This window comes from Misgurnus anguillicaudatus, chromosome 23, assembly GCF_027580225.2.
Source record: "Misgurnus anguillicaudatus chromosome 23, ASM2758022v2, whole genome shotgun sequence".
NCBI lineage: Eukaryota > Metazoa > Chordata > Actinopteri > Cypriniformes > Cobitidae > Misgurnus > Misgurnus anguillicaudatus.
In genome coordinates, this window is record NC_073359.2 from 37,036,722 (window position 1) to 37,108,810 (window position 72,089).

Genomic DNA, 72,089 nt, shown 5'->3' on the forward strand with positions numbered 1-72,089 from the left:
TAAGCTAGCTAAGGAAGCTCTAAAACATTCAGAAATAGATGTCCAAATTACTTTGAGCAAAAATGAAGTTAAAGGGAAAATTAAAGAATTAATAAAAAACAAATGGCAAGAGGCATGGAATTGTGACAGCAAGGGTAGGTTTATGTATAACATTCAACAGCAAGTAGGAAATGGAAGATATGTTGTCAGGAACAGAAAAGAAGATACAGCAATTTCACGCATCCGAATGGGTCATACTAGATTGAATCATTCTCTGTTTAAAATAGGAAAACATGAATCAGGGCAATGTAATTATTGTATTCAGCCAGAAACCATAGAACATGTATTAATTAAGTTTAAGAAATATGAGAATGAAAGGTTAAAACTCATTAATGAAGTTAAAAATATGGGTGTTGAAGCATTCAATTTGATAAATATATTGAAAGAACAAGAAAAACAAAGTATTATATATGGTTCTATAATAAAATATATTAAAGAAATAGGAGTATTTGATAGAATTTAACCTTTTTTTTTCTTATACTTTTATGCGAATGTCATATGCCTAGCATTCACACTACAGTCCAGTTGGTGGCGGTAAATGCACCATAAATTGGTTTGCCATCTGCCATAAAAAGTCAATAGAAGAAGAAGAAGAAGAAGAGATCGTTTTGAGGAGGGGAGGAGATTTGCAGTTTGATTAAAGATTAGCACACACTATAATTTTTTAAAAATAAGCTCACAGATAAGTCATTTGTTAATAATACCACAATATTAAAAAAAAATATATATATAGTTTTTCATTTCAATTTCATTGCGACTTTAAAGGTGCCAAAGGATGTGTTGTCATAATATGTTAAATTGTTCTTTGATAATTATATAGAAGGTATGTGGCTTTATTAAGTGCAAAAATTATCCAGAAACGTTTTTACATGTCCATTTACATCCCTAGAATTTGTAATTTGAATGAAATTGTCTATTTTTGCCCTATTTGAAAGGGTCATGAATAATAATGTTGAGCTCTGCTCTGAGGCTCATGCCAGAAGCTCACATTAGTAAACAGACCTTATATTTTGAGCCCTTATCAGACAAAAATACAGATTTTGAGTAACAACTAATTGCTATCTAATAGAACTTCAGCTAAACGCTAGCATATAGCATTTATTGGCATGTAGCACTACTCAGCAGTCACAACTTTGTTTTAAAGGAACAGTATGTAGGATTGTGGCTAAAACTGGTACTGCAATCACACAACGGGTGGCCAATACACAACATGACAACATAAACATCAGCTGAGGGCTGCAACTCCACTTTTTAAATGACAATATCCTGGCCAGACCACTGTTGTCAGTGATATAAGTATTTGAAATGAAAATGATTTCTTAATGTCTAGTGACATATCAGGGCCATTTTATGATTAATTGATATAAAATTCTTACATACTGTTCCTTTAAGCATTTTAACAAATTTGTAATTAATGTGTAATTTAATGTTTTTAAAACATGCACATTGTGTAATGGTTTCCATTGCTGCTCTACCATGGTTTCTGTGTGAACTGATTATTTTGTAGACATCTTTTGAAAATGAAACAATTGCGTGAGTTTGAGGAAGCTAAAATTAATTAACTTTTTTAATAATTTTTTTTAAAAGGAAGTCAGAATTGCGTTAATATATATACTTTTTTGTTAAAAAAAAAAAAACATAATTATGAGAAGTGCCCTTTATTTCACTTGGGCCCCTCAAAATGTCTGTGCACGTCCCTGATTCAGATGTCAATTTATGAATGAAAGTGTCAAAGGTTTGTCACACACTATTAAGTTTTAAATGGGTATACGGAAATCCTTGACCATTCGTATACTGTGTATACCGCCGTATCATGTTAGATTACAAATAAACAAGAAAAAACAGAGTTACAAGACCAAAGCCTACTCTAGTAATCTTTTTCATACTGAGTGCTTCATTTTCGCGTTGCTCTTTCTCGTTATCTGTAAAGCTCATTCATGACTCCCATTTTGCGTATTCGCTATTATACTAGCATCTATGGGTTTCAAAAGCAGTTAAATCAGCGCGTCATATTCAGCACCAAGATGACTGACATATATATATTAACGAATTAAATGCAGCACCAAACAATTCCGCACCAACCAATAGGCTGTAAATTACAAAATGAAAACGACTGAACAAATCAAACGAACGCAAGCAAGCATGGAGGCGCCTATTGGCCGGAACCTCTGGGCTCAAGCCCAATGGTAAGTCCGGCCATGATTGTGATGTATGCAGCAGCCCTACCTACCAACTGGAGGCTCTCCCCTCTTTTCTCAATTGTTTGGCTGCGTCCGAAACCGCATACTGTATAGTAGGTACTGAATTAGATGAAGTACCTACTTACTTAGCGTTAAAACAGTAGGTACTGTATAGTATGAATCCTGGTAGTATGAATGAGTTTCGGACGTACTACATCCGCCATGTTGCTACATCACGTGATATACGTCGTCATCACGTCATGTCATTTCAGCGCGAAAACAACCGCATGCCTCGTCTTCTTCGTTGGATAACTCCTCTCCCGCGGCATCATGGGATAGTGAAGCGTCCATCGTATGCACACTGCAAAATCTAGCCGGAAGTAGTAGGTCATCCGGGTACTTTTCGCATACTGTTTTTCGAATACTATGTATTCGGACATACTACTCGCCTCGCCTACTGCTTTTCGCGTACTATATAGTAAGTAGTAGGCTGTTTTGGACGCAGCATTTGTCTATAGAGACAGAGCGCAGCGCGTCACAACCTGAAAACCACGCCCACCGGGGGGGAAAGCAATCCAACAGTCTCCATTGACCCTGTACTGCAAAAGGCCGCCTCCTTGTCACCTCTGGCCTACAACAAAAAACTGAACAATGCCTAAAAGCTGCTTTGGGACAATATGTACAGCTAACAAGCCAAAGAACCCAAAAATAAGTTTTTATAAGCTGTCGAGCCGTAAAACCCAGTCTTTAAGGAGAATAAAGTGGATCGCCGATTACGTTTCCCCCTATTGGACGCAGTTTTACTAATATGAGTACTATGAAAAGTTGCCTGTTTCCATTTCTGTGTCTAAACGCTCGTTTTTTGAAGTCGACAGCTTATAAAAAATTATTTCTTTATTTTTTTGGCGTGTTGGATGTACACCTTGTCACACAGCAGCTTTTAGGTATTATTCTGTTTTTAAGTTTAATCTGTAAATAAGTTTTTATAAGCTGTCGACCCCAAAAAACGAGCGTTTAAAGACACAAAAATGGATACAGGCAACTTTTCATGGTGCTTCTGTTGGTGGAACTGCGTCCACTGGGGGGAAGCGTGGTCGGCGATCCACTTTGTTCTCCTTAAGGGCTGGGTTTTGCGGCTCGACGGCTTATAGAGGCTTATTTCTGGGTTCTTTGGCTTGTTAGCTGTACATATTGTCACACAGCAGCTTTTAGGCATTATTCAGTTTTTTGTTATAAGCCAGAAATGACAAGGAGGATTGGATTGATTTCCCCCCCGGTGGGCGTGGTTTTCAAATTTGCATAACGGCGCTCTGTCTCTATGATTAAATTCCTCCACTGCACTGTTGTACATAAAGAACATCATGTCCCAATCAGTACATGACCCAATCTAATACATGGTATTTTAACAGTCAATTATTTTGATGGCCTACTGTTATCTCTGACTATAAAAGTCACATGTCTCAATCAACATTATTAAACCATATCTAAATGAAGAGACGTATTCATAACATGTAGTGTGTGGTAATGTTAAAAAGGCTGACCGTGAGCATGTGACAGATTACTTTAACAAAAAAACAAAAAAAAGAGTAACTAACAAGTTTTCACAACCAATGTAATACAGTTTTCTTGTGCTGTCAACACAAGCTTTCATGCAACAGTTTAGTTAAACAAATGTGGTAACAATAATGTACAGTATTATTCTATGTAACTCACTTTGAATGACCTCTGTGTATGAAATTTGCTATACAAATAAACTTGCCTTGCCTTATGTATGATGGCTATGCATTCAAGATTTGCTATTTAGCAAATCACAATCACTTTTGTTAATTTTCCAATGAAATGCATCATGATTGTATTTAATGGTAAAATAAAAATTTATTTACATTTGATACTCACACTCTGGCTGTCATCCATCTTTGCTGGTCCTCTAATCCGCTAGGTAGCGTTGTCACAAAAAAACTAGGGTCCTAGAACTGCGGTCCTGAAACTGCAGCCTCCAGTTGTGCAGGCAGATGCTACCTTGAGCTTCATACTCCAATCCAGCAGGTGGCGGGAATGAACCATTTAAGTTGGTTTGTCAACCGCCACAAATGGCAGAATAAGACCCGCTGTTCGTATACAAACACTTTCGTTTAGATTATTTGGTTTCTAATAATTTCTTAGGTACGTAAATAACTCACAATTGTAATTCCTAACATTTCGGTGGTTGCTTTCACAAGTACGGTGTTTGGCGATACTTGCCATCAAAATGACAGAGGAAAACGTTGTTGGGCCAAGTGTAACAGAAGATGACATTCGCCTGCTAATGAAAAGAAAAGATGAAATTGAGGAACAAATCAAGGCATATTATGACATGCTACATGACGTAAGTTTGACTAAGTTACTATACTGTGGCATTAATCGGTGCTTCGCTGGGAAAATTAGAAGCTGGGAATGTAAGTCGTTCACATGACGCGTTGTAATGCTAACGTTAACAGACTGCGATTGGTTACTTGATTTAACTTAATTTTAATATAGTTTGTACGAATAGATTACAAAAGAAGTGTAGTCGCGACCAACTCACTCTAGTCCGAGTTAAAACCGAGTACAGAGAGGTTTGATTCCAAAGGTGCGTTGCGATTGACAGTAATGTACGTTAAGTTGAAAATACATATAACTTACACATGCAAGACACGTTATGTAATACAAATAATTGGCATGATTTGCTTGCATATTTATTTAACTATTTCAGCAATTAGATGACTAATCTGATGCATAAACTTTAACAAAAACCTAAGCTGATTCTCTCCAAGTTTGTATAATAATAACCACATGTTTGAACGCACACGCATATGTAAACCCCTCTTCAATTAAAAATAGAATGTACAAATATGAACACATTTATTCATCTCAAATATGATGCAGTAAGTAAATGTTTCCATTATATAATTTTGTAACAGAGGGCTATTTCATAAAACTAGATTACAGAATAAGCCAGGCTTGTTTTGTTAAGTCTGGCTTATTGCCGGTGGATTTCGTTTCATAAAACAAACTTGAACTAGTTCAACCCCGGTTACTATGGAAACTTATGCTTGGAAACTAGCCTGGTCCGGAGCAGGCTAACTGTCAGGCTGACAAGGCAGACTTCCACTAACACTGAAATGTAAATGCAATTATATTACAGCTGACTCTTTGACATTTTATGTGACTTTATTAACCACTATTAATCTAACAAATAAAGAAAATCAACTTATATATAAAATTTGTACATTTTGTTACAATAATAATTAATAAAATATAGACATGTGTTTCATAATATGGTGTGTTATAGGCCTATCAAATGTTGAATATAAATGATAATCTTCTACACCAATATAAGGATAATAGCCACAGCAGTAAAATGTGTCTAAATTTAAGATAGTATCTAAATCCATATTGCGATGATGAAATATATATATATATATATATATATATATATATATATATATATATATATATATATATATATATATATATATATATATATATATATATAGATAGATATATATATATATATATTTTTTTTAATTCAGATTGTCTGTCATACAGAAAGGAGAATTAATTTAAATATACAACACACAAAAGTCAAGTACAGTCATTGAATTTTTTATGCTTGGTGTGCATAAAAATGCACATTATTTTCAAGATCTTCTACACCAGTGGTTTTCAAACTTGGGGCCGCGAGATGGTGCCAGGGGGGCCCCAGTTTTATGACATTTAATGAAATACATTAATTTATCATGAATTCTGTGAAATTAATCCTAAAAAAATAAGGCTACTAGTCAAAAGCACTACTTTTTTGAGTTTTAGAACAGTTTTTTGTCACAAATTTTCTTTGGGGGGCCGCGAAGGGATGCACCCTACACAAGGGGGGCCGCACGGTGAAAAAGTTTGGGAACCACTGTTCTACAGTATTTGTATCTTTCTATAGTTGTTACATTTGTAAAAAAATATTTATGGGTCTGCATGTCTGAAAGAATACAATATAATTATGTGATGGTATGCTCTTGGCATTTTGTTGTAATGAGTTAAAATTCTTTTTTTTTTATTACAGAGAAGATTGTTAGTGTCCTGCAGACAATAATTGTTCACCTCACAAGGCTTTTACTGTAGACTTACTAATGTGCTTATACCTCAGGTTTTTCTTCAACTGATCCTCACCCTGTAACCATTCATAAAACTCTGTTTATCTATCAACACCTAACACTACACTGTTAAAAAATTCTGTAGAACTTACTGTCAGCTGTTTGCCAGTAACTTACTGTAGATTTATATGCATGTTATTTACTGGCAACAGTTTGTTCAAAGTTAAATGAACATTAAACATTAACATTAATAAGTCTTTTTATTTACAGAATAAAACCATCAAATAACAGCCTCATGCAAAGCATTCTGGGAACCAAAATATGAAGGAAACAACAGAAAAAGGTTGATGAGGATGCTTTGCATGAGGCTGTTATTTTATAGTTTTATGCTGTTGTAAGGGATCTCAGGTTTCGGAAGGAGAATAAAACTGCAATGGTTCCCCGGTTTTCGGACACAATATGTCTGGGAGCGTTGCTAAAGTAGGAATATATTGTATTGCAATATGGAGCGTTTAAGTATTAACACTAAATCAAAACTAAACAACAGATTTGTAAATTAAAAGGTTTAATTATAGTACTGACTTAAAATTACAGTTGAAATGGTTACACTATAAATGCATGAAATGGTAAATAATACAAACAATTGACTGTTTCCATGTATGTGAGATATTACCTGATAAGATAAAGAACAGAGAAAGAAAGTTTAGAAGAAAGAGATTCACACGTGAGAACTGAAATCTAGGCCTAATGGCCCAAACCCCAGAACTTAGGTGAAGAAAGAAAGGAAAGGGGAAAAGCCAAAGGCAAAAGCCAAAATGCAAAGGCCCAGAGCTCATAAAAACCTTGACCTTTATCCTCTTTCTCTTGACCATGTGACTAAGCCTAACTTGATACATTCAAATTGACCAATCAGAAGATCACCTTTAACCCCCACTGTACTTGACCAAACCCAACATAATACATTCAAACTGACCAATCAGAAGACCATCTTTAACCCCCACTGTATTGGATAAACAGCTGTGACAATAGTCTTTGATCACTGTCAGCACAGGGGGTTGTGACAAGTTGTGACCAAGTAATACATTCCTTTGATTTAACTTTGAACAAACTGTTGCCAGTAAATAATAAACCTTTAAATCTACATAAGTTACTGGCAAACAGCTGCATAACTACAGCTAATTTTTTAACAGTGTGATAATAAACCAGTGGTTTAAAATCTCTCATCCTCCCAGGGTTTAACATGATGGCTATACCGCACACATAATTTGCCATCAAAAATGTTTTGAGTAACATGTCAAGTAATAATGACTGGTCAAGAATATGTGTAACATATATCATTTTACACAATCATTTCATTACTGTAAATTCAGAAATGCATTTGTTTTCGACCCATAATGCTCTCAGTGACCCCATTTTGTTCTTTGAAGAACAGTTCATCTGCAGGAGTAAAACTGTGTTGCTGATAGATGTCAGTGCTCTCCTCATTGCCAGTTAACATCTTTGGCAGCTAACATTATGAGATTAGACACTTCTAGCATATATTTATGTTTAAATCAACTACAGTTCTTATGAACAATATATTTATGTTTTATTTTCACCTGTTACTTTTTTGTCCACTTAAGTTGCTGCTTTTGAAATGTACCCCCAATTCCCCAAATAAAAAAACTTTAAATTTAAGTTACATTTAAAGTTAAATGTATTAGAATTATTCATCTGCTAAATATGTATTATATAGATTACTTAGTTACCTACAAATTGTCTTTTAAAAGTTAAGATTTGTGTTATTTTTAAAAAGTACAGTATATAAAAATTGCAGAGAAAGTAGAAGCAAAGGATCGAACCCGGATCGCCGCATGCGCTGCTGAGAGCACTAACCACAAGGCCATCATTTCTGACGGTGTTTCATACCTTCATGTGATCGCTTTAAAATAAGACAATATATTTTAATTTAGTTTCTGCATGAACAGGTTTAATCCATAAGGACTTTCCAGCTATTTTATGGGTTTGTTTATTGCAGCAGTATTATAATTTTCAGTCAGTAGTACATTTTTCATACATTTTTATCAAAAATTTTTGCTTTCTCTTTAACTTTGATCGATTTGATCCATGCTCGACCTCTAGGGCTGCTTAAGAATAGCGTGCACGTGCAATTATCTTGACTAGGGAAATCTGGATCGAATTAGTTGGATTGCGTAAGCTTCATTTGCCTTTTTTGAAACCGCTTTAGCCTCGCCTCGTTTGTTAGGTTAATTCAAGTCGAGTTTATAACTTTAATCCTCACTTTTCCAAGCGAGTTTTATGAAATAGCCCTCCGGTTACCCAAAGTAAATATTTTGTGTTTGTGTGTGCACTGTATTGCGAGCCCATGTTTCAATGAGTTGAGTACAGTCGAAGCATCATTCACATTCCAATGAATAAATGTGACTGCTAATTGCGACCACCACCAGTGTTTGTTCAGGGAAAAGTGGGAAACATTCTTTTTTTTGTATTAAAAATGTTTGTACATTTACTTTGTCAATAAACAAATGTATTACAGGCTGGTGTAGACATGCATACTCCCTTGGTTGATGTCGAGGGCTTCCCCCGGGCAGATGTTGATTTGAACGTGGTCCTGACATCAAGGCACAATATCTCTTGTAAGTAAAATTTTCATGTGTTATTAAATGCTATTAAAATGCCACAGTAATAGTGGGATGGGTTTCTAAAAAAACTACCATGGCACTACTGTTCAGGGCTCAACATAAATGTCATGAGGTATCTCCTACCTTATTGATGTTGTGGATACTGTTGCGTGTTATGTCAGCTAGTAGATCAAAGAGATGTTAGGATTGCAGCTGCGCAAGCACCCCCTAATTATGAGGCCAAACGAAAACGTAATTATTTAACATCTTGGAAATAGACCCCCAGTTAGGTAAAACATGATGAAAGAAACAATGCAATGTTTTGCACAGTTTGCCATCAGTTTTCAGATAAAGCAGACAAGTCGGGAGACATTTCGTTGAAACAAGCAACTACCGTAAACAAAACCTTGAATCCTTTGATATATGTTCTCTATTTCTGTGCACAGTAAATCCTAATATACCTGGAACTTTTGAACCTGGTGATAGTATTGTGAAATTTCAGAATAAGAGTTTTAGACATTTAAAATTGCCAATCATCTTAACAAACGATGAATCAAATGTATATACAATTGTATTTGACGTTTGAATTATTATTTTTAATATGTGGAGCTGACTTTTATTTTGTGAGGCAAGTGAAATTTTTTACAGGGCAAGTAAAACTTGAACCACTGGTCCGAGCGGCCAATATAAAAAATTATTACTTTTTTTTTTTAGATAAACCATGATGGTATCATGCTTTTCTTTAAAATTCACTTTAAGGGCGCACTCACACCATCCAAACCAAACCGCGCTCTGGCGCGTTTGACCCCCAAAGCCTGGTTTGTTTGACTAGTGTGATCACTCTAATCGCGCCGCGGCCGGGTTGCAGAGGTGGGCCGGAGCGGGGTTCACTTGGGCTCAGGCGCGGAAGGCTGTGGTGTGTGCGCAATCGCGCCTGAGCGCGATTCAAAAGGTGAAGACGTCAGTTGCGCGACCACTCACCTTCATCTGCCTCCGCAAAAACCTTTTGATGCGCGCAGGGGGGTTACGTTATTGTCCGTGCTGCGCACGTGACATATCAACTAAGCAATATGATGACATGTGTGTGGGCTGCCTGTAATTGCGCACCAAACGACTCCGAATACAAAACACAGACCTATCATTACGGTGGTTTCCAGTGTTCAGTGAGAGCTTTACTTCCTGCTTTTTTCAAAACAATCGCATCTTAATGACGAAAGTGCGCCCGGACTCAAATCGATAAAAAGTACAGTGTGAGTGCGTGCACCTGGGGGAGTAGGGAGGGGTGACAATCGCGCTGGGGCATGGTTTGGTTTGGTTTGGATAATGTGAGTGCGCCCTAATAAGTGCCATATAAATACCATAAAAGATATATTAAAAAAATATATATTTTATTACAACCCTGTAGGACGTCTTGTCAATGCATGGATTATTTGTTTTTTATTGACATATTGCAAAAAATCTGTGAGGTGGTTAAATATTATTAAAGGCAAAATGTATTTTAGATGCTTACCTATTGACAGAACGTGACATATGTAAACACAATAAAGTAAGGGGTGTGTCGTAGTGAGGACGTAATGGTATGTAATCGCAATGAGAAGTTATTGTCCAACTCTTTGACACAGGATGCAGATCAACATTCACAATGGAAAATGTCTGCAAACTGGAACAAACCAAATCACGGAGCCTGTCAGTATATCCGCTGAAGCTAAGATAATTCGACTTCATATTAAAAAAGCACGTCATATGCAAGTTTACCATTGCAGAAGTACCATTTACAAACGCAGCCAGGAAATGGCTATAAGCATATTTATATAGCTGTTTTTTCAAATATTTTGATGTATTTTCATGATGATAAAGAATATTTTATAATGATTAACAATTGATTTTAGATTAGGACTGAACGATTAATTGCATTTGCAGTAAAATCACGATCTGGGCAAGGACTGCGATTACACACTGACTCGACAAAACCGGATACTGCAAAAACGTACAAACCAAAGAGGAACAGTTCATCAGTTGTGTGGGACTATTTTGGCTTTAAGTAAGATTAGTGATGCACCGATGTGAAAATTTTGGCCGAAAACCGATATGAATCTTATCTGTTATGGCCGATGCCGATATTTGCCGATGCCTATATCTCTGTATAGAAAACACATTTTTATCATAATCAAATAAAGAGCTTCTTTCCAAAACACTTTTTTTAACTTTTGTAATTTATTTCCAGAAATGACTGATTGGGCACCTTTACCCATGTGCAAAATGTCATCAATTAGCTGATTTCCCATATTCTTTGTAAGCTTTGGGATGCTTATTTTTTAAGTGGGTGATCAAATTGGTTGTGTTGAATAGAGCCCGACCGATATGCATTTTTTGGGGCTGATGCCGATACAGATATTAGAGAGTAAAAAAAGACCGATAACGATATATCGGCCGATATTCATTATGTGCATATTATAGTACAGTACACATATACTACAGTATATTATACTACTACAGTACTGTACATAGAATACACTATATACATTAACAGAATATACTATATATAAATACTTTTTGCAATGATCACTCTATGATCACACCACAAATGTGGTGATCAAACACTTAAAATGACGTGACAAAGATATGTAATATAGGCAGGTGTGTTTTCCAAGTTAACAATAAACTTTATTATCCAAAATGATTCTGATATAAGTGCACAAAACAGTAAATTTGACTTATTATAAATAACTTTAAATCACAAACAAAACAAAATACATATAACTTAAACCATTGTCAGTTTTAACGAGAATAATGTTATATTGGGCTTATTTAAAAAAATGGAAACTTATAAAGTCATTGTTTATTAGCTTTAGAGTAAGTTATGGACTTCACAAATTAATGAAAAACTTACCTTTAAGACGACAATGCTTGAATTACTGACAACATACTGATGTAGGGTTATGTTTAATGTACTGCACAACGTTTTTATAACACGAACCCACAGTGTTCTGCCGGGACTTTAAACTTTTATCAAACTAAAGCGTCTGCTCTCCGCCTCTTTTATTTAGCGAGGGTGTAAAGTTGCGCGAGCTTATTTAATCAATTGCTTTGAAATGAGCATGTAACAGCACAAGCAGCTGTACTCCCACAAACTGCGCGTCAGTTTAAGCGCGTCCTTTCTCCGCCTCGCGTCATTTCTTCCGCTTGCGTTTGAAACAACTCGCAAGTGGACAAAAAAGACTGATTAAAACGACCAAATGTAAACAGGAATGTGTCTCTCTCGTCCACTTATAATCCAATCGACCAAAGCGCGTCTTAATACCAGGTGTAAAATGTTTTGAAGAAACCGCGTGACTGCCCCGGCCGCCACCTGAACTGAGAGACTGACTGAAGTGAAGGGGGCGGGGGATTGGCTGATGTCACTACAGTGAGTGACCTGAGTCGCCATTAGCAACCAATAGGGCGCACTCTGCTGGACAAATAAGTACTTACATCTTTCAAAAGCATTTAATGTGTTCTGTAAGGAACGTTCATATCGGCTTCATATCTGCGGCTTATACGCCGATACAGATATATCTGCGACATGCTCATATCGGCCGATAAAATCGGCAAAACGATAAATCGGTCGGGCTCTAGTGTTGAACAATTTGGCTCAAACTCCCCCTCGCATCACCCGGCCCTCTCTCTCACAAGCAGGGGTGTCCAGACTTTTTTGTGTGGTGATATACTTTTAAAATGATAAAGCCGACAAGATCTACATGCTAAAAACACTTTAAATGTGTGGACTATACTGCATATATCTCTACATTGGATTTAGGGCTGTCACCATTACTCTATTTTTTTGAGGAGTTTAAAAAAAATCCTGGAGTACATGTCGAGTACTGTTTAAAATAGCGGAGATACAGTTTAGTGAAACATACTAGAAAGAAAATTACAATAGTATCAGAAGCATATAAATCAGCACAACGCTTCCTCTCTCTCTACCTCGTTCGTCCGACGCGCACACACACACACACACAGGGCACGTGCCGTGGATCAGTGCCTGCAAGAATGCGATCCGATTGCATCCTGGTAAATTTCGGAAGTTTACACGACTGAGCTGCAGTGGGCAGGCATAAGATTTATAAAAAAAACACATTTGAGAAGAAAGGCACAGCAACTCCAAAAAGACTTTGCGTGTTTTTTACATTACTTTAAGACAGGGGTGTCCAGACTTTTTGTGTGGTGATCTACTTTTAAAATGATAAAGCCGACAAGATCTACATGCTAAAAACACTTTAAATGCGTGGACTATACTGCATATATCTCTACATTGGATTTAGGGCTGTCACCATTACTCTATTTTTTTGAGGAGTTTAAAAAAAATCCTGGAGTACATGTCGAGTACTGTTTAAAATAGCGGAGATACAGTTTAGTGAAACAAACTAGAAAGAAAATTACAATAGTATCAGAAGCATATAAATCAGCACAACGCTTCCTCTCTCTCTACCTCGTTCGCCCGACGCGCGCACACACACACACAGGGCGCGTGCCGTGGATCAGTGCCTGCAAGAATGCGATCCGATTGCATCCTGGTAAATTTCGGAAGTTTACATGACTGAGCTGCAGTGGGCAGGCATAAGATTTATAAAAAAACACATTTGAGAAGAAAGGCACAGCAACTCCAAAAAGACTTGCGTGTTTTACATTACTTTAAGACAGGGGTGTCCAGACTTTTTGTGTGGTGATCTACTTTTAAAATGATAAATCCGACAAGTTCTACATGCTAATAAACACTTTAAATGCGTGGACTATACTGCATATATATCTACATTGGATTTAGGGCCGTCACCCTTACTCTATTTTTTTGAGGAGTTTAAAACAAATCCTGGAGTATGTTGAGTACTGTTTAAAATAGTGGAGATACGGTTTAGTGAAACAAAATAGAAAGAAAATTACAATAGTATCAGAAGCATATAAATCAGCACAACGCTTCCTCTCTCTCTACCTCGTTCGCCCGACGCGCACACAGACACACACATACACTGGGCGCGTGCATCAGCTTGTGCATGAAGGCAAGAATGCGATTGCATCCTGGTAAATTTCGTAAGTTTACACGACTTAGCTGCAGCGGGCAGGCATAAGATTTATAAAAACATATTTGAGAAGAAAGGCACAGCAACGCAAAAAGACTTACGTGTTTCACAATTACTTGCTAATTTGGCGCTCAGTTTTTCGAAGCTCGTGAAGGCATGGAGCAGCATGAGGATACACAGTTAACTTATGTGCGAACTACCGGCATTGCCTTTGCGATCGTCTGGTCGACGTATTGGACACCCCAGGCATACAGCATAGCGAGGATCTTCTTAAGACACTTTGAAGAACGACCAGGCAGACGACAAAACCTGCTTCAGCACACACGTGTAACTTATGCGCTCGTGCAAAAACAAACATCCTCGCCCCCACACTCACATCATACACACACGTCAAATACACAGGAATGTTCACATCGGCCTGTAAAAAAAAATGACCATATCGGCCGATGTTATATCGGCGGCCGATATATCGTGCATCACTAAGTACAATAAAATAACGTTCCCATAGCAGGATGGTTATTTTCTAAATAACCTAAATAACTTGTACATAACTTTTTCTAATGGTTATTTTTTTTGTTGAGGAAATAAAGTTAAAGCATAATTAAACCCATTATTCCATTAGTGTGCATGTCTAAAATGCGTGCGCTCCTCTCCACACTCTTCTCCACACGTGCTTCTCCCGGCTCCGGTCTTTAGACGCCGGTTTCACATCGCAAGCCTGAACACTGAGCAGCGCGTCTGCAGTGCATACGGTGCAGTTTAATAACAGTATAACAATCTCAAGTTCAATTTACTTTATTTTACATGCATTTATGAGCAAAACCTCTCCAAGACGCTTTTTAATCCACATTGTTTTCGTGCTGTTCTCGTCCGTATAATGACAGATATAGACACGATTACAGACATAAAAAGCCCATGGCACAAATCTGTTTCTCTGAAGATTATTAATTGATAGAAGATTAATTTATGTGGGGCAGAGAGTGACAGCGCAGTCTTCTGTCAACAGTTTTTTTTTTAATATTTCATTGCTTTCTGTTAAATTGCTCAAAGTTATTATTGTTTAAAACACACTTGGAATCACATTCATGATTTTATGTTAAAATTACACTTTCGCGTCAATCCATGAGCATTAGCACCCCCCCAAGACGGTTATGTTACGAATCGTCACAGGCTGTTCTAGCACCCTGACTTCACGCACAGACCCAGGATATACCACAAAGTGCTCAGCTGATTCATGAAAATAAAGCTGTAGAATTGTCACAGCTGTGTTGAGATGGTAGTTTCTTAAAAGAAATACATTTGAATAAAGTTTTGTTTCCCATGGTATTCACTTCTATACATTTTCATTGATTTGATGGTTTTATTCATTCATTTTTTATTCATGTTTCCTGTTGTTTTAAGTAAATAAAAGAGCATCATTGCTTCACTAAAGTGTATAATCACTTGTCATCTGACAATACATATTAAATTACAGTCTGCTTGTTTTACTTATTTTTGTCCACTACAAAATAATGTGTAATATAATATCTGTAACACTAACAGAGACCGTAGTAGAGTTGTCAAGTTAAAAAAAAAAAAAAAAGTTGTCAAGTTACTGATGCAATCAGGTGTTAGTGCACCTGTCCCTTATCCAAACGCATACGTTTTCATGCCTGTTATTAGATTTGTTCGAGTTCATGCACCGCTGCAAAAACCAACAGGTGACTGACATCAAAGTACCGTGAGAGCGATTCCAGAAATCATACAGAGAAGTCTGATTTTGAGTCGCTCTCGCGGTATGGTAATGTCGTTTCTTGTGGTTCCGTGCGTGAACTCGAACAAGTCTATTACGTTATGGGTCACATGATAACGTCAACATGGCGGATGCTGTCCATACTAACGCAAATGTACATACTGTCTTAGCGCTTGTTAAGTAGGTAATCAGTGAAATTCAGTATCTACTCAGTAAGTATGCGATTTCGGATTCAGCCCCACTGTTGGAGTGATCATTAGAAAATGGAAGAAGCTAAACATGACTGTCAATCTCCCTCGGACTAGGGCTCCATGCAAGATCTCACCTCGTGGGGTCTCAATGATCCTAAGAAAGGCGAGAAAACAGCCCAGAACTACACGGGAGGAGCTGATCAATGACCTGAAAAGAGCTGGGACCACCGTTTACAAGGTTACTGTTGGTAATACACTAAGACATCATGGTTTGAAATCATGCATACGACGGAAGGTTCCCCTGCTTAAACCAGCACATGTCCAGGCCCGTCTGAAGTTTGCCAATGACCATTTGGATGATCCAGAGGAATCATGGGAGAAAGACATTGTGGTCAGATGAGACCAAAATAAAACTTTTTGGTCATAATTCCACTAAACATGTTTGGAGGAAGAAGAATGATGAGTCCCATCCTTACTGTGAAGCATGGGGGTGGTAGCATCATGCTTTGGGTGTGTTTTTCTGCACATGGGACAGGGCGACTGCACTGTATTAAGGAGAGGATGACCAGGGCCATGTATTGCGAGATTTTGGGGAACAACCTCCTTTCCTCAGTTAGAGCATTGAAGATGGGTCCAACATGACAATGACCCGAAGCACACAGCCAGGATAACCAAGGAGTGGCTCTGTAAGAAGCATATCAAGGTTCTGGCGTGGCCTAGCCAGTTTCCAGACCTAAACCCAACAGAGAATCTTTGGAGGGAGCTCAAACTCTGTGTTTCTCAGCGACAGGCCAGAAACCTGACTGATCTAGAGAAGATCTGTGTGGAGGGGTGGGCTTAAATATCTCCTGCAGTGTGTGCAAACCTGGTGGAAAAACTACAGGAAACGTTTGACCTCTGTAATTGCAAACAAAGGCTACTGTACCGAATATTAACATTGACTTTCTCAGGTGTTCAAATACTTATTTGCAGAAGTATCATACAAATAAATAGTTAAAAAAGCATACATTGTGATTTCTGGATTTTATCTTTAAATTATGTCTCTCCCAGTGGACATGCACATACGATGACAATTTCAGACCCCTCCATGATTTCTAAGTGGGAGAACTTGCAAAATAGCAGGGTGTTCAAATACTTATTTTCCTCACTGTATATGAAGCATTGTTTAAGGCTGTGCATTCGACTGTGCAGGTACACTCACGTAGGTGTAAAAAATGAAGTATACTTGAGCCTTAAATGCTTAAATGTAATCATCTGAATTTTAATTAGATATGAATTACAATTTTTAAGGTTTGCAGAATGATCATAAAGCTGTCATGATGGAGATAGAAAAGGCCCTTCATGCACTCCATGCCAAAGTGAGGGTCAGACCCGAAAAGGACAATGCAAAGACACAGACGGAAAGCACTGAGCCGGTAGTGTCTATGCCATCCCCATTTGCCCTGGTAGACACTGTAACTCGCGGCTCACCTGCTTTTCAGGCGGTAGGTTTATACTCCCAAACATTTTTACTTCCATACTCACATAAGCTTTTAAAGTTAACATGAAAGTTTTCTTAACACATTTCTGGTTTTATTCAATGATGTATCTGTCTGTTTGTTTTTTTAAAGAATGAAATCCAATTTCAGAATCTGAATTTGGCCGTTTCTCAATACCAAGTACGCAAGTACTTGAGGTTGTCATTCAATCTAACCGAAACGAAATATATGCAAAAACCCTCCCATGTTTTTGTTTTGAAAATATGAAATTCGTTGTTAAGGCAACACGTGATCTGCTGATTAGCTTTAATGTATTTTAAAAAAATTAAGTGTGATATAAATCACAACCATTTATTTTAATACTACATGAAATAAACACATGAAAAAAATTCAGCTAAAGCGCAGTAATTTACTACAGTGTTAACTTCCATTGTATAGAACCTTAACCCCGGATTTCCACCAACTGCGGAGCCCTGCAGATCGGCTCCCCTGCATTACAGCTCCGCATTCCGCCGTCCGCCAATACCCACCAGTTCCGTATTTGTTGCAGAGGGGCTGGGTGCTGAAGTGACGAGGACCCAAGAGGTCTTGCAAACTCATGTGATGATTGCGCGACATCTAGTTCTGTCTCCGCCCATTATGACGTTAAATTATGACGTTTTGCTGGACCAGCCCAGATCACATAACGAGAGCTCACAAATTCAGGTATGATCACGCGAGAGTCTTGGCTCCGCCCTGCGGAGCTGTCCGGCATCCGTCAAAAATAGAAGCTCTGCGTATTTTTTTCCGAAGGGCTGCGGATGGCCGGAGCTGTGACGGATTCGTAACGCCGTCAGTGAAAATACACACATTGACTTGAATGGAAACCGATTGACTCCGCCGCCGTTCCGCAGCAGATCCGCAGCCGTTCCGCAGTCGGTGGAAATCCAGGGCAAAAGGATTATACATTGTGCTCTCTGTATTGCCAAATAATGGCAAAATCATTCATAAAATCATCAAGAACTTTTATTTAGAAATATATTTGTAATGAAAACAGTCATTCAGAAAAAAAGTTTTAGATTTGTAAAGTATCACAGTACCTAGTAACGTTACAGTTTGAAGTCATAAAACACAGGCATGCTTTTAAATCATGCATCCTTAAATTTCTTCTAATACCGGATTAACATTACCTGTTTTGGGGCAGTTGGTACTCTCATTTTTAGACATTTGTGTGTGGTGTGAGTAGTGACCAGCCATGACATTTAAAACAAACCAAACTAAACTGAAGGTTTTCTAAAGTAATACCTGCTGTTTCATACACGATACGTGGTGTAACCTTAAAAAGAACCAGTTTTAATTTTCTTTTGTGCTATAAAAGTTATTTTGTAAAACACGCTAGAACATTGGTATACCTGCGTCGAATATTTTTTAAAAAATTTTAAGTAATGAAGATTAGCATTACAGAAAAACAAGTTTGATCAATTGTTTTCTACTTTTTGATTTCCACTGTGTAGATGGTTTCATCAACATGCATTGATGTGGTTATAGCAAACATTTAAGAGCTCTAGCTAACATTTGTAGACATTAATTTTACACAGTAACTTTAGCTCAGTGTAATGTTTAATTACCTTAGCTATTGCACTACAATTTGTAGTGGTGTCCAAAACCTAAGTGAACAGCTGCGTCCGAAACCACATACTTCCCTACTATATTGTATGCAAAAAGCAGTAAGCGTACAAATAGTATGTTCGAAACCTTAGTATTCACAAAAGTGTAGGTGAGAATTATTGGGATTTGGGACTATGTCTCATGAGATTCCGATGTACGTATACTAATGATGCATTTCATTTTTCCAACTTACCTACTATATAGTAGGAGAAAACTGTACGTGAGAATAGGATGTCTGAATCCTTAGTATTCATAAAAAGAGTAGGCGAGAAATACCCGGATGCCCAACTGCATTCGCCCATCATCGATGGATCGATGGATACTTTTCTATTCCTGCCTTCCCAGGACGCAACGGGAAATTAATCACCAGTATCGACCATGGGTGACATTTTCAAATGTGAGTATTACAAACTAAAATCACAATTGTTAAAGTTAAGTTGTTTATTGTGTAATGTCGGATATTATAGTATATTTGACTTTGCTGTAAAAACAATTCAAGCTAAGATTAAGCTCCATAGAGCTCCATTGACACATATTGGGAAAATGCTTTGAAATTTTTCAAAAACTTAACCATACACCCTGTGTGCAAATTCACTACCCTTTCGTGGTGTTCCGGATGAAAACATCCACTGAATCACTAAACTGCTGTAAAAATTTATCAGATCAATATTTTTGCATAAATCTGTTAATCCATCTCAGCCCTAATCAAAACTACTAGGGGGTGGTTTCCCGTACAGGGATTAGACTAGTTCTAGACTAAAATAAATGTAAGAGCTGTCCAAGCTGACAAAAACTAACATATCTTAAAATACATCAGTGCCCTTTGTTTTGCCTCAAAAAGCACACATGTTATGTTAAAGGCATGTTTGTTAAAACTAGTTATATTCAGTGTTGGGAAAGTTACTTCCAAAGTGTAATACATTATATATTACAATTACTGTCATTTGAAAGTAATTAGTTACATTACAATATTACTGTCTCTGAACTGTAATGAGTTACACTACTTTTGCGTTACTTTTGAGTTACTTTCATCAAAAAAACAGAAGTATGACCAGGCATTATAAAATGTTAAAATGTAGTTTATTGATGCTTATAAATCTAGAAGTTATGTGTTGGCCCTCGAGCTTTGAATAGGCACAGTGAAGACTTATGGCAAAATACAATAACAGTCACTGTCAGAATCATAAACATAGACAAATGATCTAGTAAAAGTCTGGTAAATTATGGTACACATACCAAACACAATAGAGCTAGAGCCCACTATAATGCAACCTATAGCCTAATAACATGGAATACAGCTCATTTCAGTACAATATAAGGATTACATGTAGACTAACATATAAAACACAGACAAACAGAGGAACACTGCTTTTTGCCTAACAATTATTATAGGCTCCCATACAAAGGCTGGTAAAAACTTTAAACAGTGATGTTTAAATGTTCTATTTAGATAACCACGTTTAAGTCTTCACTAATGTTATGTTGTAGTTTAGGTTGCTGTTTGTAATAAAACTGTAGATAGCATAGGAATAGCCTAGCAATCTATTATTATGTATATGGACTGTTATCATAGCAAAGCTTACCTTGTCATTGCTGGTGTGATATGGATTTTACTGGCAACATTTGTAAAAGTCTCTTTACTTCTGAGGTTCAAGCAGCATGGAAGACCGATAGAAAGAAACTTTCTGTTGCTTTTACTTAATGCTCTTATTCGCAAAATTATGCGTGAGCGGGCTACCGGACCTGATTGCGACCACTTTAGTCAATGCTTATAAAGCCGCGGACTTCCCAGATTCGGCTCTTTAAGAAACATGTCTATATTTGACGCGCACCGCGTCCAAATCACATTTCAAATACAAAGTTAAAGTAAAAATGAACATGTTGCATACAGCACGTGGAAACAGACATACGCTGCGTCCCAAACCGCCTACTTCCATACTATATAGTAGGCAAAGAGTACGAGAAGTAGTGCTTTTCGACCACTATATAGTGTAGAGGTATGCGGTTTGGGACGCAGCCATATACCTATTTTACACGCAGCTTTTTCATGTGTGGATGCTGGTCGCGCGCATTGGTCAAAAATAAAAAAACAAAAATAACACGGTCTAATTTTGAAATGCATTGTTGTAACGTGCTCGTTACTAAGACTGTAACGAGTAAAATATTACCAAAATTTTATTAGTAATGCGTTATATTACTGCGTTACAGCAAAAACTAATATATTACTGTAATATATTATATTTTGTAATGCGTTACTCCCAACACTGGTTATATTTCATAATTAAACTAAGGCCTAGTCTTGGTTGAAGCAAATCTCTGTCTGGGAAACCACCACTAAATGTTTATAAAAATTCCAGGATTTTAAACTTGAATTGCCAACTTTATAAATGATGTCACTGATTTGGGGAAAAACAATATTTCAATATTAAAGTAGTCTGGATTTTTTTCTTACATTTTATCACAGTCTTGGTCATGTCAAAGATCAGTAAAAACATTGGCTTTGATGCATTGTTAGTTTTTGTGCAGCATCAGATTTTTTTCCCCCTCATTAACTGTTCGTGGCTGTTTTTGCTCCATTGACTTTCATTAAAACAACATTTTGTGTTTGCAAAGCCATGACACCATATAATTATGCATTTTTGATTGTTGTTGGTTTTTCCTGTTGCAAATAGGTAGATGTTGAATTTTGTGAGCTCTTTTCTGATTCTTGATTTATGTGCATGGTCTTAATCATGGTCTTTTTTATCCTCAGGATCAACCATGTCCCCATTAAGAAGAACAAGATTGTGGGGTGATGAGTGTATGGGGTGATGAGGCAAATGGTGGGTACACCAATGCTGCGTTTACACCAATTGTGTTTGATGCGTCAAAATCGCGTCTACTGCACCTAGGTTGCCGCTTGAACAGTTTGAATGCATTAGCGCTTCTAGAGCGAAGTAGATGCCCGGAAAAAGCAAGCATTTGACGCGCTTCAGAGGCAAAATCCGCTTCTTGTTGGAGGGGCAAGTGCTATGCGGTTGTCTGTTTGCAAGATGGCTGATGTTGATTGTGCATTTATCGAGAGAGTTACCGGTTTGTATTCGGTCACCTAACTATAGAGGGAAAATAAACGGCGCGGGTCAATAAACATTACATGACTCAAAATTGAAATTTGTATTTACAACTTACCAGGTTGCCCAATGTCCTCACTGACACTCTTCCAAGCAAGGTCCTTTTTCTTCCTGTCTCTATAGAAATAAGATCTTGTGTCGTATAGCTCCGGGTGACTGCTCACCAACAATATCAGGGGTTCCCTCATGTTAAGTGAGTGAGTCCGGGCGGGGCTGCCACCACAGCAGCAAGCAGAGACCTCCAGACGGGAGTCAGCGCGTCTTCACATTGACTTAACGTTGAAATCACTCACGCTTGACGCCTCTACTGCGGCTGGTGTAAACGCAGCATAATGGTGCTTTTCCATTGCAAAGTACCCCACGGGTCAGGTCGTGTGTCAGCTCACACTACTTTTGCCTTGGTTAGCTTTTCCATTGGGTTCAGAGTGGGAGAGATTATAGGCGTGTAGTTATATTTGCACTGCCTACTGGTGTGACGTCATACAAAAAGTGGGATCGAGCATCGTTGGAATGCAGTGTTTCTCAAAAATTAATTTATTTGTCAGTCCACCAAATCAAAATTGACCACCACAAATGGATGTTTGCACATTTCGTTTATTACTAACTCTGTCTCACATGACTTCTCTGCAAACACCCTTTAGTCGACACGCTCCACTGAGCCACATTTATGTTGCAAAAATGCTGTGCGTACACGCGGACATGCGCATCACAGACGTGCCGCCACAAACTGCAAGAAAAACACTGGTATGGTTTTCCTGATTCTCAGATTTGTTTTTTTACAGCTTAAAGGGAGTTTGGGAACTTACAGCAAAGCACAGATGACAACAGGTTTGCTTGAGACAGCGCAAGCGTGAAGGAAAGCTAATCTTGCATTTAGTGATGACGCTGGTGGTGATGATTCTCTTAGACCAGTGGTTTTCAAACTGGGGCGCCCAGTTTTATGACATTTTATGAAATACATTAATTTATCATGAATTCTGTGTAATTAAACCTAAAAAAAATAAGGCTACTAACGAAAAGCACTACTTTTTTGTATAATTTAATGTTTTGTTTTATTAAATAAATTATTAATTATTAAATTATTAATGTTGAGTTTTAGAACAGTTTTTGTCACAAATTTTCTTTGGGGGGCCGCGAAGGAATGCACCGTACACAAGGGGAGGCCACACGCTGAAAAAGTTTGGGAACCACTGTCTTAGACCGATCAGTGATCTACAGTGTTTTCACGTCACGTTTTAGTATCAGCTCTCCTCACTTGGGACCCCAACCGAGGTGGTTCTAAAAAAAGTAGTGGGTACTACGTACTGTACCCAGTGGAAAAGCCCCCAAATTTAGCTGAGGTGACCCGACCCGTGGGGTACTATGCAATGGAAAAGACATGGACAGCCACCATCCCAGAGAATGCATTTGCTTGCAGGTGAAATATGCTGCGAACATACACAAGCTGTTCCTCAGCACCCTGGAATCATGCACAGACCCATGAAATCCCACAAAGTGCTCAGCTGCTTCATCAAAATAAAGCTGCAGAATTGCCAGACCTGTGTTGATATGTCAGTAAATATGTGATAAGTTTGTTAGAAAAATAAATTTGAATAATGCTTGTTTTCATATGGTATAGAGTTCTATATGTCTTCATTTATTATGATGTTTTTCCTATTGTTCCTATGTGTTTCATTTCATTTATGCTTGGATTAATTATTGCTTGACTAAAAATGTATTTCACAGGAAATGTATTCACATTACCTGCATTTGTCCAATTTTGTATTTATTAAGCATAGCTGTCATCTGACAATGCATATTAAATTTCAGTTTGCCTGTTTTATAATATTTTTGCCAGTAACAAAAAAAACAATAAAATAATCAAGTTTAAGTCAGCATCATTTGGCATTATTGTGTGTATAACTGTTAGGGTGGCAATGCGCTTCTGGGGTATTCTATCCTATTTTCTGGTAAGAGATCATGTATTTTTGAATATTGAGTATAAAACCAACAGTCTTATCCAAAGCCGAGATCTTCAAGGTCTCCTTTTCCACACATTCCACGCTGACAAAGTCTGCACAAAAGTAGGGTTGTCGAGTTACTGATGCAATCAGGTGTTTATGCACCTGTCCCTCATACAAGCGCAAAAGTTGTTATGCTTTTTATTACATCATAGGTCATGTTAATGTGAACATGGTGGATGATGTCCATACTTAATGCAATCGGGGTAATGTGCTTACTGTTTAAGCGATCGTTAGGTACTTATATTATTTACTTGCATTAAGTAATATATAATCACGTGTTATTTAGGGGTCCTGAGTGTACTGTAGATTAATGAACACAATTCAATTTAGAAGATTGATTTGACTGCAGCATTACAAAATTTAAAAAAGTGAAGCGGGTGTAAATGAAGAGTTTCGTTGCAAAACGAGATAACCACCGTTTTTATAATTGTTCAGAAATCTCGTTTTTTGGTTGTGCATTCCTATTAATTTCAATTCAACTGCAGTTGATTTGTTTTGATTTAAACCTTCATAACTTAAAAAATACAGCTAAGTAGAACCATAAAACAAAATAATAACATGATAACATAATAATAAACATGTTTTGACAAAAATGTTAAAAAATGGATTTATCTCGTTTTGCAACGAAACTCTTCAAATACTTCCTGAATCCATCCTTATTGCAAAGTATGGGCATCTTATATTTAGCAACCAAAACACTTTTTCTTTTTACAGTTTTAATTCTTCTGTTTAGGGTTTGCAAGTTGGCGATGAGGTTCTCGAGTTTGGGTCTATAAATACACAAAACTTCAGGAATCTTCATGACATTGCTTCTGTTGTTCAACACAGTGAAGGGGTGTGTTGCAGCTCTTCATGCAGTTAAAAATAAATTAAACTTAGTCACATGTGTTTCTTAATTCTCACATCTTACATTTTTTCTTTAATAAATACCACAAGGTTTAGTTTCAGTTTATCTTACTGGATTATTCTGTCTTTCCTTCATATAGAAAAGCCTACGTGTTGGAGTGATTCGAAATGGACAAGAAATACATCTTGATTTGACTCCTCAACAGTGGTCTGGTAGAGGATTACTAGGGTAATGTTTACAGCTATATATCTAAAGCAACAAGTAACATCTTTAGCTTAAATAGCCTGAAGATTCATACTTTGATGTTACCAAGGGGTAATATCAACATTTAAAATACATGCAAAGCTTAAACAAAATTTGGTAAGCTGATAATGTATCAGTTGTGTATGGAAAAATAATAAATTAACCATATTAAATTTGTATTCTTCTGTCAACAGGTGCAACCTAGTACCTGTCCGCAAATGATCAGTGAGAGTACAAGATTTATCGGGCTAAAAGTGTATCCTAAACTGCAAAGTTGGACTTCTCTTCTTCACTTCACATTTAAATAAATTTAATTATAAATACATGATATATGGTGAAACAAAAGTGACTAAAACTAAACAGTTACAATAAAAAAACAATACCTTGGGAAAGTTGCTGTGTATGTTCTTAATTGGGGTACGGTCATACAAGTTACAAAATTAATACATACAACTTTTTATTACTGTTATACAACTGTTTTGGTTTTGATTTTGATTCAACATATCCACACTATTCCTGACCCAAATGCGGGCGACGCCATCTTGAGCTCAGATGGGTAAAACTTCCGGTGAGCCACTACCGCTAATAGTAGTCCTATTGCGAGGGATACGAGTCTACTGTTTTGACTGGCATTTTAATGCTTATTATGAAATCCAGGACGACCGGCATAATTTGTGCAGTTAGGGGTTGCCATAATAGATGATACAAAACGCAGTAAATCTTTACAAAACAATTGTTTTAACTATAATACACGCACAAGAACTGAATGTGTATGTGGCGCCCGTGCATCTATTAACTGTATCCACACATCCATCCACACCTTTCTTAGAAACTGACAGTGAACAATAAATACAATAATTATTCAAAAACAACATACAGTATTATGCTGATAAAAATATGCTGATTAATTCTGCTACTATATATTATTACAAAAATGAGATTACAGTATATAATAGTCTACGACATCTTTTATAATAGTTCGTGATGTGTTTACGCATACCGTTACACTGTAAAAAAAATCTGTAAAATTTACGGTGAAATACTGGCAGCTGTGGTTGCCAGAACTTCACTGTGAAAAATACGGTGACAATGTAAAGGACATTACGGTAAGCTTTATTCCCAGCTGTAAATTTCACAGTTTAAAACAGCTGATTTTAAGGTAAATTACTATTAAAAACAAATATACTGTAAACTTGTTTAAGGTTAATTCCTGCTAAAAAAACATCAATAATGTGAAGCTGTTAACGAGAAACTACTGTGAAAAACAAAATATATTCTGTAAACCCCATTACATTCTTTCACTATGAAAAAACATCACAACCGTATCATCTATCACATTATTTTACTGCTAATCAACATCAATAATGTGAAGCTGTTTACAGTAAACTAATGTGAAATACCACATATTCTGTTAACCCCATTACATTCTTTCACTATGAAAAACACATCACAACTGTATCATATATCACAGTATTTTATTGCAGTTTTCTTAAAGTTGTTGGTTACAGTCTGGAGAATGTTCAGAAAATCTAATTCCAGCATAGTAATTAAAAAGACTGACTTCAGAACACTATTATAACATTTGCATAGTAGATCTATCCAATAAACACAAACTGGTGGTACACACTTAACAAACTGTTTGTGTTTGTCAATTTACAAAAATAACAAACTTAAAGTGCAAGTCTGGAGTAATTTCAACCCAGGGTCTTTTTCGGCATAAAACAGGTCGACCAGCCCTTTGAGAACACTAATCTAACATTTGCATAGTTATTATTTGAGGATTTACAGTCGTTCCATCCAATAAACACAAACTGGTGGTACACACTTAACAAACTGTTTGTGTTTGTCAATTTACAAAAATAACAAACTTAAAGTATAAGTCCAGAGTAATTTCAACCTAGCCCTTTGAGAGACAGATTTCATTGATCAGTTTTATGATGCGATTTTGATTAGTTTGGCGCACCGCCCTTAGCACTGCAATGTTAGCGCTGTTTGAGCTGTTAGCACCGAAGACAGTCAAACTCTCTGATCAAAGAAATATGTCTCTTGAAGGGCTGGTCGACCTTTTGTCATGTTGAAAAAAGACCCTGGGTTAAAATTACTCCGCACTTACCCTTGAAACTGTATTATGAAAAATCACGATCACAAACACATCTTAAATGCACAGTATGCAAATTTACTTTAAATCCCGTAACACTTCACTAATGTAAAACTTACATTAAAATCTAAATTTGCAACTAGAATTTTCCATTTTCAAAATAATAAAGGTAGGCAATCAAAATGTACATCACAGTTTAATTTGTCTGTCTCCACTCATGATCAGCGAGATCAGCGATGAGGGTGAGGACTCTCGGGTTTACTGTCAGCTGCTTCTTGTTCTTCTTTGTTTCAACTTTTGTGCCCCTCTCAGGGTTGATGTTGAAGAAACACCTTTGTGAACACAAACATTTAAATGAATATAGTGATTTGTTTTAAATGTGTAAATAAAAAGAAACAATGTGCATACACACACTTTACCTCTGAAGGAACTCAAGCGTGGAACCCAGATCTACTGGATAGTGGATGTTCAGGCAGTAGTAGCTACCAAACATCAAGCAGATTGCAGTGGTGAAGTTGGAAATTTGGTCGTTCACAATCTTGCCGTCTATGCTGAGCATGAACTGCCTTGCACCATAGCAGCAGGTTCCTGCAAAGAACAGCACATCAGCTATTACCATTCAATAGTGCAAATATAAAATGTTTTGAATGATGCACAATAACAGAACAGAGCAGACTGTTTTGTAGTGAATCATCACATTACATGATCTTTTACTTTCTCAGTACAAGCATTTTTAAAGCGTAACTCTTGCCAAGATGGGTGTTTTTGTGATTGTGCACGAGTCGGACGTTCGGTTGGAAGCATGGATACGTCCGAAGCGCCGCTTTTAAGCTTTTCCATGTTGTCGTTTTCTAGTCAGATGTCCTTTTGAGTGGGAATAGTACGGCCACTGGTATTTTGATGCATGATTGCTTCGGGATTGCTATTTTTAGGGCACTGGGATGGCTCGACACAACATGAAACTTTGATTGAAGTATCATCAGTGTCTGTACACATGAACTCGAGCATTGAAAACATTGTTGGTGTACAAAGAGTTTACTAAAAAGAAAGGTTTTGAACAACTCACTTTTTGACTGGCAAGTTGGCGGCCAGGAGAAAAACCAGGTAAGTTGTTCAAAACCGTTCTTTTTAGTAAAGTATGTGTACACTAACAATGTTCTCAATGCTCAAGTTCGTGTGTAGAGACACTGATGATACTTCAAAGTTTCATGTTGTGTTGAGCCTTCTTAGTGTTTTTAAAATAGGGATTTTGATGCGATTATGTATCAAAATAGTAGTGTCCCCAAGATTCCCCATTCAAAAAGCCATTTGACCTGAAAACGACAACATGGACAAGCTTAAAAGTGGCACTTTGGACATAATTATGCTTTTAAACAAAAGTTTGACTGGAGTAAATTCAGAACAGCACCCCAGGATGCATTTTGGTGCGAGTTACACTTTAAACTTGACCGTGTATTTTATGCAACATGTCAATACAGACCCCTTCAGTAAACTGGAATAAACTTACCACATACAATGATGCAAGGGGTCACAGGCAAGCCTTCCACTTGGACTTCATTTGCCAGGCATGTCTCCTCTACGTAGTGGAAGAGGTGCTCCTCTTTTTCATTGAAGTAGGAGAGAATAAGCAGCACCATATCCTTGATGTCACCTGAGCTGCCCTCCAACGGCCCTCTCAGAAATTTCAGCTTTATTGCAGTCTCCAAGACCCGTTTGGTCTTGTCTGCACAGACAGTTGTCATAAAGTTCAAAAGCCGTTTTCCTTTTTTTTCTACACTATTGAGAAAAGTATCCTTAAGTGGTAGTCCTGTGAGCTCTAGGAAATGGACGGTCATCCCAATTTCTTCAAATAAAAAAGGCCATTCTTCTATTAGGTGTTGGAGATCTGTTCCTGTGTTTATTGCTTGACGTTGGGAGTAGTAAGTGCACTTCATAAGGGCTTTTACCTCTTCTGGACTGAAAGTATGCTGTTCACGAAGCATCTTCATTTTATCCTTCTTCTCCTGTTGGCTTTCCAATGTCTTGCTGACTGGCATGAACTTCAAATTCCACTTTATGCAGCCATATGTGTCCTGAACAACTGCCCTTTGCTCAGCTGGGATTTCATCTGTGTCTGAGTCACCCGTTTCCGGTTTACGCCTCTTAATCCTTGATGCTGAAGGCCGCTTCACGTTGTCAATGCGGGCTTGTAGCTGTTTGACTAGTGAGTGATATCCTGCTCCCACTACCTCCCCTTCTATGACATCTTTTAGGGACTGTGGATACTTGGCAACAATTTTTTGGCAACTTCTGTAGACTCTAGTTTACTTGGAGATGCACAAGTGTTCATCATTGCAGAGACAACAATCCGGATCATTTCACGCCGTAAACGTGGGCTTGGCCTTTTCCCTCTCTCCAAGCACTGCATCAAGTCTTCAGGAAATGTTCCCCATGGAATCTGAAAGCTGTCAACCCAATCTGCAGTTCTAATCAGATTGCTGGTTGAGGTGCAAGGTGAGAGTGAGGAGTGAGTGGAGTTAGAAGAGGTGAGAGGTGAGACTGAAGGACTGACAGCTGACTGGCTGTGGGTTTCAGGGCTCTGAACTGTAAAACAAAAATAATAAAATTAAAGATGTATTAAACTGATTGGTGGTCTGTGTACCATTAGTTCATTTGATATTCAGAATTGCAAATGAAATATCAAACAGATGAAAATCTTCTGCCTAGAGAAGATCTAAAATTTCTATCATAGAATCTGCTCACTGTTCTGACGAGAATATGATGGAAGATGATTGAAACGTAATGTGTATAAGCCGCAGAGATATAGATTTTTTTGCAAATTTTGTGTAGAAATTGTGGCTTATAGTCGGGAAATTACGATATGTGAAGTATACATGGTGGTCTATCCAAAGTCACCAGCGTCGTTGGCATAAGGCAGCAGTTTTCAAAATCAAATTTGCACCTGTGCTCGTTTTTCAACATGTTTTTTTTTCTGTGAGCATAAAAACTAATGTTTGGTATTTCTATTGAATATCAAATGAACAAATGGTGATTGAACCATTGATATATGTTCAAGTAAATTCTGTTAATTTGTACTTACTGGTTTGTTTCCATGCAGCAACCAATCTTCTCGCTTGTATTGGTCGTAAAACTGATGCAAGATCAGCCTCCTGTAAAAAGTGAAAATCCTCAGTGGTCTCAACCCCCAATGATTGTAGTGTCTCCTCCACAAGGTTTAGAATTGGGTCTGGGAGGTCTGGCAACACCTTAGTAATGGAACTTCTGATGTTGTTTTGCTCTGAAATATCCATTTCTAAGAATGAAAAAGTGAATTAAGTTCAGTTTACATAAGAATGAAAGACCATAGAAAGGCATTCATTATTGTGACAGCACACTGTGTTTCAATGGAACCAATTGATATCCATCCTTCTGGTAAGATGGCAATGGATAGAAATCAGTTAAGTCAATGATGTTCAGACAGTGCATCCTTTCATTGTCCTTTTTAATGGAGTACATATGGAAATGAGCTAAGAACTCAGCACTGTACACTGACACAATAAAATGAATAGTGTCATTTTTCATCAAAATAAGCACTAGTTCACCAAACTCCACGTTAGCCATATTACCAGTCACAAGGAATTGTCCTTTTTTGTACAATGTTCCCTTATAAGACATTTCTACTGTGACCTGTGTGTCAATATCAGTGAAGCCAAACTGTCTGACTGCATCTTGAATGGCTTGACTGTAGAGTTCCAGGTAAAATGGGGAACTGTCTTTGACTTGCAGGACAACTTGGCCAAGTGATCCTGCTGAGAGGTAAGCCTGCAGCATTTGATGTCTTTCGGAGAGAGTAAAGCAGAGGTTTTTGAAATTCTTTAAATTCCTTGCACATGTCTTGAAATAACTGTGCTTGCTCTCGAATCTCATCGTCCAGAGTCTGATCAAAGGGCCAAATTTCAAAATGAGTGCCGGAAAATGACGTAAATAATGATGTTTGGGTTTCAGCTTAGTGTTTGGGAACAGAGCTTTTCTTGACTCTAAATATTCTTGAATTAGAACATCAAGAAATGCAACCTGAAGCACAGAGATTTTCTGAGCGCATACCATGTCCACAATGTCTTTTAGCTGCAGAATCAACTGCCAAACATCATCAGCTGTGTCTTTCACTAGGTCACCAATTAAAAGGGGCAGCAGCCTCAGAAAATTCCAGTTCTGTATGGCCTGTCCTGACAGTTTCTTTGCTAGAGGCTTGACTGTACACGGCTTTGTAGAAGCATCAGATGCACAGTATTTGAACTGATTAATGCGCCGATTCAGAGTGGAGTAAGTGAACCATTTCTTTGTCTTTACGAAATACTTAAGACACAGTGCAACATCATAGGACAAAATGCCCTCAAAGATGTCATGGCCTAGACAAGGTGGCAGACCTGGCTGACAAACATGAAAGTAATTTAAAGAGTTGAAAACTGACCTGAACTTCACTCCTTCTGATGTATCTTCAGTCTGGAGGCGCTCAATGGCAGAATCGTACTTCTCAATGGTGCGCTCTGGTCCACACAGATTTGGATCATCACCCTGAAATTCAGATCGAGTTATGAGACAGTACCGACAAAAATATTGAGAACAACTGAAATTTTCAGAAAAACCACCAATGCAATGTGAGCCCAAATTATCGCCAGCAATGCAATACAAGGTCCCTCTGACTACCGTTTTATGAGATGTCACTATCCCATTCTCCTCCAATTCCTTCAAGTCGCCTAGAAATTCAGAGAACACCTTAGCATGACCAAATTCTTTGAAATCTTTCTCTCTGCACAATAAAACAAGTGACATGTGGTCTGTGTCAGACCGTACATGAAGTGGCAGATTAGCAACAGACACATAAACAGCTAATACTTTATGTTTGGTCTTTGCAGAGCCTAGAGGATTTACAACTTCAAAGGCATCCTGGTATAGCACTAACTTTAAACAGGATGGGTTTTGCACAAAAAAATCTTTGTTCTTAAATATTTGACCATCACTAATGTCGCTTAGAACATCCACAGAAGTCTCAGTCGAGTGCGCTCCTGATACACAACTCAACCATACATCAGACTCTAACAAACATTTTAAAGTCTCCCTCACTGGAACATAATAGGCAAACCTGTCTCTCCGATTCTCATCTCTTCCTAAAAACAATTTCTTAGGCTCAATAAAGTTGAACATTTTTTTGAAAGACTGCGTTCTTGAGTATGCTGTCCTCATCGGCCCTGTATGACATGCAGAAAACAGATCGAAACCTTTAACAGACTCACAAACTTTGGTGATGTCCTCATCTGACAATGGTGTCTCATTTTTTAACAATGAACTAAGTTTACTCAAAGTATATGTCTGACCCAAGTCGTGAATGTTTTGCATCTCCTCAACAATATTCTGAATGGTCGAAGCAGGTAGCATAAACTGCCCCTGTAATTTTAAGTAAAACAAACTGACATTTCTGAGAAAAAGATCACTAAAATTTTCTGCTATATCCATATCACCTTCATCTGTCTCTACCTCATTCACTTGAGGGCCAAAGCTATCTGATTCAGTTACAACAGTTGCAACCGATGACACTGATACTGCCATCTGAAAAATCTCTGTGTTTCCGCGACATGTGAGATGTAAATGAAGATTTGATATTGAAAACACCTTTGCATCCAGTCACTGGACAACCTACTGCACATCCTTCAGCAATATGTTCCTTCAAGTGTGTTAACAGATCCTTGATCTCTTGACATTGGTGTTCACACAATGCAACTGGGCATCTATAAGTATTAACAACAGCCCTAACACACTAACAGGGGCAGCAGGTACGTTATGCTTGCGGTAGAAATGTGCCTTAAATGCTCCATATCTGACAAATGCCCTACCGCAACCGGCACCACAACACTTAAATAAACAATGTGTGTCATTTCGATGCAATTTGCAATGAAGAACATAACCTTTGATTGTCTTCACTGACTTTCCACAGAAATTGCAATTCAACATTTCAAGCTATATTTAACTTCACTGTGAGGGCAATACAAAACTTGATAAGATATTCGTGATGTAGCAAACTTCAACAACAACAAAAAAAACAGTAACTTTAGCAAAAATTTAAGGTTATCTCTCGAATAAAAATTTTTTCCTCACCAAAGCAGGACATTCAATACAACCATCCGGACCGAGCAGCACTAGCTAAACAAAGTGAGCCCTGCCACTGAACAGAAAAAGGCGCAATTCTTCTAGTTAAAACTTTGTTCCTCTAAAAGACTTACTGTCGATGGTCGATACAACCACCCGGATAGAGTACCACAACTAACGTTAAGCACTGTCTGCCACTGAATGAGAAAAAAGGCGCAAACGTCTAATGTCACGCCTTACATTTGAAAACACTGCTGAGGGTTCAAATCCCTGGGTACAAGACGTATTCCCAGAAGCATGGGAAACAACTCAAATAAACAATTACAATGTCTGAACTGTAGGGCTGGGCGATTTGACCTAAAATCAAAACCTCGGTTAATCTAACATTTGACATCGGTTACGATTAATAAACGATTATTTTTTTGCCTCATAGGTCACTGACAAGGTTGGAAAGTTTAGGGCACACCTTAAATCAGCCTGCAATGCAATTATTCACATTTTTCCCAAAATAACTGCATTACTGAAAAATATTAAATAGACTTAACTCTATGCAGATGTTGCATGTCATTATGTACCATTGATGAAACTTTCAGAATGGGAAGTTATGAACCAAAGAATCATACAACCCCCATGACTAATTATAGACATAAGATACATACATAATAAGTTGTATCCAGATAGCATATTGTAATGAGATGAGTAGGGCAAAATACATACTTGGACTGTATCCTTTACACGTTTCTTGTATTCAATCAATTTTTTCTTAACTGGGCACTGATGTCTAAGCCATTTATTCTCATCAGTAATGCTTTTGGTGTTAATGTAGACTAGAAGTTCTCCCGTTCTCTCTCTCCGTCATCTCTGAAGTGTCTAATTAAACTCACGCGGGCGCGTCTTTTCGCGGTTTTGAGTGAGTGAGATGTGATGACATTACCCGGGCTGCTACCCATCGGTAGATTAAACTGAGCGCGTGTGCGGTAAAAACCCGATCGCGCATTTCGTATTTTTGTCACAGGTGCCTGCACATTCGCGAGTACTTCTTAAAAAAAAGTACTGTGCTTCTTTTGGGCACTAGATGATCCTGCTGCTCAGTTAAACAGTGCTTGAGTTCTCCTCCATGTTTCGCTGTGCCACTGACAGGACGGGGCGGAGTTACGCAACATCACACGCAGCAGTTTGTTTTTAAAGGGAAAGTATTAACAGGATTAAAAACCGAAATAACCGACATTATAAAATAATGTCGGTTAGAGGTTCTGAATTTCGGTTTCGGTTATTTTTCGATTAATCGCCCAGCCCTACTGAACTGCACGACCCAAAGAACACGTTAAGCATGGTACATCGCAATGTTAGCCTAATGTATATGAGCCTACGTATCACACCAGCAAGTTGGGTTAGCTAATAATATAATCACTAACTTACATGAAGAAAAGCAGCGCAGTGAGGTAGAATTATTAGGACAAAAAACACATATATTACCTTTGTCTGGTCTTCTTGTCCGAGTCGAGATGCTTTTCTTTTCTCAGCATCTTTTCAGTCTGCACACGGAGCCTCGCGCCACGCTGGTCTAAGCGTGTGTAGCCTCAAACTTTCTTTCGATGCGTCTTTCGAGGCGCCTGCTTCAAACAACGTATTTACGGTCTCTCCTAATAATATGGCTTTAATAAATGAGATTTTTAATAATAAATTCCAGTGTCACAATATTTTGATGCCAAAGTGAAACGTTTCTCACTTCGAAGGCTGCATCCTCCGGATATCGCATATGCAGGCTGCATACGCCATCACATGCCTTGACGAAGGCTATTTGCCGAAACGTTGGTTAAAATAAAATTATTTTGCAAGTGAGCGTGCAGTCAATTTTTTTGCTATATATTTGCATACGCCATCAAACCTGGTTTATTTAAATGAACTTAGCATTACATTCGCAAGTCATAAGCATATTACAACAATTTACGATTAACTACGAATATTTTTCAACTTTATAATTGTTAATATACACTGAAATAAGGCAGTTTAGATAACGTATGCAGCCTGCAAATGCGTTTCTTGTATTGAGAAACGGCCATTAAGTCATCATGCTTACTGCTTCAAACTGATTTTCTCAATTGCTAAAACACTAAACCCTATTGTCTGAACCAAATGCTCAGTTGCCTGAACCCACTGATTGAATCAGTCACTCTTTTGGCAAAACCATAAGCACAAATCCCTGCTGAAAAAAACAGCATCAAACCAGCATGGGAATTATGCTGGTCTATGCTGGTTTAGCTAGTGGTCACAGCATACCAGCACCAAAACACAACATATGCTGGTATGGCCAGCATGAGATGCTGGTGCTAATGCTGGTTTAGCTGGTCATAATGCTGGTTTGTTGCTGGTTTAGCTGGTGCTAATGCTGGTGCTAATGCTGGTTTGATGGTTTAGCTGGTGTTCACTAGCAAACCAGCACCAAAACACAACATATGCTGGTCTTGCTGGTATGCTGGTTATTTCAGCAGGGATTTTCTTTAGACACAAATTGCCAACACATTTTCATTGTGATGCACCCGTGCTGCATAATGGTGAGCACAGGTGACAAAAGTCAAGCACAATTAAAGCACAAGTGTCACCACTTGAACACAACAACTCAAAATTGATCACACTTGTGGCTAATGATGTGAGGGAACATATACAATACAGCCAGTTCAAAGAGCACTGGTTTGTAATGGATAGAAATCTGGGAGGAAGAGTTTGTGTGAGAGGACGTCAAGGTGTTTAGCGAAGACAAAGGAAAGTAATATCTGATGAAATCAGAGCTACTATGATTGACCATGTTTGGCACAAGATTTCTGTTTTGTCTTTTTGTACAAGTGCTAAATGCACAGGGTTTTTTTTGTTTTGCAACATGCATTTAGCATACAGTGAACAATAAACATTTATTTCTCGAGCTTTATGTCCTGAGCATTGTGTTTTTCTATTTTTCTACGTATTGTTTAGTGACTGTTCCGTAGTGTTTTTAATTTTGATTGACTCGGGGCACGATTTGACAACATAGTTCAGTTTTGAGCACAGATTAAACTGTTTTGAGGTGAAAGTTTGGTTTTGCAAGAAGAGTCTGAGGTTTTGTGAATGTAGCTTGAAAATTGGGTTTTGTGTTCACAGTTTAGAGTAGCCTACAGGTGTAAAATATGTATTTTGCATATTTATTTATTTTAGGATGTTTGTCTTAAAGGTTTTGGATTTTTGACTTTGAAACTAAGCAATCAACAAAATTTATTTTTTCATAACCCTTTCCCCCCCAACTTTACTAGGGGTGCAGCCAACTGTTTTGAAGGAAATGTTTTTTTTACAGCCATTTACTGTTGCAATTTCACAGTTCTTCACTGTAATTTCCTATATTTAATGATAGTAAAAATACAGTGGTGTGTTGTTTCTTGATTCAGGGTAAATCAATGTATCTACTACAGTAATAAACTGTTTTGTGTTTTATGGTCTGTTATTGTAGCCAATTTACAGTTCTTCACTGTAATATTCCACACATTTTGACAGTAAAATTTAAGTTTTGTGCTGTTTCTTGACTTAAGGTAATTAGATGTTTTTTCTACAGTGATATACTGCTTTAGGTTTTATGGTCAATTACTGTAGCCAATTCATAGTTCTTCACCGTAAATTACACATATTTTGATAGTAAAATTAAAGTTTTGTGCCGTTTCTTGATTTAGGGAAATTTGATTTTTATTTAACAGTGATACACTGTTTTCAATTTTACGGTCTATTGCTGTTGCCATTTCACAGTTTCCCCCTATAATTTTTACAGACTTTTTTTACAGTGTACTTTTGTTATGTTTCAAATGATTTTAAGCAAATCGTTTCATAAGCTCATGTCTTATTTACTGTATAATATTTTCATAAAACGAAAACAATACTGAAAACATGTAATAGGAGTTTATGTGTATTATGGTTTGTTTAAATAACTTACATCGTGTTGAATGAGAAGCATAAGTTACTGCTGCTGTCGGATCGCGTGAAGCTTGATGTGTAGCCATAAAAACTCGATAAGTCGATAAAAAATTGCCGTTTAAAAAAACCTCACACCAGGGACATTTTAAACCATCACCTGAAAAGGTTAAAAACAAGAAGTCTCTGTATATTCCATGTATTAAACACTCGACTGACTGTCCCATTGTAGAGATGGTATGTCTCTGTGCTTTTATATTTGCACATTGAAGACTCGTCACCCCCGAGGAACAACATGAAACGATTGAATATATCTTGATGTATCAAGACACTTTTTAATTTCATCCTTACACTGGTTCATACATGAAATTATGACCGTAATCATCATGGAAATCGCCGGCTCTGGTTCAGTGACAGTACGCGCCGGAAGTCGCACACATAATTCGCGCAAAGCGTCATGGGGCGTAGGAATAGTGTGGATAGTTCTGTTCAAAAGTCTAAGGCCACCACCACCAGACATGTTTTAGAAGTTTTAATGTCCATCCATATTTATTTTTCAATCTATTTTATTAAGATACAAATAGAAAATATAGGAAATATGTACAAAAAATAAAAATTTTTAGGACTTAAAGGCGGAGTCCACGATGTTTGAAGAACGCGTTGGAAAAGGAGACGGGCCGACTACCAAAACACACTTATAGCCAATCAAATCAAATCAAATGCCGGGTTGCGTATGTGTGGGGCGGGTCTATCAACAGAAGGTCCAGATTCTATTGGGGTAGGGGCGTGTTTGTTTAGGTGATTTCAAATATCAACATTGGCTTTCAAACATCATGGACTCCGCCTTTAATGTCTTCCTTTAGGCATCGTCAGTGTTTAGTGTGGCCTCTTTTGGCACTTAATATATCTTGAACGTTTTTGAGCAGAATGAAGTAAAAAGACTAATTTCTTTAAAATTGTAAATAAGCATTTAATTTTATTTAGATTTAAGAGATCCTGCAGTTCCCCGCTATTGCTCAAGTGGAAGGGGAGTTTACCATAAAAACTTTTTACATTTTTATACAGTTTTTAATACTATATACACATTTCCTCTGTTTTCAATCTTGAAGAACCCATCACATGTTTTAAAAATCACAAATTTTAGGTTTTGATACCACATGAAAGTTATGGCTTTTTTTTACTTTCATAGCTTGTCTAACAACAAAGACATTATCAGCTGATCGCTATGATGTTAAGGAATGCAATTTTACATACTCAGTGTAAAATGGAAAAAAAATCTACTGTTGTTTTATAAAATCTATAGTAAATAAATAAATACTATTTAAGATGTAGTCATATTACCAGGGCTGTGCACAGACATTTTAAGGGGCAGTGGCCCTAACCAAAAAAGGGGGCACAATTTATATGGTATTTAATATTCTATATGATTTATGTAATTACCGACAGAAATGGATAAACAAAGTACCGAATTACTAATTCAGCAGCTAAACAACTGAGGTAATGTAATGAATCAACCTGTTAATTTAACAAATTTAGGAAACTTTTGTCTCCACCCTTCAAAGAGTGGACACAGATTGTGAGAGATGCTGCGGAGCGGGCAGGAAATCACAAAGTGGATAACCAGAAACAGTGGATTTTTAGACAAGGGGTAACAGAACACTTTGATCGGGGTTGGTGAAAGGGGCACCTCAGCCGATTAGGGCAGAAGGCCAGTGGCGCTCCCCATTTGACTGCTGGTGGGGCTTTTCCGTCCGATGCTGCGAGCATCTTAGCCAAAGGCCCCGTCAGATGCCGTGGGAGCCCTCCCAGGCAAAACAATAATTTTCCCACCACTTTCTGTTGGTTTTTACGCTTGCACTTTTTGGGATGTTTTCTGGCTGTTGTCCATCATTTACGTGGCATTTTTGGGGAGTACTGTGGGTACGGGCTAAAATTCCGATCTCGGAGCCCTCCCCATGGACAGCACCCTAAATATGCTTTTTCTTAGTTTGTTTATTAAAGTGCCTTTAAATAGCAGTCCCTCACTTCCGTCCCATGATAGTTTTTTGCAGCATCCCTCCTCCACCCCTTCACCTCACTATCATCTAGTCTCATTTATTCCAATTAAAGGGGGGGGGGGAAGTACTTTGAGCTTGGACAGCACGCTAAATATGCTTTCTCTCATTCCCTATCAATTACATGTTAATGCGAACTTGTGAACTAAGAGCTAAAATGTCCCTCAGTTTACACTGCAAATCTATTTTTTTTAATATTTGTAAACAAGAATTATCTCAAAGAAAATGGTATTTTAATGCAATTAATTCCCATTTTTAAGGGACTTCATTTTAACTTCAATTAATTCCTTGCAAGTAACCACAAATACATGCATAATATTTGTTGATTTTATTTAATTGATATAAAAAAGAACAGGTAACATGGTGGACAGAGGAGAAACAAGGTGGACACAATGTAACAGGATGGACATCACACCAGTGAACAACAAAGCAGTGCCGGCCCGAGTCCCTTAGGGGCCCTAAGCAGAATTTGTTTGGGGGCCCCCTCCCACCATTTTTGCACATTAAGTAAGTTCTAAAATTAACATTAGGTTAAAATCAAATGAATCATAACACTGTCTTTATTGTATGAATTAAATATAATTATTTTTTAGAGCTACAGAAGTGATTTTCTCTTTGTCTTGGATTGCTTGATTAACATTAATGACACAGACTTAAAGGGGTCATAGCGTGAAAATCTGACTTTTCTCATGTTCAAGTGCTATAGTTGGGTCCCCAGTGCTTCTATCAACCTAGAAAATTTAATAAAGATCAACCCAGTAACTTTGTTTGGGTAAGCCATTTTCTGCAAGTGTGTGAAAAATTAGGTCGTTCAGATTTCGCCTATTTTGTGTGGTAGGTAGCGAGGCGAATTACAAGAATACCGCCCCCTTTATCTGCAATATCCAACCACAGCACTGCCATAGCGCAGAAAGAAAGAGAGAAAGAAAAAAGTACTTGACAGCACAATTGAGTTTCAATTACAACAAACCACCATCATAGTGATCAGTGTTTGCATTTCATCAGCTCATTTGTATTTAAAACGACGCACCCAAAAACGGCACATTTTTGCTCAAGACTACAAGTTAGCAATTTTAACATGGTATTATAAATTATCTGTGGAGTATTTTGAGCTAAAACTTCACATAAGTATTCTGGGGACACTAAAGATTTATTTTACATCTCATAATATGACCCCTTTAAGTAGGTTAATTGAGGTTACTGTCTCTTTTTTTTTTTATACTTTTTATTTTTTTTGCAACACATACCAACGAACAGAACAGACAGGTCACTGGGGTATCACATACAGATAAGATGTTCATGTACAATTAACTTTATGTCAGGGGTTGCTCTCCAAATAATATCGGAAGAGAGAGAATGAAAAAAAAAAAAATAATAATAATAATACATATATATATATATATATATATAAATAAATGAAAATGAAAACATCCACCAGGAGAATATATGTCTAAAAAAAAAAAAAAAAAAAAAAAAAGGTTCAAGGTCCTCTCATAAAACAAAAAGCACAGACATTGCAAGACATTTACAACTTCTCATTATGTTCGATCCACACTCCTATACGTTAACCATTTTGACCAGTACTTGTAAAATTTATCCATGCTTAATCTTAGAGAAAAGGTGAGATTCTCCATGAGGTTACTGTCTCTTTAAGAGAAGCACGGACCTGTGCTTTCTGCCTAATCTATACATATAAACCTAGACATAAACAAATGATTTATTGGAAAAAGAGTACTGTGGAGATCATTTTGTTTGTATGTGCCCTGTCAAAAACAAAAAGATGTTATGTTCGCTTGCTTTTTTTTTAGCTTTGCTGAAACGCGTCTTCACATGTGTGCACTACCGAGTGCACTTAAGCGCGCACGCACACAGTCGGAGGAATTACAAACGGCACAGCATAAAAACCTTACGTTGTTTTTAAGTGCTCTACCCCTCAAATTTATGCTAATGGACTTCAGTATGACACACAGTAGCGTAACTCTCTCTAAAGTTGAAACATTAAGTGATCTCTGAAGGGCGTAGTGAGGATCACCTCTCTGACTAGAGCTGGACCGGACAAATGTAACATAAACCTGCTCACTTTAGTGTCTTTTTGCGGGTTAAATTGTTTAAAATCACTTGAAATGTTAAAGGGGTCATCAGATGAAAATTGCACTTTTTTAGCTTTTTATGCATGTAGTTATGTCCTTGCCATGTCTGCCAACTCCGTAAAGCTGAAAATAAAATACTCAGACAGTGTCTTATATAGTGATGTTACGTCTGACACCGAAGCTTCGATGCTTGCTTCAGACTCAAAAAGTCCTTGCAATGAACCACTGTTTCGGAGCTTGTATCGTTACGTCACTAGTCACGTGAAATACGAAGTCTGAAGCAAACACACTGGTTCATTTCTGTAGTGAGCCACATGACTGCTTTGATAGCCCAATCCGGCGTTGACAGGTTTGAAACTTGGCGGCTTTATTTTTCACGCAATTGAAGCCAAACCATAGAAAAGCTTTCTAAACATTTTTTGTGTACTCCAGCATCATCTGTTTCGTGCGAGAGAATATTCTCCAAAGCTGGTGAATTTGTAAAAAAAAGAAAGAAATCGCCCACATCACCAAATGTATAGCCTATTAGGCTATATTATAAAATTATTTAAAAATATATTATAATTAATATAAAATTATATTTCTGAATAAAAACCACAACATTTAATGAATACCCTCCTTCACATTGTCCAAGCCCTGTCCAGTTGCCCTCTGCCACATTATAAATACATTTTTAAATAAATAAATAACCAGTTAGTAAGTTGTAGAGTGCTGTATCCTACAGCTAAATATTCACACACAAACACATCTCAGGTTCAATGTTTTATTGAGGATTTGAAACATGAACACAGTGTCAAAGCTCTGACAGCCCAAATGGGGCGGTAACATTAGCCTACTTGCATTGTCAGCTTTGTTGCATTACATTTACTTCACCAGCAGATGGTGGTGTGCATTTTCTGTTTGAATGAAGCTTTGAGTAATGAACCATTTTCGGCACAATTGTATCGGAAAGCAATAATGCTTCGAAACGCTTCATTTGGCCATCACTAGTCTTATATGCTTTCAGAGTCTGAAAATGTGCCATTCAGCAAGCTGTTTCAAAATCGTGTTGGTACCTACGTAGGCAACTACCTATTTGAATAAAACCACCTCGAGCCATATTTGGAGTTCCTTATATGAGGGCAGACCGCGCCCCTGCCTTACGTTTTGCAGGTGGCATAGCCAAGCGAATCAAGGTACAGTTAGTGTTTGCAGCAAACAATGAAGAGATTGTGGCGTACAACGTGCTCCGTGTTTGGATGCAGTGGCTCAAATGCGTCGCTTCATCGACTACCATCCTTAGATGACATTAAGTCAAAATGGGTCGAGTTTATATACAAAGGAAATATTCCTGAAACATTGGGGAAAAATGTGCTTGTGTGTGCCAAACACTTCACGCCGGACTGCTTCATTAACCTCGGCCAATTTGAAGCTGGACTCGCAGCAAGGCTATATTTAAAAGTCAGAGCTGTGCCATCAATTCATCTAGAAAATGTAAGTTGTTCTTTTTGTTACATGTTTCTTTTGGTTAAACCTAAAAAAATGCTGAGGTAGCAGCGTTCAGTTTTTATTGACGAGGGAATGTTTTCACTACATGTGCTTTATTGATTATTTGGATAAAGTGTTTGGCAGTTGCTACTATAAACATTATTAATTGACATAACAGGATAATACCAAAGACCATATGGGGGTTAGGGCAAAAAAGTCGCCTGCGATGCTCATGCATATCTCATCAGTAAAGCCGGTTCGGTGTTTAGAAGTAAATCGCCATCACATGCTTTCAGATGGAGCGGCATTTACACCGAGCCGTAGTTTACAGAAGATCTAGGCAAAGTGGCATAGATTATCGGAGTCGATTTTCCTCGATTATGAAAGCGATTTTGCCTAGATTCTCTGTGAAACATGGTTCTGTGTAGTAATTGCCGCTCCATCTGAAAGCAGGTGATGGCGATTTAAAACTAACCACCGAATCCGGCTTTACTGATGAAACACGCATGAGAATCGCGGGTGACTTTTTGCCCAGTCCTAGATAACATATGATTGTGAAGGGAGCAAACTCAGTAAACGTTACGTGCAAACCTGTTTTATGTGCTCTTATCTGTTATTTGCAAACAGTTACTTGTAGTTTGTCTCTATGTATGTGTTTCTGTTAATATGTGCATTATTACAGTGCTAGATGTAAGCAGGGTTATGGCTGTTATATTCTTGGGAATTATAAAACTAAATTTTAAATATTGAATTAGATTTTCTGGGTAAAACATGTATAAGAACGCATTGAGTGAGTTGTCCTTTGCAATACTTTATTAAAAAACAATACATATATGTATTACTAATTGTAATTACTTCTCATGTTTAGGCGTGCACGTGGGAAGAATTGCCCAAGGTGCGTCATGTGGCCTGCCAGACAGACACACCACCTGTTAGAACAGTTAGCACACAGCTGTCAATAACAACTCTACGACCTCACTACCAGAGCAAAGGTTTGGTGACCCAGTCACGTTTTGTTCCTGTTTGTGTGAATTTTCTAAATTGTAAGTGGTATTAAAGGGATAGTTCACCCAGAAATGAAAATTCTGTCATTTTCTCACTCTCATGTTGTTACAGACCTGTATACATTTCTTTGTTCTGTGAACATGCTTAAAGATATTTTGAGGAATGTTTGTAAACAAAGCAATCATGAGCCCCATTCACTTCCATAGTATAAAAAAATACTATGGAAGTGAATGGGGCTCATGTTTTGGTTACAAACATTCCTTAAAATATCTTTATACAGATCTGTAACAACATGACAGTGAGGAAATGATGACAGAATTTTCATTTTTGGGTGAATTATTACTTATATTTTTATTGTCACGTTATTTATTTGTATTTGAATGTCTAATATTATTTTACTTTAGGCATACAGACACAGTTCTGCCCTGACGTTGGTGTTCACACTGCATATCCGCTGATGTCCTCAACACCAATAAAGAGGGTTAGTAAGAGACCTCGCTTGGAGCTGGAGGAGGAGTAGACCCCGAAGCCGCCGCCAGGCGCCGCCATTTGCGCCATTTAGAAGTTCAGCCGCTATCACCCAAAAATTTCCTAAGCCAAATTGAGCCGCCAGCTGATAAAGTTTGGCTGAGCCGGCTAGAATTATTTGCAATCAAATAATAATTCTATCACATAGAGACATACACACACGGAATATAAACAATACACGAGATCCATTTTCTGATGGGTTTCATAACAGCACAGTCTTGTGCTCGCTCGTTGCTACAAACCACAGAGGGGTTGCAACCTGTGGAGGTCGCATATGCAGGCTGCATACGTCATCAAGCCTGGTTTATTTAAGTTAACTGAGCACTACCTTCGCAAGCCATACGCATATTACAACAATTTACGACTAACTTATAATAAGAATAAACTTTATAATTGTTGATATTTTGAAATAAGGCAGTGTTGATGACGTAGGCAGCGTAAAAATGCAACCTCCGGAGGCAGTCTTCTGATTGGTAAATTAAAATTGCTTGTTTTCCCTACAGAAGAAGCGATGCATTAGTAACGTGCGCGTCACAACAATGCATTTCAAAAATAGACTGTGTTATTTTTATTTTTGACCAATGCGCGCGACCAGCATCCACACAGGAAAAAGCTGCGGGTAAAATAACGTTTGTATGTCTCTTTCCGGGTGCTGTATGCAGCATGTTCATTTTTACTTTAATTTTGTATTGGAACTGTCATTTGGAATCGGTGAAGTCAAATATAGACGCGTTTCTTATAAGAGCCGCTTCTGGGAAGTCCGCGGCTGTATAACATTAACTAAAGTGGTCGCAATCAGGTCCGGTAGCGCCGCCACGCATATTTCTGCGAATGAGAGCAAGTAAAAGCAACAGAAAGTTTCTTTCTATCGGTCTCCCATGCTGCTTGAACCTCAGAAGTAAAGAGACTTTTAAAAAGCTTGCCAGTAAAATCCATATCACACCAGCAATGACAAGGTAAGCCAACGTTGCTATGGTTACAGTCCAGATACATAATACATTGCTAGGCTATTGCTATGCTATCTACCGTTTTATTACAAACAGCAACCAAAACTACAACGTAAAATTAGTGTAGACTTTTAAACATCAATTTTAAAAGTTTTTACCAACCTTTGTATGGGAACCTATAATCATTCATTCATTCAACCCAGTGCATGCCAGGTTTGTGCTGTGGCTCTGAATTAAAAGTGAATTAAAGAATAGAAATGAAAAGAGGTTGTGTGTTTTGCCATGTTATTAGTCTATAAGTAGCATTATAGTGGGCTCTAGCTCTATTGTGTTTGGTTATGTGTACCATAATTTACCAGACTTTTACCAGATCATTTGTCTATGTTTATAATTCTGACAGTGATTGTTATTGTATTTTGCCATAAGTCTTCACTGTGCCTATTCAAAGCTCGAGGGCAAACACATAACTTCTAGATTTATAAGCAGCAATAAACTACATTTTAACATTTTATAATGCCTAGTCATACTTCTGTTATTTTGATGAAAGTAACTCAAAAGTAACGTAACTCATTACAGTTCAGAGACAGTAATATTGTAATGTGACTAATTACTTTCAAATTACAGTAATTTGTAATATATAATGTATTACACTTTGTAAGTAATTTTCCCAACACTGTTAATCAGTATAACGTAGACATCTGTAGACATGTGGCAGCTTCAGCCATTTGCAGCTATGAAAAGTTTGGCGGCTGCAGCAGCCATTTAGGTTTCGGCTGAGCCGGCTAGCCAGCCAATAACTTCATCAGCCAGCCATTATTCTAAAAAAAAACGGCTTCGGGGTCTAAGGAGGAGGAGCAGCAGCAGCAGCAGGACCCTTTGGAAGGCACATCAAGTAGTACCATTGAAGAACCACTGGATTCTACATATGATCCTGCAGACTCTATGGACTAGTTGCACGGGATGACGTTTTTCTATTTCCGCTTTCTTGAGTGTACGCGTGTAAGCTTCCGGTTTCGCGATATGAAGAGAGGAAGATATGAATCATGCCGCTGTTTTACACACAATGTCTGCAAGATCTATCAAAGTAACAATCACCGATGTCCATCGGCTAGTACAGCAGCATGCTCAGCTCCGATGATCAAAAGGAAAAAGTTGTTTAAGGTGTATATATCAAGTTACATCGACAACTATGAAGGTAAGTTATAACATTAGCTAACTGACTGGCTAGCTCGCTCTAACAGTTAGTAAATTACTACTGACTATTTGATGGTTTTAACGATGTACAATTAACTGTATGAATAACATTAATGATGTCCAAACCTCACAGTTTCAAACCAAAGATTCATCAGGGAGGGAGCATCAGGGCTACATGCTACAGATGAGAAAGGGCGAGAACCCTCACGACCCCGGAGTGGGAGTAAAAATAAGAAGCTCAAAGCCTCAATCAGGTTTATTATTTGTGGTTTTGATGTGCCTGTGTTGCAAAATGACGAATAAAGGATCATAACATACACCAAGCTTTCATGGAAACCACAGAAACTGGTTCTGACGGCTTCTGTTTTTACTGTATGTTAATTATAAACCGTGAATGGTCAGTTATCTTTAAGGTTCATTGGCCAGTGATATTTAAGTACTGATTTTGTACCCTGTACCTATCTTATGCTTTGAACTTTCACTTTTTCATAACACACTATATGAAAGTGAGTAAATTGAGACAGGTGATCTATTTGGATGTCCTTAGATTACAGTATTGTGTATAGTGTTATGCATTTGATAACCTGACATGGTATTGAATTTGTGTCCTGATTCTGTATGTGAAATAACATACTGTATATTTTGTTTTAATGTGTAGATTGTCTTTGACGACTGCTCACCAGTTGACATTTCAGTGGCCGACTGTTCCTGTGTGGCTGAAAGAGCACTCTGCAACCACTGTGTTGTGTTTGACCCAGCTGAGAGCCCACCCTTCGGACTGCTGGAAATTAAATGTCCCAATTTAATGACTGTAGCTACTTGAAAATGCAGAGTGCAATGCTGAAATTAAAGCAGACTCACAGCTACTGGCAGGTGCAAGGCCAGCTTCTTCTTATAGGGATGTAGTGGTGTGATTTTTGGTGTTTTTACAGAGGAGGGTATTCCCATACAATGCATCTACAGAGACTGTGAGGTGGCTAAAACTATAAGGGAGATTATTTTTATTTTTACATGAATGTTTGAAGAGGGTTCGCATCACTTATGGGATTTAATTTGAATAATATGCACTACATTATTTCCTCTTTAAAATCCACTGTACATATAACATTGGTTCTTTATATTGGTAATAATGATACAGTTAAGTAATAAAATAAATATATTTCTTTTAATGTGCTCCTATGTGTGGCCTCCTCTTAATGCTATCATGCTGCGAGTCAGGTGTATAAAGCAACAGCAATGCTAAACTTTCCTTAGTGGTAACGTGTAACTGTCCATCTCATAAGTTGTGGAGAATGGGGTTTAAAGGGACACAAGGCAGCATTTTTATTTTAATAAATCATCTTTGTAAGTCGGTATATGGTTAAATGACTCATTACCGGACGAATGAAGTCTCTCTCGCCCGCCCCTACCGTCTGTAGGAAGAATACCCCACTTGCAACTTCGCTGTATCTGACCCGGTGTCCTTCAGTCTCGCAAAGTCTCAGATATCGCGAGAAGCAGTATCACTTTACAGCAAACAACACAGAGGCAGGCAAGCTAAACACGGCTAGCGATTGTTGCAAATGGCAGAGCCGGGGAAGAAGCATCGAAAACCCTTGACGGAAGGGAAACTTAACTGGATTGGAAATAAGCTGATAAACTTGGTTCCGAGGGGGGAGGGACAACAGTTCGTTTTTACGACAGTGTGTTTGAAAGCATTTACTTTCAGACACTAGGGGGAGCTTGTAGAGAAATATTACGCAGACTTGCCTGGTTTCCCTTTAAAGGAGCGGTGAATCAAAAACTCAATTTTAACTTGATAATTTGTTATATAAGAGGTCATCATACTTAAATGAACATCCTGCAAGTTTCAGAACTGAAAACGTCCGTGCTACTGAAATATAACCGTCTTTGGCACCAAGCCAGCTAAAAACTCCAGTCTAAAATTCGGAAATCTATGACGTCAAAGTAGAATTGAAACACCTCCCCATAACCAAAAGGACAAGTCTACTTTTGTAGCCCCGCCCACAGCTTCGCGTGACACGTGTGTCTCAGTAAGTAAACATGTCTTTAAAGATTGACAAATTTAACCAAAATGACTTTTTAAATACATTTTTTCTGAGAGACTTTTATTTTGACGCGGTGATCTGTTATGATACCATGGAAACGCTTTTTCGGTTTTGAAAGAACCGCGTGGGAACAACCATGGGAACAACACAGAAGCTAAATACTTCAATTCGGAGGCTTGGAACATAACATTAGCAATATGCTTGGATAAAGTTTGCTTTTGAAGAAGTTCCAGCTCGTGTGGGGAGCGTTTGTTAACGTTGTGGACATGGATTCATTTGTAAAGAAGTCGATGCTGGATTTGCAGAGAGACTCAGTCAGAAGCACCACTTATATTGGATCTGACAACAATGACACAGCAGTATAATTCACAGTAAGACATTTTACTTTATTTAAGTTACTGCGTTTCACTATTGCTTTGTTAAAAGAGATTGCTTGATGTGTCCTGTTGTAACATCCGTGTCTAAATACGTTTGTTGACTGTTTTAATTTACTAAAAACATTAAACGATTAATAAAGGTACAACACTTAACAATACGACTGTAATTCAAAGGTAGAAATATACAAAGTTAGTTATAAGGAAGGATTTATCAACCGCAGTTTAGATTCTGATGCCCGTTTACTGTGTTGTATACGGTAACTTAGGCAAGTTGCGTTTGAAAGGTCAAACACTCAACAAAGCTTATTTTTTATCATATAACTGTGGTATTTAACATTACGTGAATGTAAAAGCAACCTCACAAGCACAATAGAAATATACAAAGTTATTGATAAGGATTTATTAGCCGCAGTTTAGATTCGGATGCACGCTTACTGTGTTTTATACGGTAAGTTAATTTAGTCACGTCGAGTTTTGTTTCTACTTTAATATACGTATTGTCATTTATGTGTATCATGTTTAGCACCCAGAATCTTTTGTGTCTCAAACATATTTGTGTTCGGCTGCTATTTTTATCACATTAATGTTTTTAAAACATTTCCCTACATGTAATGACGGGGAATGAAGCTGTCCAATCATAGCAGTGGGTGTTTACGTTCAGGTCTTCAATGCGGCCCGCCCCTTCAAACGAACCATTTCTCAAGACAGCCACTAATCCATGTTACAAAATAGCGTATTACTTATTGCTTTTGATGTTTTTGAATGTAAAAACAACGCGAAATGCATAAGTAGACATCAATCAACGTCATAAAGCAATAAAATCGACCAATTCACGGCCCCTTTAAAGGGTTTATATAAGTGTACACAGTTGTTTGAAAATAATTTAATTTTTAATAATGTAAAAGATGTCAACAAAATACTGTTTAATTAATCAATTCTGGTAAGTAAATGTCTAACAAAATTATAGAACATTAATTATAAAGTATTTACAAGAAACTATTGCAAATAGAAACATTCATTCTAAAGTATTTACATTAAAATATTTTAGAAATACATTGATTAGAAGGTTTTTACTGGAAACTTGCAATTAGAAACATTAATTATAAAGTATTTACATGAAAACATTTTAGAAATACTTTCATTGGAAGTTCATTACAAGAAACGTTTACAATTAGAAACAGTCATTAGGGGTTTTCACACTGCGCTTAACCCTGGGTTATCTTCATTCTAAACCCTGCTTAACCCTGGGTTAAGGAGCGTTTCACACCTGTAATTTGAAAGCGGTGTTTACCCAGGGTTATGAAACCCTGCTCCGGAGCAGGGTTAGCACCGCATTTGTGGTGTTAACCCCGCATTGTGGTGCCAAACGCATGCAGTGTGAAACGAAGCAGGGTTAGAATGTTATGACCCTAATTAAGTGTGCTTGCAAAAGCACACTTATTGTTCTTCTTAAGTTTTATTATTCTTATTATTATTATTATTATTATTAAGTGTGCTTGCAAAAGCACACTTATTGTTCTTCTTAAGTTTTATTATTATTATTTTTCCCGGGTAGATTTTTTTGGCCAGCTCTAGCGACCAGACCGTTTGACGCAGAGACACCGTTCAAACTTTAAAATGTTCGGGCAGTACCGGTGCAAGTTGCTTGAGAGGATGAAGTCACAGATCCATGTCGTTCGGCCGCCATATTGGAGAGAACACAAAACCTTAAAAAAGTTTCACAGGTCACAAATTTTGTCCAAACCTCATGAAATTCCACGTACACGATCCTTGGACCGAGCCTCACAAAAGTTACCAGAAGGATTTTTGATTTTCGGAAGCGTTTGCGCGCCACAGCCCAAACTAAATGTGCGTCAACGCCGCCAAAACAGGAAGTAGTTCAAATTTCAATATGTCTGTAACATTTATTAACCAAAATGTTTATATGAACTCTTTACTCCAATGTGAAGATGCCCAAGATAAAAAAAAACATTGCAGAAACATGTCTATATTATGTTATTTTCACTTTAAAATGTCCAATTAAAACCTGTGTAAAATTAAAAAATGTCATTAGCCTTTACCAGTAGAGGGCAGCCTTTACGTTCAAACGTGTTTTTTAGACAGAATGTAAAGATAGCGGCAGCCATCTTTAGAAGCTAAGCTAACAGGCTATTGCTCCGTGGAAAAGTTTGAATAACAATGGCGGGATGTAGTTTTAATGTTAAAATGGCAAAATGGAATATAGAAGAGCTGTTGAGAAAATCGGGTGTTCCTTTAAGAGCCACAATACAGCGAAGAGCTGAGGAAGAGAAAGCAGAGAAGCCCTGAGAAGAGGCGACAGCCTCAGACTCTGCTGCGAGCCCGTGGAGGACTCAGTAACCTCGGCTGCCACTCAAGCTTCGTATCGTATATGGACAGATTCCTGGATACATATTTTTAGAATCGTAAACTTCATCTTATTCACTATACAGTATGCGGTTTCGGACGCAAAACTGCAAATGGATTTTATATTCTGAATGCTTGAATCAACGCGAGCTCTCTGGAGAACGTGCATTTTCACATACAGGTAGGAATTATATGATTCAGACATATTTTAATCCCTTTCTTTTATTTCAGTGATATATGGCACGACAAGTTTAATTCCCTTTTTCATCAATGTAATACATTGTAAACGTATTAGTTTGTAAAGACGTCAGTTTCGCGTCCTCGGGTAGCAGTGATCGTTTGGCATCGGTATTTTAATTAATTATGAAATTTGTATTTTATTTTTAAATTGCTATCTTGTGTTTCTGGCGCATTGGCGGATTATTGACTCATTTGAGTCGTTTTCATTACAAAGTGTTGCAAATAAATGAGTCTTTTGAGTCGACTCTTTACAAAGCGAATGGGCCAAATGTTTTAAAGTGGTTCGCGAATCAGTTTGAATGAATTGTTCAGATCGCTTCAAACACGGAATCGTCCGAAGCTGTTTTACTCGTAACCTATGTAGAAACACGCAGAATATAACCAGTGTTGGGTGACGTGGAAATGTATTTACCAATCTTTTAACTAAAAGCAAAACTTCACACATGTACCCGCCATTACATACGCGCGACCGCCGACCTGTTCGTCGTCAGACACAGTTAAACGCGTGCAACCTCCAGAAACACTGTAGCACAGATTGAAGAAAATCCATCGATGATTGACGTCTGATTCGCTGTTTAATGTACTGTATGATGTAAGTGATTCTCACAAAACACACGTGACATGACAACGTAAGAAAACATGAGTTTTGTCTAAGTGTAAACTGTCAATGTCCTCAGACCATCTTAGGAGATTCCAACTTTATACATATACAAAACAAAACTGTTGTCAGTTTACTTGTCTGATATTTCAGCTACAAGCTACATTTTTCTGTATACTGTTGGTGTATGTTGCAGTTTTACACATACTGTAGAAATGCCCTTCATAAGTATTCTTCTGTTTGCTGTGGAGTCAAGAAATGTCTAAACATTAAAAGATGAACATGAGACAAAAGTACAGAATCTGTCACATTATTTTTTTTAATGGGCACTGAGCTGTGTCCTGATTGTTTACACATGAAAAGCATAAAACATGTAGGATCAGTTTGATTCACTTATGTGCATTTGTGTACAATACACATAAGTCAGCATTTAATGCTGTTGTTCTTTGTTGTTAAAGCATGTATGTGTTGAAACATAAACAAAGGTTAATAAAATGTGACATTCTAAACTTCTGGTATACTGATATTTATCTTACCAATTTCTGGTCTCCACATCAAACAGAAAAAGCTTGTCTTTATTGTTCTGATACTTATGGAGGGCACTGCGTGTGTGTGGGTGTGTGTGTGGGTGTGTGCGTGTGTGTGTGTGTGCGTGTGTGTGTGCGTGTGTGTGCATATATCTAGATTTATTTTTTCATGAGTAACTAGTAACGCGCTACTTGAGTATTATTTTCATTGCATACTTTTTACTTCTACTTGAGTAATTATTTATTTAGTTACTTTTACTTTAACTTCAGTAAAGTTTTTGGCTACTCTTTCCACCTCTGTTAAAATCTTCATGAATCTAGGCTGAGTTTGCCACGTTGAAGCCTAAATAATCAGACAGATAGTAAGTTAATCGCCCATCGCTCACAGCCCAGCACCTGCATCACTGCATGCGTATCGCGCTGACAAACATACACCTGATTTTACTGCCCTGACGAAATCTAAAAGTATAATTTCTCTTATTAGAAGCTAGCCTAATGTTTGCCAGCTATTAAAATGGCGGTTATAGTTTAAATAGAGGTCGTGAAATAATTAGCATTGACAAAAAACTGCATAAAACAATGTTATATTCCATATTAAAAACTTTTGGTTATGTGTACTTAAGTGAGTAAATAAGTTAACCGCAAAAACTAAATGTGCGTCGACGCCGCCAAAACAGGAAGTAGTTTATATCAGGAACGCTTTCACGTATTGAAACCAAACTTTGTACATGAACTTGAGACTCCAATGTGAAGATGCACAAACTAAATCGGCGGCACCAGAGCAAGCACACTTTTGCAGTTCGTCCCGAAATGCATTTTCTAGTTTTTATTATTTTTCCCGGGTAGATTTTTTTGGCCAGCTCTAGCGACCAGACCGTTTGACGCAGAGACACCGTTCAAACTTTAAAATGTTCGGGCAGTACCGGTGTAAGTTGCTTGAGAAGATGAAGTCACAGATCCATGTCGTTCGGCCACCATATTGGATAGAACACAAAACCTTTAAAAAGTTTCACAGGTCACAAATTTTGTCCAAACTTCAAGAAATTCCACGTACACGATCCTTGGACCAAGCCTCACAAAAGTTACTAGAAGGATTTTTGATTTTCGGAAGCATTTGCCCAAAACAGGTCAAAATATACCTATGGCGTAGTCCCCAAACAGGAAGTAGTTCATATCTCAGATTGTCTGTAACATATCTTTATAATTTTTTTAATATGAACTCGGAACTCCAATGTGAACATGGCCAAGATTAAAAAACATTGCAGTAACATGTCTATATTATGTTATTTTCACTTTAAAATGTCCAATAAAATCCTATGTAAAAATAAAAATGTCATATAGCTTTTACCACTAGAGGGCAGCCCAAGCGTGTTTAATTGCCTTGCCTTCACACGTGACTAGACCGAAACTTAGTCCGTGCCTATTGAAAACTATATATACTGAGGATTATTTGATACTAAATCCAATGGAATATTAATATTTCTCATATACATTTGTGTACAAAACTGCAAATGGATGTTATATTCTGAAGGCGTGAATCAACGCGAGCTCTCTGGAGAACGTGCAGTACAGGTAGGAATGTTTCGGGGATTCAGACGTAAAACCCTTTCTTTTATTTCAGTAATATATAACATGACAAGTTTAATTCCGTTTTTCATCAATGTAATACATTGTAAACGTATTAGTTTGTAAAGACGTCAATTTCGCGTCCTCGCGTAGCAGTGATCGTTTGGCATCGGCTCTATAACAGCTGCATGGTTTAAATGATTGTGAATTGACGCGAAAAAGTGTCACTTTACCTTAAATCATGCATGTTATGCCAAGTGTATTTAACGTAAACAGTCATGACTTTGAGAAATGTATGAGACATTAAAACACAGCTTGCCACAGCTAGAAGACTGCGTATATTTACATAATCTTCAGATAAGAAAGTTATATATCATCGTATGCTTAACTAACGGGAACACGATCGATTGCATTATGCTGTCAATCATTATGCTGTCAATCACTCAGCGAAGGATTGATTTCACATGGAAAGCAAGAGGACAGGGTCGCAATCTTGATGCGCGTGCATATGTTGTTGCATGAGATGCAGAGCGCGAGTCACCCCTTCACGTGTATTCGCGCTTTGGTCTGCCCGCGTCAAGATGCAGAGACCACGGACTCTATGGCTGTTTTAACTTTATTTATTGTATTTCCAGCTTACAACAACTCCTCTTCCGACAGTTGTTGTCTGATATGTCGGCTCAACGATCACAATGACATTAGATGTCTTAATAAAGGAAACGATTTTTGTGAACTAGATAAAAGATCCTGGCGTTTCTCCGAAGTTCAAAGCAGACAAAGGCTCAAATATTATGCGAGTCATCGTTCTCACACAAGAATGCAATTTAAACGTGTAAGTTAATCGCCCATCGCTCATAGCCCAGCACCTGCACCACTGCATGCGTATCGCGCTGACAAACATACACCTGATTTTACTGCCCTGATGAAATCTAAAAGTATAATTTCTCTTATTAGAAGCTAGCTTAATGTTTGCCAGTTATTAAGATGGCGGTTGTAGTTTAAATAGAGGTCGTGAAATAATTAGCATTGCCAAAAAGTGCATAAAACAATGTTATGTTCCATATTATAAACTTTTGGTTATGTGTACTTAAGTGAGTAAATAAGTTAAATTCTCAATGAGTGTGATATGGCTCTTATTTACCCCTTTAAATGAAGAATAAAGCTTACTCGGGTATCTTACAATGCACTTATGTTGTTATGCAGTTTTAAAATACAAAATACGAACGTCTGGATGTAGATAAAGCCTACTTGGTCATATTACAATGCACAAGTTTTGTTGTATGCAGTTTGAAAATACATGTTTGTAGAAAAAGTATATTGTACAATGCACTGATTTTGTTGTTATGCAGTTTCAAAATACAACATGAGAATGTTTAAATGTATATGTAGTCATCATCACTGATGTATCTCTGGCCCCCATGACAAACTAATTGAATAGCCCTGTCGTAGACGCTCAACACACAATCATATTCATAAATAGTAAAGAAATGAAATGATATTAGGCTATCAGTGCTGCTGTCGCTCTTTCCTATCGCTTATTTTAAAAATGAGCTTATGATCAATAAAATGCAGCTTACATCTGCTGCTTTTGGTGACGTGAACTCTGGCCTACATTAAGTCTCATGTTTTTAAGATTATCTTAAGTACTAAAGAAGAATTTTTGGTATATTATGTACAAAACTAGTGTGTGAAAATAGGACACTTTAAAGGGATTGTTCACCCAAAAATTAAAATTATTTAAATTACAATTCTAAAAAAATTTAATAAGAAAACACTGAACATGTGCAGCATAGCTGTTATAGTTGGTTCTAGGCTAGCTAGAGCGGGTTATCTAGGCTTGTGATCCCTGTATTTACATAAAATGGTCTGTGCTAAACCCCGGATGTCCTTCAATGCTGGAAACACCCCTGGTTACAAGCCTGTATACATTTCTGTGTGTGTGTGTGCGTGCGTGCGTGTGTGTGTGTGTCAGGAATGCTTTCACGTAGAGGTCGACCGATATGGCTTTTTCTCTGGCCAATGCCGATATTTAGAAATCAGGGCAGCTGATGGCCGATATGTTAGGCCGATTTTCTATATGTACATAATTATCAAAATGTTCTCATCATTAGCAGATATTTTAAATGTAAAAATGTCACTATTTAAGTCAAAGTCTTTTAAAAAAATTATGACTGGTCTTTCTGAAGAGTTTTACAACCTCCTCTGCACCATGCATTTATCAGACACAGATATTACCTGACACTCTTCTGTCATCATCTTTGATCAGTTTTTTACCATGGCTTTTATTGCTTTGTAGGATAAAATCCTTATTTGGTAGACCTGATAAAATATTTATTCATCATAAAGTTAACATAGTAATAAATGTCTATGTTTTTTAGTTGAGACTGTTATTTAGGGCAAATCTTTCTAAACAGATTTACATTCTCCTTTCTGAGGCGCTATAAGTGACTGATTGTGCTGACAGTGACGTCTTGTGAGTTTAGTGTTGGGACAGATCTGTTGTTTCAACCGTTCATTCAAACGAATCCGTTCAAAGGAGTCAGTTCGCGAATCGGACGCATTGTGTTGTAATCCAGGCTGAGCAGCGCAAAACTGTAAACAAAGTGTTACTGTAACAACACGAAAAACATTTCCTCGGTGGATATTTTGTTTTGAGTAATAAAAGCAGAGAGACAGTTTAAAGACAGAACTGTCTCCCTGCTCTCCAGTAACGCATAACTTATGTTGTTATGCAGTTTTAAAATTCAAAATACGAACATGTCTGGATGTAGCATTTTTTTGTGGAGGGAGGTGCCCTTTTTTTTAGGTTAGAGCAACTGCCCCTTAAAATTCCTGTGCACGTCCCTGATGCTTAGTTACTGTTGAACGGGAACACGATTGATTGCATTATGCTGTCAATCACTGAGTGAAATATTTTTTTATGGTAAATTTTAGAGAAACAGTTGTTACAAGTCTGTATACATTTCTGTGTGTGTGTGTGTGTGTGTGTGTGTGTGTGTGTGTGTGTGTGTGTGTGTGTGTGTTTTTAAAATGTTCGGGCAGTTCCGGTGTAAGTTGCTTGAGAAGATGAAGTCACAGATCCATGTCGTTCGTCCGCCATATTGGAAACCTTAAAGTTTCACAGGTCACAAATTTTGTCCAAACTTCACGAAATTCCACGTACACGATCCTTGGACCAAGCCTCACAAAAGTTACTAGAAGGATTTTTGATTTTCGGAAGCGTTTGCCCGTCACAGGCCAAACTAAATGTGCGTGGACGCCGCCAAAACAGGAAGTAGTTTATATCTCAGGAATGATTTCACGTATTGAAACCAAACTTTGTACATGAATTTCGGTCTCCAATGTGAGGATGCACAACATCAAAAGAAAAAAAAATTTCCTAAAATTTTACGCTGCCAAACAGGAAGTAGTTATTATCTCAGGAACGCTTTTACGTATTGAAACCAAACTTTGTACATGAACTTGGGACTCCAATGTGAGGATGCACAAACTAAATCGGCGGCACCAGAGCAAGCACACTTTTGCAGTTCGTCCCGAAATGCATTTTCTAGTTATTATTATTATTCCCGGGTAGATTTTTTGTGTCAGCTCTAGCGACCAGACCGTTTGACGCAGAGACACCGTTCAAACTTTAAAATGTTCGGGCAGTACCGGTGTAAGTTGCTTGAGAGGATGAAGTCACAGATCCATGTCGTTCGGCCGCCATATTGGAGAGAACACAAAACCTTAAAAAAGTTTCACAGGTCACAAATTTTGTCCAAACTTCATGAAATTCCACGTACGCGATCCTTGGACCGAGCCTCACAAAAGTTACTAGAAGGATTTTTGATTTTCGGAAGCGTTTGCGCGCCACAGCCCAAACTAAATGTGCGTCAACGCCACCAAAACAGGAAGTAGTTCAAATCTCAATATGTCTGTAACATTTATTAACCAAAATTTTTATATGAACTCTTTACTCCAATGTGAAGATGCCCAAGATAAAAAAACATTGCAGTAACATGTCTATATTATGTTATTTTCACTTTAAAATGTCCAATTAAAACCTGTGTAAAAATAAAAATGTCATTAGCCTTTACCAGTAGAGGGCAGCCTTTACGTTCAAACGTGTTTTTTAGACAGAATGTAAAGATAGCGGCAGCCATCTTTAGAAGCTAAGCTAACAGGCTATTGCTCCGTGGAAAAGTTTGAATAACAATGGCGGGATGTAGTTTTAAGGTTTAAATGGCAAAATGGAATAGAGAAGAGCTGTTGAGAGAATCGAGTGTTCCTTTAAGAGCCATAATACAGCGAAGAGCTGAGGAAGAGAAAGCAGAGAAGCCCGGAGAAGAGGCGGCAGCCTCAGACTCTGCTGCGAGCCCATGGAGGACTCGGTAACCTCGGCTGCCACCCAAGCTTTGTATCGTATATGGACAGATTCCTGGATACATATTTTTAGAATCGTAAACTTCATCTTATTCACTATACAGTATGCGGTTTCGGACGCAAAACTGCAAATGGATTTTATATTCTGAATGCTTGAATCAACGCGAGCTCTCTGGAGAACGTGCATTTTTACATACAGGTAGGAATTATATGATTCAGACATATTTTAATCCCTTTCTTTTATTTCAGTGATATATGGCACGACAAGTTTAATTCCCTTTTTCATCAATGTAATACATTGTAAACGTATTAGTTTGTAAAGACGTCAGTTTCGCGTCCTCGCGTAACGTTAGCAGTGATCGTTTTTCATCGGCTCTATAACAGCTGCATGGTTTAAATGATTGTGAATTGACGCGAAAAAGTGTCACTTTACCTTAAATCATGCATGTTATGCCAAGTGTATTTAACAGTCATGACTTTGAGAAATGTATGACACATTAAAACACAGCTTGCCACAGCTAGAAGACTGCGTATATTTACATAATCTTCAGATAAGAAAGTTATATATCTAAATCGTATGCTTGACTAACGGGAACACGATCGATTTCATTATGCTGTCAATCATTATGCTGTCAATCACTCAGCGAAGCATTGATTTCACATGGAAAGCAAGAGGACAGGGTCGCAATCTTGATGCGCGTGCATATGTTGTTGCATGAGATGAAGAGCGCGAGTCACCCCTTCACGTGTATTCGCGCTTTGGTCTGCCCGCGTCAAGATGCAGAGACCACGGACTCTATGGCTGTTTTAACTTTATTTATTGTATTTCCAGCTTACAACAACTCCTCTTCCGACAGTTGTTGTCTGATATGTCGGCTCAACGATCACAATGACATTAGATGTCTTAATAAAGGAAACGATTTTTGTGAACTAGATTAAAGATCCTGGCGTTTCTCCGAAGTTCAAAGCAGACAAAGGCTCAAATATTATGCGAGTCATCGTTCTCACACAAGAATGCAATTTAAACGTGTAAGTTAATCGCCCATCGCTCACAGCCCAGCACCTGCACCACTGCATGCGTATCGCGCTGACAAACATACACGTGATTTTACTGCCCTGATGAAATCTAAAAGTATAATTTCTCTTATTAGAAGCTAGCTTAATGTTTGCCAGTTATTAAGATGGCGGTTGTAGTTTAAATAGAGGTCGTGAAATAATTAGCATTGCCAAAAAGTGCATAAAACAATGTTATGTTCCATATTATAAACTTTTGGTTATGTTTACTTAAGTGAGTAAATAAGTTAAATTCTCAATGAGTGTGATATGGCTCTTATTTACCCCTTTAAATGAAGAATAAAGCTTACTCGGGTATCTTACAATGCACTTATGTTGTTATGCAGTTTTAAAATACAAAATACGAACGTCTGGATGTAGATAAAGCCTACTTGGTCATATTACAATGCACAAGTTTTGTTGTATGCAGTTTGAAAATACATGTTTGTAGAAAAAGTATATTGTACAATGCACTGATTTTGTTGTTATGCAGTTTCAAATACAACATGAGAATGTTTAAATGTATATGTAGTCATCATCACTGATATATCTCTGGCCCTCATGACAAACTAATTGAATAGCCCTGTCGTAGACGCTCAACACACAATCATATTCATAAATAGTAAAGAAATGAAATGATATTAGGCTATCAGTGCTGCTGTCGCTCTTTCCTATCGCTTATTTTAAAAATGAGCTTATGATCAATAAAATGCAGCTTACATCTGCTGCTTTTGGTGACGTGAACTCTGGCCTACATTAAGTCTCATGTTTTTAAGATTATCTTAAGTACTAAAGAAGAATTTTTGGTATATTATGTACAAAACTAGTGTGTGAAAATAGGACACTTTAAAGGGATTGTTCACCCAAAAATTAAAATTATTTAAATTACAATTCTAAAAAAATTTAATAAGAAAACACTGAACATGTGCAGCATAGCTGTTATAGTTGGTTCTAGGCTAGCTAGAGCGGGTTATCTAGGCTTGTGATCCCTGTATTTACATAAAATGGTCTGTGCTAAACCCCGGATGTCCTTCAATGCTGGAAACACCCCTGGTTACAAGCCTGTATACATGTCTGTGTGCGTGTGTGCGTGCGTGTGTGTGTGTGTCAGGAATGCTTTCACGTAGAGGTCGACCGATATGGCTTTTTCTCTGGCCAATGCCGATATTTAGAAATCAGGGCAGCTGATGGCCGATATGTTAGGCCGATTTTCTATATGTACATAATAATCAAAATGTTCTCATCATTATTAGCAGATATTTTAAATGCAAAAATGTCACTATTTAAGTCAAAGTATTTAAAAATATATGACTGGTCTTTCTGAAGAGTTTTACAACCTCCTCTGCACCATGCATTTATCAGACACAGATATTACCTGACACTCTTCTGTCATCATCTTTGATCAGTTTTTTACCATGGCTTTTATTGCTTTGTAGGATAAAATCCTTATTTGGTAGACCTGATAAAATATTTATTCATCATAAAGTTAACATAGTAATAAATGTCTATGTTTTTTAGTTGAGACTGTTATTTAGGGCAAATCTTTCTAAACAGATTTACATTCTCCTTTCTGAGGCGCTATAAGTGACTGATTGTGCTGACAGTGACGTCTTGTGAGTTTAGTGTTGGGACAGATCTGTTGTTTCAACCGTTCATTCAAACGAATCCGTTCAAAGGAGTCAGTTCGCGAATCGGACGCATTGTGTTGTAATCCAGGCTGAGCAGCGCAAAACTGTAAACAAAGTGTTACTGTAACAACACGAAAAACATTTCCTCGGTGGATATGATTTGGTCTTCCGACCTTTCGCCATCGAGTCAGTTTTGTTTTGAGTAATAAAAGCAGGGAGACAGTTTAAAGACAGAACTGTCTCCCTGCTCTCCAGTAACGCATAACTTATGTTGTTATGCAGTTTTAAAATTCAAAATATGAACATGTCTGGATGTAGCATTTTTTTGTGGAGGGAGGTGCCCTTTTTTTTAGGTTAGAGCAACTGCCCCTTAAAATTCCTGTGCACGTCCCTGATGCTTAGTTACTGTTGAACGGGAACACGATTGATTGCATTATGCTGTCAATCACTGAGTGAAATATTTTTTTTTATGGTAAATTTTAGAGAAACAGTTGTTACAAGTCTGTATACATTTCTGTGTGTGTGTGTGTGTGTGTGTGTGTGTTTTTAAAATGTTCGGGCAGTTCCGGTGTAAGTTGCTTGAGAAGATGAAGTCACAGATCCATGTCGTTCGTCCGCCATATTGGAAACCTTAAAGTTTCACAGGTCACAAATTTTGTCCAAACTTCACGAAATTCCACGTACACGATCCTTGGACCAAGCCTCACAAAAGTTACTAGAAGGATTTTTGATTTTCGGAAGCGTTTGCCCGTCACAGGCCAAACTAAATGTGCGTGGACGCCGCCAAAACAGGAAGTAGTTTATATCTCAGGAATGATTTCACGTATTGAAACCAAACTTTGTACATGAATTTCGGTCTCCAATGTGAGGATGCACAACATCAAAAGAACAATTTTTTTCCTAAAATTTTACGCTGCCAAACAGGAAGTAGTTTATATCTCAGGAACGCTTTTACGTATTGAAACCAAACTTTGTACATGAACTTGGGACTCCAATGTGAGGATGCACAAACTAAATCGGCGGCACCAGAGCAAGCACACTTTTGCAGTTCGTCCCGAAATGCATTTTCTAGTTAAACACAGCTGAAGTAGCTAATCAAGGTGTTCAGGGTTGCTTGATAATTACAGACAGGTGTGTTGGAGCTGGGTTGGAGACTCCTGACCCAGGGTTTAGGAATGCACAGTGTGAAACGTCAAATTATGAATACCCAGGGTTATTTCTTAACCCCTGGTTAAGTTTCAACAGTGTGAAACATGCAAAAAATAACCCAGGATTCCGTTAACCCTGGTTTTAGAATAACCCAGGGTTAACAATTTCAGGTGTGAAAAGCCCTATAATGTATTTACATGGAAATATAAGAAATACATAAATTATAAAGTATAATAGTCAAGTCCGGTGTAAGGGAACTGGTATAGCTTCTTTTATAGATCTCCTCAACCCCTTAGCAGTCACTACGAAGTCACACGGACATCCATGAGTGATTTTTGTAGGCTTGAAGCTGTCCCTACGGATCCTGATTTAACACTGAGCCCGTACCGCAGTATTTACAGGAGTGAAAACTTATCTCTGTGTTATTATAACGTGACGAATGGGAAGAAAACAATGTAATGTTCCGTTTTTCCGTTTGAAAGCAAGTTAGAACTCATTCTACTTAACAAGAGGGCTTTTCACACCTGAAATTTTTAACCCTGGGTTATTGTAAAACCAGGGTTGACGGAATCCTGGGTTGTTTTTGTCATGTTTCGCACTGTTCAAACTTAACCAGGGGTTAAGAGATAACCCTGGGTATTCATAATTTGACGTTTCACACTGTGCATTCCTAAACCCTGGGTCAGGAGTCTCCAACCCAGTTTCAACACACCTGTCTGTAATTATCAAGTCTTGATTAGCTACTACAGCTGTGTTTGGGGCTTTTTACACCTGGTCACTTCATGCGTTTTCTCTGATCGGATAGCTATCTGATCGTAAAAAGACCAGGTGTAAACGCCCTCTGAAACGATTTCGAGACAGATTTAAATCCGATCACTCAAACCACTTCAGAAGGTGGTCTGGGACGCATTTCAGAGAAGTGTAAATGCATCTGGTTGATGAAACCACATACGTCGCGCTTTACTCCTCCCAAACGTAAACACGTCACGCGCAAGTAAGCTGGAAGAGCGCCAAACAAACAAAGATGACACGCCTATTGCTTTATGGAGTGATGACAGCGGGTAAAAAAGCTTCATAGAAGCTTTACAAGAGTCTAATGACAAACTCAAATGATATTAAACAAAGAAATAAACGTTAAGAGAGAGTTTTGTGAATGCTTTTCCCGTCATGGACCTGTACATGAAATCACCGCGCTGTCACTCTCCTGCTGCGCTGTACTGCGAGCTTTAGCTCATGCTGAGCAAGGAGACGCGCGTCCCCTGCCTAACATACAGTACAACATACAATAAGTGCCGCCTATTGTTGCATAAACGTCATCTTAAGTTTTTTAAGGCGGAGTAATAAATAGTGTATTTGCATTATGGGAGGAGGTAAAAGATCGGATTCATATCCGTTTTGCCAAGATGCATTCATGTGGCCAAATGTAAATGGAACAGTTTTAACAAATCAGATAGCTATCCGATCAGAGAAAACACATGAAGTAACCAGGTGTAAAAAGGCCCTTTAATTAGGGTCATAACATTCTAACCCTGCTTCGTTTCACACTGCATGCGTTTGGCACCACAATGCGGGGTTAACACCACAAATGCGGTGCTAACCCTGCTCCAGAGCAGGGTTTCATAACCCTGGGTAAAAAGCGGTGCTAACATCGCTTTCAAATTACAGGTGTGAAACGCTCCTTAACCCAGGGTTAAAAGCGGGGTTTAGAATGAAGATAACCCAGGGTTAAGCGCAGTGTGAAAACCCCTAAGGTAAGCTAGATGCTGTCATTTGCAGTGCGTAAACACTTAGACCGGAAGTACTGATGCGTACACTCATATCCCGAAGTTAATAGACGCCATCTTGTGCACCTAGTCCATTTCAACTTTGACAGAGCCTGCGGATGTGACGTGAGTGTATTGTATTTGGTAAAAATTTTTGTGAACAACAATTTAGGATGTTGTAGTGTGGAAGTTGGCTGCTATTCTAATAATTCTTTATTATCTAAATAGATTGGAATCTTCCAAGCCGGCTCATAAGACAGCAACATACATTGTGTATGAAAACTGTCTGCTGGAGCTCTTTGAGAAGTGCCCTATATGTCAGCGGGTTTCAGATGTGCAGACAAGAAGGGTTGGCACATTCCTCTCTGTGTTACAGCAGTGCCCACACTGTGAGTTTTCTAGGAAATGGAATAGCCAGCCAGTTATTGGAAGCACTCCTGTAGGTAATCTCCAGCAGTCTGTTGCAGTATATGCCACTGGTGCATCTTTCTTCAAACTTGAAAAGGTGTGTGATAATGATTTTCCTGTATAGCAAATAATATACTTTGATTTTTAACATGACGAACTACATGTATGGATGAAAATGAACGTACTGAGTCTGAAGACAAAATGAGTAAAAGACTCTTTCTGAATCAAATCTTCCAGGCAATGCAACTGAAAATGCCCCACTATGACACCTTCCGAAGACATGCCAGGATGTACATTGAGCCTGCAATTGTACATAGCTGGAAGACAGCACAGGATGGCATGTTGCAGCAGCTCAGTCAACAGCAGAACATTGTCCTAGGAGGTGACATGAGGGCTGACTCACCAGGTAACCCTGACCACATGTCTTATAATAGAGATTGCTATGAAGGCAAGACATCATAAAATGACACATGGATTGTAAAACAAAGTATGTTTGTCCATTCCGACAGATGAGCTACTGTTGCTGAAATAGCTTGAAAAGTGAATGCTGATTGTTATAGAAAGGTAAAGTGTAGTCCATGCCTTGAGGGCTGTTTTGGTGGAAACCTACACAATACTAAGCAGGTGGTCATAATGTTATGGCTGATTGGTGTATATAGTCAAGCAATGACAAATAACAAGACAGGTCAACCATGCTCATGCATACTTTCTTTTGTCCTTAGAGTAATGAAGTCGGAGGAAGCAATAACATGGAGAAAGAAGGTCTGAAGAGGAGCCTTGACATGTTAAGGGCACACGCTGTCACATTTGACAGTATAGTAATAGACCGGCATCCTCAAGTCCAAAAATTCCTGCGAGAGGCCAACATTACACACTATTATGATGTATGGCACATAGAAAAGGGTATGGGATTTATGTGCTTCATGAATTTCATAGGATCATTGACTGGTTATTTCTAAATAAACATCCCTCATTGTATGGACTACTTTAGCAAAGACTGTTCTTTTTATTTATTTTGCCATTCAATACATACTATATCTATGTGTTTGTCTGAAGCACTTCTTGTTGTTATTTTTAGGACTGTCCAAGAAAAATCTGAAGATTTCTCAGAGCAAAGACTGCGAGAAACTTCAGAAATGGGTGCCTAGTATAAAAAACCACATATGCTGGACAGCAGCCTCTTCTTCCTCGGGCCAAGAGAGAGTTGCCAAATGGACTTCAATTCTGAACCACATACAAGACATACACACACATGAAGATCCAATTTTTCCAACGTGTTTGCATCCACAATGCACTTCAAAGGACAACATGAAGTGGCTGAAAGCAGGTTTGGTTACCCTTTTTGCACTGTCAATGTAAAGCATGTGTGTACGTATTTATCACAGGCATCTATTTTTCTTGTTGCTATTTTTTACGTGTTTTTAGAACTTTAAATTTATAGTTGAGTTTCTCATTTCCTCACCAGGAACACCTGCCTTCTGTAGACTGGAGAAGGTCCTGACCAACAAGAAGATTCTGAAAGACATTGCAAAGCTGAGCCCTCACCATCAGACCTCATCTTTGGAGGCGTTTCATATCGTTATTCTGCGTTTCGCCCCCAAAAAATTTTGTCTTTCATTTTCTTGGGATGTTATGCAGGTAACTTGATTGTAAAGGAATATATTCACACTAGGGCTGTGCAAAAAAATCGCCTGCGATTCTCATGCGTGTTTCATCAGTAAAGCCGGTTCGGTGATTAGTATTAAATCCCCATCATAATGGCGATTTAATGCTAATCACCGAACCGGCTTTACTGATGAAACATGCATGAGAATCGCAGGCGATTGTTTTGCACAGCCCTAATACACATGCATACACACTAGGGATGCACGATTAATGGCATGCTATTGTCACACGCATCTTGTCAGTAAAGCCGGTTCCTTTATTAGTAGTAAATCGCTGTCACTTGCTTTCACATGGAGCAGCATTTACTACAAAGAGTAGCTGTAAAATATCGCATTCATAGTCGTGGATGAATCTATACGAATGCAATATTGCCTAGATTTTCGGTGAACTATGGCTCTGTGTAGTTAATGCTGCTCCATCTGAAAGCAGGTGACATATTTATAAAATGCTGCACTTTAATCAAGGATACTAATCAAGGTACCAGCTTTACTGATGATATGCACATGATAATCGCATGTGACTTATCGTGCAGCCCTGTCACACACAGACACACATAACCTAATGTAAGTTACATTTTGTTCCTTTATAGACTCTACCTGGCAGCACTGCATTTTAATGAAAACACTGGGCGTCCTCAAGCAACAACAGCAGCAGGTGAACCAGTATTCCAAGTTAATTGTCCTAAATACAAAAAAGGACTATTTTCTGCAAAGCCAGTGAAAGCAGAACCAACCTTTCGTGAGTTTCAACATCTTTTATTTAAAATACAAATTTAAATTTTTAAGATAACCAAACTTTTTTTAAAAATACTTTAAATAACAAAGTGAAGTGTGCATCATTGCTATACAGTTACTATAAAATAAAAGGTAATTACAATATTTTTTTAAAGATTACTTGAACAGCCTGTTGGACCTTATATTTCAAGAGGTAGTTGTGGACCCGGCCCCGTATGTGGATGAGGTGCTGAAGATCTCGATTCCTGAGGACCTCACAGCCCAGTTTGACAAACCAGACAAGCTGGAACTAATAGCCAGCTATGTCTCAAGGTTTAATCGAGGGCAGGTCTGAACCCCACATACCTTGTCTGGCCATCAGGGAACTCTGTCCTTATTCTTGAGACCACACATGAGGGTAGCACCCCCCTGATCCTCCGTCCCAGAAATCCCCAACACCAGCTGACGAAGCTTCGGTACGCCAAGAACCTGTACCGACTCAAACACAGCAACAAATGTCTTTACCAAAAAATTTTGTACAATAAAACTTTTTACAACAACAGTTTTGTGTGCTTTCAGTACTTTGCATTTTGGATTAAATGACTTGTTTTTGTAACATAAAAGTTTAAGATTCATCATTTATATTAAAAACTAAGGAATCCAGTGCAGTATATAAAACTTAAGTCTCTATGCCTCTTAGACCTAAATGCCCGTAGTCTGCCCTATAAATATTTAATGCATTCTGTAGAGAGAATACATTTAAACAAACTGGTTCCAGGCCAGGGTGAGAAACCATACATTCTGGTTGAGTTTGCAGCTGTTGTAATTGTCTTACGACCTTGACAAAGAGAAACGGTATGTGACATGGTATTAATAAGAAGAAGATATTTGGTATTTGCAGAAGATTTGAACGAAAATGGAGGAAGGACAGACTTCAGGTTTCAATGCAAATGTTCAGAGACTCACTAACTCAATATCAGAAAGCAGTGAAAACTGCAAGATCAATTTATTTCACTGACATTATAAATAAGAACTGTCATAAACCGAAAACTTTGTTTAATGTTATAAATTCCACCATCAACCCCTCCACTGGTCTTGATATAGAAGTGTCATTAGTTTCCTGTGAAGACTTTCTCTGTTTCTTTGTACAGAAGACACATGACCTAAGAATGGGGCTAAACCCAGTTTCATCTGACCCTTCAGCTCTCTCTAGATGTACTGCTGTTTTTAGTTGTTTTACTCCTGTTACAGATAATCATCTGATAGAAATAGTGGATCACCTAAAGGCATCTGGTTCCCCAACTGATGTAATGCCCCCTCTCTTTTTTAAACAAGTTATAGATGTGGTTGCTCAAAATCTTCTGTCTTTGATAAATCGCTGTTTACAAACAGGTACTTTTCCAGAGTCGCTTAAACATGCAACTGTTCGCCCTCTGCTTAAAAAAACAGGGCATGGATCCTACTATTCTGACAAATTTTAGGCCCATCTCTAACTTGTCTTTCATTTCAAAAATTATTGAGAAATCAGTTCTTGATCAAATACAATCTTTCATGGCTGAAAATTCGATCTTTGAGGTTTTCCAATCTGGGTTTAGAAAACATCACTCTACTGAGACTGCACTGCTGAAAGTTTCAAATGACATACTGCTAACATGTTACTCAGGTAACTATGCGGTTTTACTCCTTCTAGATCTAACCGCTGCATTTGATACTGTCGATCATGCTGTACTTCTTGATCGACTGGAATGTTGTGCTGGCATTTCTGGCAGTGCCCTGCAGTGGTTTAGATCCTATCTGACAAATAGGACCTTTTCAGTGAAGTTAGGAGATCATACTTCAAGTAAAGCTGCGATAACCAGGGGAGTTCCTCAAGGATCAATTTTAGCTCCCTTTCTTTTCTCTCTCTATATGCTCCCTCTTGGCTCTATTTTCAGAAAGTATGGGCTATCGTTCCATTGCTATGCGGACGATACACAAGTTTATCTGCCTCTAAAACGGAATGCACTGGATGGACTGAATGCACTATTGCTTTGTTTGAGTGATGCAAGGGCGTAGGAACCGGGGGGGACGGAGGGGACGTATCCCCTCCAATATAGGAGACAGTCACATTTGTCCCCCCCCCAAAAAAAATTATACTGCGGGGGAGAAAAATATTTGACTCGCATGCTTTTATTTTAAAAGCGCAACACAGTGTCTTGTCACCGGCCCGCTCCGCTCCCTCAACGGCTAGTGGGGTCTGAAGCTGGTGACAGGTTGTCAGAGGTTAAGATGAAAAGACAACTGCAGCTCAGTTTAAGTGATTTCTTTATCACGGGGAAGAAGAAAGGAATGTGAGTTTGTAATAATTTTGTACAGGAGGATAATTATATTTTCTGTCTAACGTTAGACCATGGATTAAAGTTCTCCGTCGCACAACGGATTAACGTCAATTGCAAAATTCTTAAATTCACTTTTCATAAAGACGACTTGTATTCAAAGCCTGGAGTGGAGCCAAAGCAAGTTCTTTTCTTTAACGTTACTGTAAGCTTTCTGTAATCACTTCGCTCAGGATCCACTCCGGGTTTTCTGACTGTGTAAAGCTGAGGTAAAACTTTAAGCATGGACATACTTTTAATGCAGGAAGGCTCATATTGGAGGTCAGTGTAAAAGACAAATGGAGATTCACTTGGCTTAGCGAAATGGGGAAGCCTTTTAGTTCGTGGGATAAAAAATCAAACAGCCAGCCGAGCAAGGTACATGTCTTTGCATTGTATGTCTAGGGCAGTATTTTTGGGGTTATTGATTTGTCCCGTACATAATCACTCGCGTCCCGTTTTTTGAATGATACGCTGATCTAACCAGTGACTGAAACAGTTTTGTTATGTGGCGCCACAGAGGCAGATGACATCAAGATTCAAGAAAACATACAGAGGAGACTGCTATCGAAATACTTTGATGTCATCTGCCTGTCGGTTTCAGCACCGCTGTACGAAGTCGAACCAGCAGCAATGCTGATTACAACAACACATGAGAATGATCACCTGTCATTCAATCACAGACCCCCTCAAGCGTACATTAAAGGGGATGATATAATACGATTTCATATATTCTTTTTTAAAGTGGGTTAATTAGCCGTTTCGCCTCAATCTACTATGCCTCAAAAGCATTTCCAACTTTGCTTGGACATTTTCGTACATGATTCACAGTCTTTAACTTACGTGTGTTTTAATTATCTTATTTGTTAAAGTATATGATGTTGACTGGAAACTACAGTTTACAGAATCTATGTAAGATGTTTTTTTTTTAGTTTGTCACACGTAGATTAATATGAAGGGGATAACCTTTTTAACCCTTAGTGCAAGAGTCACAAGTGTTTTGTTTAAAGGACTGTGTTAAAGTAAAGCTGTAAATTAACAAGCTATTAATAAACCTACCATATGTTGTAGGCATAAAAGTTATAAATTAGGAGATTAGCTATCATTCTGACAAATGGCTTAAATCCATGTACATTCACACAAAACCATATATATATATATATATATATATGAAGAGTTTGGTTCCAAAACGCAATAAATCCATTTTGACAAATTTTGGTAAAAACGTGTTTTCTATACCAAGAAAGTGACAAAATGAAAACAACTATTTTCTGTTACAAACTTTCACATAGCATCTTTAGGTTATAAAAACATAAAAAATTCAAATCCATAAGTTGATTTTCAAAGATTTATTATAAAAACGGATTATTTTTTCCACAAAATGCAATAAATCAATGACAAGTTTTTATTCAAAATGCTATAAATCTATTGAATCAATAGCCTATATAAATGTGCATTCATCTTTGCCATGTTATATTCATTTAGTTGACTAGTTGTACACACTAATTAAAAATATAAACATTAATGTCATTAATCAAAACACTTACTTTGTCATATTAAGATCACTGTCATTGCGGTTACGTCGTCGCTTACCGTCTTTCACAGAGATCAGCTGTAAAATGTTTTTGGTCCTGCTCGATTTTCGTTGACTTTGAGTAAAATAATGTAAAGTTTTTCATAAGATCCTCTGGGGTCAATGTGTTAGCATGAGAAGCTTGCTGTCGGGAGAACAAGCACCCGTCTCCCGAGTGCCTCTCAGGGAAAATATTAGATGCTGATGGCTTACGTTTCTTTCCCATCACAGAAAACCATCACAGGTTTAGCGATGCAATTAAAGTATTATTTTGTTTTGTTTGTTGATCACGAAGTACAAAGTAGATGAGGAAAACTAGGACTCCGTGTACTCAGCGCGTCCGCCATTGCTTGTTTACATTGCGTGACTGGTGGGCTGTAATTTCAGAAATGGATTTATTGCGTTCTGTAAAAAAGGAGAAGTGGCGTTTATCGCGTTTTGGGAAAAAAGGGAGAAAAGATGACAGAATAACACGGCGGATATTGGATTTTGCGTAAAATTAAGAATTTACTTTTAACTACTGACCTGATATAATACTGATTTTGGCAGTAACTCATTTTTTTCAAAAATTGCGTTTATCGCGTTTTGGAAACAAACTCTTCATATATATATATATATATATATATATATATATATATATATATATATATATATATATATACAGTCTTGTTCAAAATAATAGCAGTACAATGTGACTAACCAGAATAATCAAGGTTTTTAGTATATTTTTTATTGCTACGTGGCAAACAAGTTACCAGTAGGTTCAGTAGATTCTCAGAAAACAAACAAGACCCAGCATTCATGATATGCACGCTCTTAAGCAGGGGTGTCAAACTCCTTTTAGGCTGAGGGCCGGATGGTAAATAACGCCACAAAGTGAGGGCCGGATCATTTTTTTAAAGCTTAGTGTGCTGATAATTGTCTTAAAATTAACTAAACAAACCAATTAATTAGTTTGTTTAGCAAGAAAACCAGAGAAACACACAGCTCTAAACACAGTCACACTCATTTTGTACA

General features: G+C 37.8%; 3 protein-coding genes and 1 long non-coding RNA gene across 5 annotated transcripts; 3 read left to right on the forward strand and 1 right to left on the reverse strand.

Annotated features, from left to right (window-relative positions):
- Positions 1 to 4,279: 4,279 nt before the first annotated feature.
- On the forward strand, positions 4,280 to 25,640 carry LOC141359256 (26S proteasome non-ATPase regulatory subunit 9-like). The gene is made up of 6 exons (XM_073861400.1): positions 4,280 to 4,584; positions 8,859 to 8,958; positions 17,211 to 17,404; positions 24,892 to 24,993; positions 25,145 to 25,233; positions 25,443 to 25,640. Exons 1-6 carry the CDS (start codon positions 4,468 to 4,470, stop codon positions 25,468 to 25,470), a joined length of 630 nt encoding a protein of 209 aa, XP_073717501.1. The 5' UTR covers positions 4,280 to 4,467; the 3' UTR covers positions 25,471 to 25,640.
- A 905-nt stretch (positions 25,641 to 26,545) lies between these two features.
- On the reverse strand, positions 26,546 to 35,320 carry LOC129450768 (uncharacterized). The gene is made up of 6 exons (XM_073861399.1): positions 34,946 to 35,320; positions 31,797 to 31,900; positions 30,426 to 30,638; positions 28,854 to 29,929; positions 27,766 to 27,934; positions 26,546 to 27,678 (listed from the first exon to the last, which is right to left on the reverse strand). The coding sequence occupies exons 4-6, from the start codon at positions 29,380 to 29,382 to the stop codon at positions 27,543 to 27,545; spliced, it is 834 nt and encodes a 277-aa protein (XP_073717500.1). The 5' UTR covers positions 29,383 to 29,929; positions 30,426 to 30,638; positions 31,797 to 31,900; positions 34,946 to 35,320; the 3' UTR covers positions 26,546 to 27,542.
- Positions 35,321 to 44,944: 9,624 nt separating this feature from the next.
- LOC141359421 (uncharacterized) lies at positions 44,945 to 47,858 on the forward strand. The gene is made up of 2 exons (XR_012365847.1): positions 44,945 to 46,685; positions 47,343 to 47,858. It is a non-coding gene; the product is annotated as an uncharacterized lncRNA (long non-coding RNA).
- Positions 47,859 to 64,351: 16,493 nt separating this feature from the next.
- Positions 64,352 to 68,639, forward strand: LOC129436396 (uncharacterized). 2 transcript variants are annotated; one of them, XM_073862089.1, is made up of 8 exons: positions 64,363 to 64,485; positions 64,588 to 65,173; positions 65,277 to 65,331; positions 65,490 to 65,670; positions 65,846 to 66,094; positions 66,233 to 66,405; positions 67,022 to 67,170; positions 67,322 to 68,639. In XM_073862089.1, exons 4-7 carry the CDS (start codon positions 65,517 to 65,519, stop codon positions 67,046 to 67,048), a joined length of 603 nt encoding a protein of 200 aa, XP_073718190.1. In that variant the 5' UTR covers positions 64,363 to 64,485; positions 64,588 to 65,173; positions 65,277 to 65,331; positions 65,490 to 65,516; the 3' UTR covers positions 67,049 to 67,170; positions 67,322 to 68,639. The 2 variants fall into 2 exon arrangements, with proteins under 2 accessions (XP_073718189.1, XP_073718190.1); XM_073862088.1 differs by having other exon boundaries at positions 64,352 to 65,173.
- Positions 68,640 to 72,089: the final 3,450 nt, after the last annotated feature.

Excerpts from the sequence above, each read along its gene's own strand:
- LOC129450768 (XM_073861399.1), bottom strand. The coding sequence starts at position 29,382 with ATGCCAGTCAGCAAGACATTGGAAAGCCAACAGGAGAAGAAGGATAAA. Across the intron at positions 27,935-28,853 it reads CCCTTGCATCATTGTATGTG|GAACCTGCTGCTATGGTGCA; the intron begins GTAAGTTTATTC and ends TGTTCTTTGCAG. Across the intron at positions 27,679-27,765 it reads ACGCTTGAGTTCCTTCAGAG|GTGTTTCTTCAACATCAACC; the intron begins GTAAAGTGTGTG and ends GTGTTCACAAAG.
- LOC141359256 (XM_073861400.1), top strand. The coding sequence starts at position 4,468 with ATGACAGAGGAAAACGTTGTTGGGCCAAGTGTAACAGAAGATGACATT. Across the intron at positions 4,585-8,858 it reads ATTATGACATGCTACATGAC|GCTGGTGTAGACATGCATAC; the intron begins GTAAGTTTGACT and ends AATGTATTACAG. Across the intron at positions 25,234-25,442 it reads TCTGGTAGAGGATTACTAGG|GTGCAACCTAGTACCTGTCC; the intron begins GTAATGTTTACA and ends TTCTGTCAACAG.
- LOC129436396 (XM_073862088.1), top strand. The coding sequence starts at position 65,517 with ATGGAGAAAGAAGGTCTGAAGAGGAGCCTTGACATGTTAAGGGCACAC. Across the intron at positions 66,095-66,232 it reads CATGAAGTGGCTGAAAGCAG|GAACACCTGCCTTCTGTAGA; the intron begins GTTTGGTTACCC and ends TTTCCTCACCAG. Across the intron at positions 66,406-67,021 it reads TTTCTTGGGATGTTATGCAG|ACTCTACCTGGCAGCACTGC; the intron begins GTAACTTGATTG and ends GTTCCTTTATAG.